We start from the raw sequence: 60948 nt of genomic DNA on the forward strand, positions 1-60948 counted from the left end.
TAATTTAGAAGTTTAACTAAAACCACAATTTTATTGTTTTAGTCCTTAACATGCGAGATGGTAATCACCAAGAAATGATTTCATTCTTAATTGTCTTCCCTGTATTTTTCCAAAAAATATTAATGTGACAGTGTGACGGGGTTGAAGACTAACACATTTGGCTAGTTAGTTAGCATCATGTATTCAGTTGTAGCCGATGCTGGATCATGTCGCAGGTATTGTAAACTTCCCCTCCTCCCTTGTTATAATGAAATTATGACCGCATGTATAGCGTCCATCTTTGCTTCAGAGAGCACTATCACCTCTGCTGTCTTCACTGATGCTAGCCAGGATAGTCTTCAGCTTTTTTTGAGCTGCAAATACATTCCAAGGGGGAAGGGGCGAATCTCCTCCCTCACCATTTGTTTCCCTACCCATGGGGATACAGACACACTTAAAAGCCACAATATACATAGAAAAGGACATTGGCTTTATTTATCCATAATCAAACTTCCCAAAATGTATATAATGTAATTCTGTGTTGCATGCATGTTCCTATGCTATATTAGCTTAGTTACAACTTTGTAGTTGCATAGTGGTGCCTTTAGTGCATGTACCCAGAATTATGAATTTATCCTTGCCTTAATGTTCTCCAACCCTGGCATGACTAGTATCGGTCTTCAGAAGAACCCAACAAAAGTTTCCAGCTCACTGCTAACAAACTCATCAATAATCACTGTTGTCTACATGCATCCGGACTCTTGTACATCAACAAAGCCAATGCAAGTAACCACTTTCTAACTATTTAGAAATGTAAGAATTGTTTTTTGTTTATTAAGGTGATTTTGAAGAATGACTTTGAAGAAATTCTTTCATTCTTAATTGTCTTCCCTGTATTTTTCCAAAAAATATTAACGTGACAGTGTGACGGGGTTGAAGACTAACACATTTGAAGGGATACATTGCCTTTAATTAGAATTTTTGGTTTTGTTTCTCTGTGATATTGTCCCCTTCTTTCCGGGTCAACATATCTGCATGGCCAACACTATCGTTCTGCAGCAAATGTGGGTGCAGTTTCTGATGTATGATGCCTGTTAAAGTTTAAGTGAACATCAAACATTCTATTTATAACAAAACTATGAGTTTTCATGATTTTGTTAAGTATATATTTACCTAAACCATGACCTTTTTTTTTTTTTTCATTAAAATTAATAAATGAAATAAATAACTCAACCATGTCACAAGTTTACAACCCAACAACGAGAAATACATATTGAAATACAAAATAAATATAGAAATACAAATAAATACATTATTGCCAAAAAAAATCACAGACACTATGCACATTTTGTTAATAATTTTCTGACTACAAACTCCGTGAAGTGCCTCTGGGACAAAACAAAATGCTTGGTTTAAGATAGATATAAGACATTATTTTATGCTAAAAATATTAATGCAATAATTATTTTTATTCATTATAATGGACATACCAAAGTATTGGGAAAAGCTTCTAACAATTCATTTTGGTAAAATATTTTATTCACAATAGAACATAGAGAACATAACAAATGTTCAAACAGATAGATTTTACACTTTTATCCACTAAATGAGCTCATTTCAAATTTGATGCCTGCTACAGGTCTCAAAAAAGTTGGTACAGGGGCAATAAACGGCTGAAAAAGCAAGACATTTTGAAAAGATTCAGCTGGGAGAACATCTAGAAACGAATTAAGTTAATTGGCATCAGGTCTGTAACATGATTAGCTATAAAAGGGATGTCTTAGAGAGGCAGAGTGTCTCAGAAGTAAAAATGGGCAGATACTCTTCAATCTATGAAAAGGTGCGTAAAAAGATTGTGGAATACTTTAAAAACAACATACCTCAATGTCATATTGCAAAGGCTTTGCAAATCTCATCATCTACAGTGCATAACATCATCAAAAGATTCAGAGAAACTGGAGAAATCTCTGTGTGTAAGGAATAAGGCTGAAGACCTTTGTTGGATGCCCGTGGTCTTCAGGCCCTCAGATGACACTGCATCGCTCATCGGCATGATTCTGTCATTGACATTACTAAATGGGCCCAGGAATACTTCCAGAAACCACTGTCGGTAAACACAAAAGAAGGTCAAAAGCATAACTGCATAACTGCATACGGTATGGGCAGCTTGCATGTTTTGGAAGCCACTATGAATGCTGAAAGGTATATAAAGGTTTTAGAGCAACATATGCTTCCCTCCAGACAATGTCTATTTCAGGGAAGGCCTTGTGTATTTCAGCAGGACAATGCAAAACCACATACTGCAGCTATTACAACAGCATGGCTTCGTAGTAGAAGAGTGCCTGCAGTACAGATCTTTCACCTATAGAGAACATTTGGCACATCATTAAACGAAAAATATGTCAAAGACGACCATGAACTCTTCAGCAGCTGGTAACCTATATCAGGCAAAAATGGGACCAAATTCCAACACCAAAACTCCAGAAACTCATAACCTCGATGCCCAGACGTCTTCAAACTGTTTTGTAAAGAAGAGGAGATGCTACACTATGGTAAACATGCTCTTGTCCCAACTATTTTGAGACCTGTAGCAGGCATCAAATTTGAAATGAGCTCATCTTGTGCATAAAACTGTAAAATTTCTCAGTTTAAACATTTATGTTATCTATGTTCTATTGTGAATTAAAATATTGGCTCATGTGATTTGAAATTCTTTTAGGTTTCATTTTATTCACATTTTTAAAAAAAACTCCCTACATTTCCGGAATTTGGGTTGTATTACAGAATCTTAGGGTTTAATAGGCATTTGGTCCGATTTCCTCCGATTGTCAGTCCTCCTTCGTGTGTCTTGTGTTTCCCACCCCTCTTGTGTCCTTATTTGGTCATGTTCCTGTCCTTCTTAAGTTTGATTTATGATTTCGTTCAGCTGTGTGTGTTAATTATCTTGTGTATTTAGTTCCTGCCTGTTTAGTTCCTTTTCGTCTGATCTACTCGCCGTGAGTCTGCTGGCTGCGAGTCTCTCAAGTCCACCGCCGTCCGCAGCTCTCTTAAGCCCGCCATCTGCGGGGATATCGACGCCGCCGTCTGCGTTTCCCTCAAGCCCGCCAGTCGTGGGGAAATCACCACTGCCGTCCGCGGCTCCAAAGTCAGCTCCAAAGTTCAGTCCACATATCACGGCCAGGAGTGTCGTGCCATGTCCCCTGAAGTCATGGGTTTTAGTTTTAGGTTGTGCCCACAGGAACAGTTTTGTAGTGGCCGGGCTGAGTGGACCGAGGCCAAGGCCACAAAGACCACCTACCATGGCCTCCAGAGATCCCAGATCTGCCATGGCGCCCCGTTACTGTCCGTTCTGCATAGCACCCACCCCCTCTCCCTGGTGGTACTGTTACAGCGCAGGATGTGCCTTCAGGGAGGGGGGAGTCATGTCAGTCCTCTGTCGTGTGTCTTGTGTTTCCTGCCCTCTTGTGTCCTTATTTGGTCATGTTCCTGTCCTTGTTAAGTTTGATTTATGATTTAAAGACTGTTTAAATCACAGATTATCATTCATGAGGAAATTATGTGAAAGCTAGGCTAAAGAGATCTTTAACCTAGATTTAAACAGAAAGTGTGTCTGACCAAATGTTTTCAGGAAGGCTATTCCAGAATTTAGTAGCTAAATGAAAAAAAAAAAAAAAACTCTACCTCCTTTAGCTGACTTCGATATCTTTGGTACCATCAAAAATCCAGAGTTTTGTGACCTTAAAGAACACAATGGATTATAACAGAAGAGCTGTTAAAGGGATCATATGATGTGATTTCATGTTTTCCTTTGTCTTTGGAGTGTTACAAGCTGTTTGTGAGATTTATAAGATATACTGTATAAGATCTATACACAGATATATAAGAGCTGTAAAGTTGCAAAGATTAAAGTCTCAAACCCAAAGAAATATTCTTTATAAAAGTTAAGACTCTGCCACGCCCTCCTAAAATGGCTCATTCAAACACGCCCCCACGTCTACGTCACGGTGTGGAAAGGTTCGCATAACATGGCCCAAACGTATACACAATGAAAGAAGGTGTAAATTGTATTCTCGCTGTAGTATTGTTGTTGCCGCCGCCATGCGGAGATGCTGTGTTTTGTTGTGAAAGTGAAAGTACTTTGTTTGACCTTCCAAATGAGTACACAACTAGAAATCAGTGGTTAAGTTATATTTACAACACTGTTCCAGAATAGTACAACGCAAATATTCGAGTGTGTGCAGAGCATTTTACGGAGGACTATTTCCTGAACCTGGGAGAGAGTAGCCTGCAATGTGAACACTATAAATGGCTGTGATGTGAACACTATAAAGTGGGGCAACGTCGCAAAGACAGTCTGGTGCTTCTGACTCACAGCCTGTAAGTACGTTTCGATATTTAAAGTGTTTGCTACTGACTTTTCAAACGAGAGTTTTGAGCAGTGTAGAGTAGTGCTTGTTTGGCGTTTCTACGATCACAAATGCAGACATGGTGTTATGTTTACGCGGCGCAAAGTGTAAAAATACCGTAGGAGTCATTATAATCAGTAATTATGTCCTCACTGAATGCAACAAATGCCTAGTTAATAGTGGGTTTTATTGTTTTAGTCTCGTCACGCACAGCATCACATACACAGCATCACAACATGGTAAGGGGCGTAATATTTCTGTCACATGCTTGGTGTTCGGCCAATCACAACGCACTGGATAGCTGGCCAATCAGAGCACACCTCGATTCACAGAACGATGAGCTTTGTAAAAATCGGTACATTTCAGAAAGGCGGAGCATAGAGGAGCAATAATAATGTACAGTATGTGGAAAATAATGTATTTTTGAACCTCGAACCATGTAAACATATTGCATTACACCAAATACACAATATAATGTTCTTTTTAGCAACATCATATGACTTAAACAAAGTAGCTAAACCCTTTGGGGCTTTATAGGCAAGTAAAATGATTTTAAAAAATTTTAGAGGAATGTAAAGTTAAAACCCAAGGACCAGATATGATGAAGAAAAATCAGGAGTCAGAGATTCAATGAATTGAAGAAAAAATGACTGAAGAAAATAGTTTACGATTTCATCAGCAGAAGTCAGCTTCAACACTCGTGAGGAGTTTGTAGGCCACTCTGCGTACACACTCAAAACACCAGCAATTATACTCTAACAGAGGTTACTAATTACGTCAATGCTAGGGTAAGATGGATTCTGATTGGCTGAAACAGATAAATTTAGAAAATCTCCACACATGGACATATAGTTTGAAGCATATCTCCAGTGATTATTTAGGTGACAAGCTATCAGAGGTCAGATGCAACAGGTCTCTCTGGAGGCACATATCTGCCACTGGACATCAGGGTGAGGCAAATGGTTACATAGACGAGAGACCCTAATGACCTCGGTGACATAAGTAGTTGTGACCTAGCCAGTCATAGGGACCCTGAGAGGAGTAAACAGAAACTCAGCTTTCTGTAAAGGATACTTCTACTAGTACATTGTAACTAATAACTTTATTTAATCAACTAACAACCTAGGAGGTTAAATACTGATTAATAACTCTATTAATAATTACTCAAGAAGGAAATAAATACATATTTTTATGAAGGCACCAATGGATCCAGGATTCCACTCCCGTTTTAGACCAATGTGGGGTCCCAATATGCCACGTCTGGTCTACTAAGTGAGGTCACTACGGAAGGCAGAGTGGTGACTAATGGTCCCCTGGCGGGTCACATTTGTCTCACATCATGTCATCATGGACATGCCAAAAACTAAAATTCCGGTCTCACGGCAGAGGCTCTCCCACCTTCCACTCACAGCAGGGCATCAATGTTATCCTTTGTTTGGCTTGCTGTCATGCTAAAAAAAAAAAAAAAAAAAAGATTATATATATATATATATATATATATATATACTGTATATATACTGTATATACAGGTGCTCGTCATATAATTAGAATATCACAAAAAGTTGATTTATTTCACTAATTCCATTCAAAAAGTGAAACTTGTATATTATATTCATTCATTACACACAGACTGATATATTTCAAATGTTTATTTCTTTTAATTTTGATGATTATAACTGACAACTAAGGAAAATCCCAAATTCAGTATCTCAGAAAATTTGAATATTGTGAAAAGGTTCAATATTGAAGACACCTGGTGCCACACTCTAATCAGCTAATTAACTCAAAACACCTGCAAAGGCCTTTAAATGGTCTCTCAGTTTAGTTCTGTAGGCTACACAATCATGGGGAAGACTGCTGTCTTGACAGTTGTCCAAAAGACGACCATTGACACGTTGCACAAGGAGGGCAAGACACAAAAGGTCATTGCAAAAAAGGCTGGCTGTTCACAGAGCTCTGTGTCCAAGCACATTAATAGAGAGGTGAAGGGAAGGAAAAGATGTGGTAGAAAAAAGTGTACAAGCAATAGGGATAACCGCACCCTGGAGAGGATTGTGAAACAAAACCCATTCAAAAATGTGGGGGAGATTCACAAATAGTGGACTGCAGCTGGAGTCAGTGCTTCAAGAACCACTACGCACAGACATATGCAAGACATGGGTTTCAGCTGTCGCATTCCTTGTGTCAAGCCACTCTTGAACAACAGACAGCGTCAGAAGCGTCTCGCCTGGGCTAAAGACAAAAAGGACTGGACTGCTGCTGAGTGGTCCAAAGTTATGTTCTCTGATGAAAGTAAATTTAGCATTTCCTTTGGAAATCAGGGTCCCAGAGTCTGGAGGAAGAGAGGAGAGGCACACAATCCACGTTGCTTGAGGTCCAGTGTAAAGTTTCCACAGTCAGTGATGGTTTAGGGTGCCATGTCATCTGCTGGTGTTGGTCCACTGTGTTTTATGAGGTCCAAGGTCAACGCAGCCGTATACCAGGAAGTTTTAGAGCACTTCATGCTTCCTGCTGCTGACCAACTTTATGGAGATGCAGATTTCATTTTCCAACAGGACTTGGCACCTGCACACAGTGCCAAAGCAACCAGTATATGGTTTAAGGACCATGGTATCCCTGTTCTTAATTGGCCAGCAAACTCGCCTGACCTTAACCCCATAGAAAATCTATGGGGTATTGTGAAGAGGAAGATGCAATATGCCAGACCCAACAATGCAGATGAGCTGAAGGCCACTATCAGAGCAACCTGGGCTCTCATAACACCTGAGCAGTGCCACAGACTGATCGACTCCATGCCACGCCGCATTGCTGCAGTAATTCAGGCAAAAGGAGCCCCAACTAAGTATTGAGTGCTGTACATGCTCATACTTTTCATGTTCATACTTTTCAGTTGGCCAAGATTTCTAAAAATCCTTTCTTTGTATTGGTCTTAAGTAATATTCTAATTTTCTGAGATACTGAATTTGGGATTTTCCTTAGTTGTCAGTTATAATCATCAAAATTAAAAGAAATAAACATTTGAAATTAATCAGTCTGTGTGTAATGAATGAATATAATATACAAGTTTCACTTTTTGAATGGAATTAGTGAAATAAATCAACTTTTTGATGATATTCTAATTACTGTATATGACCAGCACCTGTGTGTGCAGGCCCGTAGCCAGCTATGAGGTCACCGAGGTCCGAACCTCGGTAAATTTTTCATGTTCAAAAATAAAATTTGTTCTCTGAATGACCAATTTGCTATTAAACTCCTCATATGTCTGTATGTATAATTCAGTTTAGACAGTTTGCAAGAATGTTTAGCGTCCGTGGTATGAAAATGATCGCTGCGAGACGCTGGCGGAGTGAACGAGGCTTGAGAGAGTTGCGAGTGAGGACGCGAGCGCAGTCTCCGTGTTGCCAAATCCAGCTAATATGCACGTTTTTGACTTGTCTTTCCCACTTAATTTGACACTTTAGAAAGTTAATAATGTAGGACCTTGCGGTTTAGGGTCAGCGATATCTTTATCTTATCTTATTTGCAAAAGATTTGTAATATATTCAGTTTATTTTTATTTACTGATGGGCTTTTGCTCATCTTAATAGCAATATCTGGCAACACTGCATCGCCGTAATCACCAGTAATCAAAAAAGCCCATTTCTGACATTCGATAAGGGAAACGCAAAAAATAAAAAATAAAAAAATTCATATCTGTCAGAAACGTTATCAACGCTGTCAAAAACAGTAGCATTTAACACTAGTGCAGAGATCTTTAGAAAAAGTAGGTTACAGAATAAAATGAAATATGCAAACACTATGAAGAAGTATATGCCAAGTCATTCATAGTAGTTAAATTTTCACAAATCATGCTATAAACATTTATAAGAGCACTAGACAAAGTTATCAGCTACACCGCAATGGTTATAAATAAAAACTATAACAGTATTGTTGCATGTATAATAAACAACTGATAAAATTATCCACCCCATAACTATAGAAATGTATTAACAAATTTTGATGCAATAAATAGGGTATGATTTAAAAATTAAAATCCCTCCAAAACAGAGAAAACTTCTTTCTTTCACAAAAATTTCTGTCTATTTTAAAGTGTTAATAGTGTATAATGAGTTGTATATATAGGGGTTATTATAGCACAATTCTATAATAAGAGGTTATTATAGCATCCAATCTCCCCCCAACCATCCCCCCATCCGGACCTCACTAATTTTCAAAGCCTGGCTACGGCCATGTGTGTGTGTATATAAATAATTGGTATGGCAGCATTAGACTGAGGTCTAAAAGCAATGCGAAAGTGTTGTGTTACCCCCATCAATTTCATGGCCTGTTTCATGACTTCCCCTGTGAAGTGTGTACCCTGGTCTGAATCAATTTGCAAAGGCAGTCCCATCTAGGAAATACTTAATTCAGCAACGTTTTAGCTGTTGCATCTGCTGTGTAATTTCTCAGTGGAAAAGCCTCCATATATCTAGAAAATAAATCAACAATCATTAGAATGTACAAGAAACCCTCACTAGGTGGCAATTGGCCTATGAAATAAATTTGCAAATGTGTCCAGGGACCCTGGGGGCATGGGGAATTCCCAAAAGGAATCTTTGGCTTGTAAGGGGAGTTTACTTTGAGACACACCAAGCATCTAAAATTAGCGCAAGCATTTCTCATCCACCACGTTTTTAAATCACTGCAAGTAGCTTTTCAGGACCAAACAATGATACAAAGACAGTAATTCAGTGCAATCAGATGAGGGACACAAAACGATCATTAAATTTCCATAGTCCATCTGAATTATGTTGTGCCCTAATTTAGCCCATTGCTCAATCTCATCGGAATCAACAGAATACGGTTCAAAAATATCCCTCATTTGCACCTACTCCGGTGTAGAAAGAGACACTGCACTCATGTTTTTCAGTCTGTTTTGCAGCCTCCTGCCACAGCAGCGTCTGCAACCTAGTTTCTCTTTGCCTCCAGTGACTCTTCCTGTGAATGACCAGTGACCTTGACGACAGCTCCTGCTGTGGGTAGAGGACAGGCCTCAATGAGTTAAATGACCTGCTTTTAGTGAGAGATAGGAAGACCAGCAGTGGTCAGAAAGCCCCTGCATTTCCACACAGGTCCAAAATCATGCACAACTCCATAAGCATATCTGCTCACCCCTGTCAAACTGCAAAGCATGCATCAGAGTGACTAGTTCTGAAATTTGAGCCCCTCCACCTGAAAGATAACCACAGTTAACAGTGTCACCATGTTCATTCACAACAGCCCAGCCTGTAAGGCATTTACAATTTTCATTGAAGCTGGAAGAGTTAACAAACAGTTTCATGGCATTCGGCAGAGGTTCAGTATCAGTCTCAAATCAGCAGACACAGATGTTGCCCTGCCATGGAGGCAGGAATCGGAGTGGAGTTGTATCCCACTATACCGTAGGACATACTTCCAGGAACACGCTGGCCCAGGGCAGCGGAGTATGACTTGTCCCCCACCCAGGTTCACAGGTTTTCCTCCCTTCCGAGCTTCTGAGGGGCTCAGACAGTTCAGTATATTCAGACACATACTGGTGGCAGTAATTCAAAAGTCCCATTACCTGCATTAGACCAGTGATGTTGGGCTTAGGAAGCGCGACGATGGCCTTGATCCTTTCCAGGGTGATGCACTTGCCATGAACTCCTACGATCTTTCCCAGGTATGTAAGCTCCGGTCATGCTAGCTGAGCTTTCTGCAAATTGAGCTTGAAACCCCGATCACGAGAGCTTTCAAAACAGTCTGTTCAGTGGTCAAATGTCTATACAGTCTGTACACACTCAAAATACCAGCAATTATACTCTAACAGAGGTTACTAATTACATCAATGCATAGGTAAGATAGATTCTGATTGGCTGAAACATAGATAAACTTAGAAAACTTCCTCACATGGACATATAGTTCGAAGCATATGTCCAGTGACTTTTGAGGTGACAAGCCATCAGGGGTCAGACACAATAGGTCTCTCCCGAGATTTATATCTGCCATTGGATGTCAGGGGGATGGCAAATTAATGTTTCCTCCTTGGTGCCGTTTCCACATCCGCATCAGAACAAACAATTTGATTCTTGAACAAATCGCCCCTTTGAGCCATTTCTCAGGAAGTAATTGGTCAAGCCGGTTCACAAATCAAAATTTAGTTCTTGGTTGATGAAGCAAAATGCACATATAAACAGTAGCATGTTCGACTCAAAAAGAACGAATGATCTGTTTCAATCAACTGTCGAAATTTGTCGAGGATTATGGAGGACTCTGACGATGCTGACTATGTGTTATCACAGACTTGAACGAACCTGATTTTCAATGCAAGTTTCTTGAATAAGAAACAAAACATACCAGGAATATGCTTAAGAGTAGATTAATTAAATAGGCCTTCACTTTAATTAAAACAGAAAACCTGAAATTTACTATTTTTATGCATGCAGATTAAATTTGAAGTTGCTAAACTAAATCAATAATTTTACAAAACTGGTGTCTTTTATATACATTAGACATGAAGAACATATCCAAGTTTGTGAATCAGTGTCTGTAATGCACGCTGTAAGTGCAAAATGTTTAGGAAAATTATCCAATATGTAGTCTACTATTGTCGTATCTAACATGAAGGATCAGCAGATGAAACTGACAACATCATAAACTTAAATGAAAGACATTCATAGTAATTCCACTGTGTGAACCTATGAATAGTTTTTTTGTTGTTGTTGGTTTTTTTTTTTTTTTTTTTTTTTTTGAACCAGTTCATTGAACCAAACTTTTCAAAAGAACCGGTTTGCCAAAATGAGTCGGACTTTGTGTCACTATTCATCTGGCATGGAAAACGTATTTTTCTTAATTCTCAAAAAGGTATGGGAGAGAGGGTAGGGGAAAACTGTAACTAAGGCATTTCATCCTACCTAGGTTGGCCCTTGGTACAACAACTTACTGGAAGCAAGGCAGAAGAGATGGAAGGTTAGTAAAGAGGATAAGGCTACTCACATCCCCACTAAGCTTCTGGCCTCAAGAACTTGTCTTTGCTCAAAGTCTGGGCTGTGGGAGATCCAGCAATCTGTGTCTGCTCACCTCCCCTGCTGGGTTCTTGCTGAGGCCTCTTTGTTCTCTTTTTATGTGGTGGTTGTTGATTGTGCCTAACAGCCTGTACCTGAGAGGGAAAAAGGTGCACACATGTGTTGGAGGAGCTGTCCTTGGTCCCAGCCACCTGGCCAGGAATTTGCATTCATTGACTGGGAATAAAACCAGTACTTTCTCCTCAGCATGAAATTCTTGAATCTGTGCCCCTTTGTTGTATACCGTGCTGTTGTTGGGTCTGCTACATGTGTTTCCATACAACCAGCCAGATCCTTGCCATTTGGTCGTGCATCTGTTACATGCTTAATGATGGTGTGATGTCATGACGGCTGCAGTTCCCAACTTTTCTTGGTGAGGTCCAACATAAGAGTGTTGTACCAGTTCTCTTGCCACAGCTTTTGAGGTGGCTGATCGGAGTGGTGGCCTCCCAATAGGTGAGTGTGTGCTAGATACAAAACCTTAGAAGTACATGGCTTGGGGAGCAACATTTGTTTATAAATTACCCCCTCCACTGATCTACTCTATATAACAATTATTCTTTACCATGAAATTTGGATAACTCAGTCTACTCCATCTTGGCATTGGCCCTCAATAAACTGTACACTCTAGTGATGCAACAATACAGTTTGCCCATGGTTCAGTGCATACCTTGTGTTTTTATTTATTTATAAATTTTAATTTTAATTTTTTTATTTATTTTTAGTTTTTTTAGAGAAATTTGGATCAATTTATTGATTTGGCCATTCATATAGCCAATCTTGAGCATACCCATAGACCGCCCAGACCTTCACCAGCAGTGAATTCATCACCTGTGGAAGAACAAGAGCCCATGCAAATTGTACACACATCTAACCCCTGAGGAGCAAACTCGGAGAATCAGACACAGACTGTGTTTGTACTGTGGCCACACGTGACACTTTCTACCTGGTTTCATGGCATTTACGTACCTGGGTGCACTTTTTAGCGTGACACGAAATACGTACTAATAAGTACATATCACTGCAGTTTCCAAAATAAATGAACACTTTCACACAAATTTACAGAGTTGCGATTAATAATGCGTAATTTTCGCACAATTACTTATATGTGAATATCATGCTATGACTTCAAAACAATATTAATATGCTGGGAGATTTGAAAACTGATGCTTCTGAACGTTAGCATCGCACACATCCAGATTCATATCTATGGGTTTTCATAGTTGACAAGTTTGTTCGGTAGCTTACGGAGTATGGAGACGGACTTAGGATACGAGAAGCACCGGTTCGAATCCCGTGTAACTACGGTTTGACAAAGCAGTTAAAATCTGCATAAAAGGAAGTTCAAATGGTACTGTTGCATCAGCTAATACGTTTTTATATCAGTTTTGCATTTGTTAACACTATCGGGTAGGTTTAGGGCTGGATTTGGTGTAGGGCATATTTCCAACACGATAGAGCATTAACCTTTAGCGACAGTCCCCGGATATTTGAATTCTGAACCGCCGCAATACGTATCTGAAGCAACGTAATAAAAAAACAGCAATACGTACCAATACATAATTGATACGTATCTACATAATAAAAACGTGCCAGGGTTCACATATTGAACCTGTGTTTTAGCGCCACTCAGTGGACATTTCTATTTGAAACTGCGGCGAAACGTGCTGCAAGGTACGTAAAACGGTGTCGCACAAAAAGTGCGCAGATGTACGTATTTTTATGAGACCAGGTTGGACACTTTAGGGAAAATCGCCCCACTCGGCCACCCTAAGATGATCCATTGGCGGTAAGTATTTTGGCTTTTTTATTTTCCGAGTACACCTAGATTGTTAGTGCCAATAATTCTGATGTTTGCTACTACCAAATTTAATTCTGAGGCCCTGATAGACTCTGGTGCAGCAGGCAATTTTATTGATGTGAATTTCACTAAAGTACACAAGATTCCACTGATTCCTTGTACACCTCCCTTGACAGTGACAGCGCTAGATGGAGGGCCCCTGAGAAATGGACGTGTACAACACCTCACATTTTGAGAGAATTTCATGGTACTAATTAATATTTATGCAATAATTATGATCAAATTTTCCTATTGGAAATAATAATAAAAAAACTCTTAAAAAAATATTTTTTATTACTTTTCAATTATGGCAGTATTTCATGTTAAAATAGAGCCAATGCTTTTAAAATTCAATTTTTGAAGCCATCTGGTGGGAGTAAAATAAAAAAAATAAAAAACATTTGCAATTCCATGGTTTAACCAATAGATTCCTACATAGCTCTATATAAAAGCCTATAAATTCTCTAATTGTTTTTAGACGTATATACTTATTTTTATTAAGTTGTGGGTTTGGATATATATTTAGACATTTTCAAAGACAACTTTTTGTAAAGGTTTAGATTTTTATTTTATTTATTTATTTTTTAAAGTTGATTTAAAGCATCAGTTTTTGAATTGTTATTACTACAGTCAAACCTGAACACAGAGAAAGCATTTAATATGCACAAAATATTAAAATTCTATAAAAAGTAACAAAAATGAACAGGAATGTTTTTATCAGAGTTTAATCCTTCTGGGTTTGATCTGATTTCAACCTCTTATATCAGTTTTCTGAGTTGTTATAGCTATATGGTTATAACCATACCAATTTGAATGTGTATATTTGTGTATGTGTGTGTGTCTGTGTGTGTGTATGTGTCTGTGAGTGAGTGTGTGTATGTGTGAGTGGATGTCTGTTTTGACCTCTTGATGTTTCAGAGTGTAACCCCTTCCTTGCTGTCCACTTTTTTACTGCATTGTAGTTGAATTATTGCTTTTATTTTATATATTTGCTGTTACAGTCACACCAGTTCACAGGTGTGTGTGTGTATAACTGTGTGTGTACGCATGTGTGTGTAAGTGGATGTGCTGGTTTTGCACTCTTAATGTTTTAGAGTTTCAACCCGTCATTGCTGTGTACTTTTTTTCTGCATTGTGGCAGATTTGTAGATTGTACACACAAATTTGCTGAATTTTTGTCAGTTTCCCATTCATTTCCTATGGTCGGTCATTTTTGGCCGAAGAGCAAAAGTGTGACTATTTTTTTTACGACCACTTAGCGTGCTCGAATCAAGCCCTCAGTTTTTTTGTGTGTGTGTTCACATTCCAAATGCCATAAAAGTCACCAAGTTTCGTACCATTCTGATGAAGTTGTGATTTTTAAAAATTAAAAAGACCAAATTTTTCTTTGGTCACTTTTGAGGGACGGCTCCCCCTCACCAGCCGCTGTTCGCGGCCCACGCAAGCCCGCCGCTGTTCGTGGCCCGCCGCCATCCGCGGCTCCCTCTCACAAGCCGTCGTTTGCGGCTCACACAAGCCAGCCGCCGTCCGCGGCTCTCCCTAGCCTGCCGTCGGCGGGGAAATTCTGCTCTCCTGCGTCTCCGTTGGTCCCGTCCAGCACCGCGCTGTCAGAGCGCCCCCCAGTGCCTGCACCACGAAGGCGCTCCCAAGAGCCCGCGCTTCCAGAGCGCCCCCCAGTGCATGCGCCACGAAGGCGCACCCAAGAGTCCGCTCCCCCTGAACCCCAGCCCAAAACTACCTCTAATTTCCCCAGGAAAATTTTTGGGGGGGTAGTAGGGCTCCTGCCATAAACCAATGGAATTGGGGGTCCAGATTGCACTCTGGAGTACTTGCTTCTTTTCGCGTTGGTCTGAATGAAAATATAAATTCATTCCACTAGGTGCCACTTTTGGAGCGGTAAAAATAGCGGTTTCCCCGGTAACGCTGTACACAAGGCAGCACTGCACTCACAAAGGCTGCTTTATCAGGCATTACAGGCATGATGAAATCGGATCAATCGGACCAATCACCGCAGATTAGTGTAACACAAAGGAAAGGTTTGGAAAAATGAATCGTTGATCGAATCGTTTGTGAATCGTTGAGCAAGTAAGGAAAAATAAATGCATATTATAAGACAATGAAAGTGTTTTTTGACCGTACATGCATGTCAACCAGTTGTTGGGGACTCCCAAAAACAAAATATGAATCTTTCAGTACCCATAATAGGGGCATTTTAAGTTGGTCACTTTCATTTGAAATGACCCTTCATATGGCATCCATTTCCCATAGTGCCCTTCAAATTTGTAATTCACAATTTGAAAATACAAGAAGAAACAAACCTGCATGTGGATGCAGTGATGTCCAGTCTGCCTTCAACTGAGTGAAAATCAAACAACACAGTGCAGAAATGGGAGGATTTATGTGGCATGCAAAATAAACTAATGCCTATAAGAACCCATAAGAAAAGTGCAACTGTAATTGAATCTAAGCTTTTAAGACACAACTTTTGTCAAGGAACACAATGTTAATTAGAGGAAATGGTTTCTAATGACAGAGACCAAACCTCCTTTTGTCAGTGAGAGTGCAGTTATGATACTCAAGGGATGTTGAGGGAACACACTAATGGAGGTAATAGAGCCTCTCAGGAAGTCATAAAATCTTGAGTTAAATCCTTCAAAGTTTTAAAACAAATTACAACTGTTCACAATGATGCAATTCATTTAAAACCTGTGGATATGTTTTTTCTTCCCTTTTTGTATACAAATGACTGCAAACTGGCTTTAAATGTTAGCTGACATTCAACAAGTAGCCTACAGTTTTATGATTAGATAACATAACCATAACTATCTATGGAATCAGATTTGTGCCAATTAAAATTAATGTAATTTTTCAAGAAACTTATGAAAATATAAATTGAAACTGAATAAAATGTCTTTGAAACTAAAAAGAAAGAAAACATTACAGGGAAAATCTTTGACTTCATATTTAATATACTGCAGGTTTTGCAACTGTTTTCTCCTCTTTCATTCACTGATCTGTACTTACAAATGCTCTTCCAGAGTTTTCATTTAAGTTTCTGAAGTTTTCGTTTACGATTCTGAAGTTTTCGTTAGCCATTCTGGCACAAACTCTTGTGGGGGCGGGGCTAGCAGCGGTGTGTTCTCATTGGCTACTGAGTTTTTGATTGACAGCTTCATGACCTGGAAGTGAAGGCGTCAGTGTTGTTGCTTCAGTGTGGATGTGAGCGTCTGTTAGCGCTTCCTATTTCATTTTAATTATATAAAGTTTGGAGTTTTGTTTTTGAATTCAATCTGTTGCTACTACTCTGTCAACATAAGCTTTTAGGAGCACGAGAAATCAAACGCGAGAGAAAAAGAAGGTCATAGGTTTAATTACAGTGTATAATACTGGAACTATTGTATAATGTCCAATGTTCTCTTATGATATTTAAGTTGGCTTGAAAAAGATCTTACTGATCTACTATATAAACTTATTATTATTATTCTTCTGAGCCAAAATTTAAACTGTATCTCCTCCTAGAGCTTTCAAGCTAGAACCACCAAACTCACTCGGGTTGCTATATCTCTTCAGACTGATCCCATTGAAAAATCCCATAGACTTTCATTGACGGAATGTTCAAATGAGCCAAGACCTTGCAAGCTCCAACTGACAAACATTCAAATGTAAACACACTGAAGCCCTTTAGACTCAATCAAGCTTCCCTTCTATATACTATTTCTCAGCCTTTCAAACTCATATAAACTTCCAATCTATCTAATACTATTTCTAATCTGTCTAAATCATGCTAGCAACATGCTAATCATGCTTGAAACAATGCTAACATCATGCTAGTAACTTGCGAATCATGCTAACAACATGCTAGTAACTTGCTAATCATGCTTGAAACATGCTAACATCATGTTAGCAACTTGCTAATCATGCTATCAACATGCTAGTAACATGGTAAACATGCTAGAATCATGTTAGCAACTTGCTAATCATGCTAACAACATGTTAGTAACATGTTAATCATGCTAAGAACATGCTAGCATCATGCTAGAGACCTGCTGTAACTTTCTGATCATGCTAAGGACATTCTAGTAATATGCTAATCATGCTAGAATAATGTTAGTAACATGCTAATCATGTTAAAGACATGCTGGTAACTTGCTAATCATGCTAACAACAAGCTAGTAACAAGTTAGCAACGAGCCCGAGTACCATTGCAACCACCTAGCAAACCACCCCAAGTGCCATAGCAACCGCATAGCAACACCTTAGCAACAACCCAGGGTACCTTAGCAACCGCCTAGCAACACCTTAGCAACCACCCCGGGTACCCTAGAAACCACATAGCAACACCCTAGCAACCGCCTAGCAACACCCTAGAAACCACCCCAAGTACCTTAGCAACCGCATAGCAACGCCTTAACAACCACCCCAAGTGCCATAGCAACCGCATAGCAACACCCTAGCAACCACCCCGGGTACCTTAGCAACCACATAGCAACACCCTAGCAACCACCCCAAGTACCCTAGCAACCGCATAGCAACACCTTAGCAACAACCCAGGGTACCTTAGCAACCGCTTAGCAACACCCTAGAAACCACCCCGGTTACCCTAGCAACTGCCTAGCAACACCCTAGTAACCACCCCAAGTACCTTAGCAACCGCATAGCAACGCCTTAACAACCACCCCAAGTACCCTAGCAACCGCATAGCAACACCCTAGCAACTACCACAGGTACCCCAGCAATCTGTTCTTCTGATAGGCTGTATTGCCTTTAAAACATTCAAACTTTAAAACTATTTCACGTATTTCAAACTACTTCAAACTGAAAACCTTCAAACTTCAAGCTTTTAAAACTTTTACAAACTTTCTGGCTAGGCTTTTTCTAGCCAACTTAAAGTTTGTATCCAAACTTTACTATCTAATTGTTTATTGCTCTTGATTCTTTTGCATTGTAGGGTCTAATTAGGTTGAGCTGTTACATTTGAAACTAATACTATCCTGTGATATTCAGACGTCAAGAAAATCTCACTCCAACCAGGCGATCAAGCTTGTTTTATTACATATCCCACACAAAGAAAGTTCTTGCTGCCAATTGTTTTTATCATGCTGTTAATTTTGTTTAGTTATTTTATTTAGTTAACATCATCTAACATTTAAAATTGGAAATAAATTTTTAACAATCATCAACTCTTTCAAGTGTCACTTTTATAAACCAGTTGAATGAATGTGAATGTAAATGAAAATATGAATTAATTCAAATAAATGTAAATTCTTTATTGTCACTATAGCATATACACAAGTATCAAAGTGAAAGTCTTTGGTGCAATTATGTTGTGACAGGAAAGACCAGAATCCACAAAACACTAACTGCAAAGTATACATAATGCACAGTATTATTATTATAATTTACATTACTACACAAAATGCACAAGAACATAATATACAGAATATGTTTAAAATTCATTATATGTTTTAAACACTGCAATGATCCTTTCAACAGTTCCTGTTACAGTATAAGTTACAAAACAGGGAATGAGTATGGTATGTAATGGAGTGCAATATCAGTCTTTACAGGGATTTTTCATTCCAAAAAATGAAAATGCTCTCATTTACTCACCTTCATGCCATTCCAGATGTATATGACTTTCTTTCTTGACGCAAAGATTTTTAAGAAAATAATCCATCTCTGAGAATCCACATAACACAAGTGAATTGTAACCCATGCACATATGACAGTTGATCGGAAGTGATTGTTAATAGTCAAAAGTTTATATTATTAGTGTTTTTCTTATCCGTTGTTTCACTTCAAAAGATACTGATTTAACCATCTGACCTAACTAAGGTCAGATGGATTACTGTCACGGTCGCTGTGTGTGGTTTTAAAAGCATCTTTAGGACTCGCAGAGATGAAATATTTGCCTAAAAATCTAAATTTGTGTTTACCTGTCCAGTAGAAAGAAAGTACAGTAATATGCATTTGGGACAGCATGAGGGTGAGTAAAAGATGAGAGAATTTTTATTTTTGGGTGAACTATCCCCTTAACAATCATATGCTGTTGGTATGCCAATTCAAGATCAGCATAGACTAATAAGAATAAAGTGCAACCTCTTGTGTATTTGTGAACAGTGTTTGTTTTATCTAGAGCTCCAAAGAAATACAATTTTTTGCATAATATCAGGTGTCTGAAGATCAAGATCCCAGTCATTCAAAGGTGATGTGTCTGAACAAAATAAGATTCTTGTCTGATGAGGGCAATGGATCTCTGGTACTATCACTACATCCTCTGGGTCAGCATCAGAAGCTTATGGAAAAGTTGCTCCGCTCCCTGGAAATTGAGAAAGGATATATACAACAATACAAACTGCTTTGAACTCCCATGACACATTTCAAACTTAAAATATTTCAAACAAATAAATATATATTAGCATTAACTTTACCTAAATTCCTCAAAATTACGTACCATTAATCTTCTGTAATACCGTTGTGTAAGCATTAGATGGCTGTATAGGCCTATATAATCTTGACTGTGTAGCCTATACCCTAGTTGCTGGAAACTGTTTTCAGTCATTATTATTTGAATGTATTAGGTTTTGCATTTGGATATACATTTAGGCATTATTTTTTGTCAAAGTTTGTTTGTTTTGTCCCAATTTCAGTTGTTCCAATTTATAATTTACGAATATTCGGGATTCATATTTAAATAGCAATCTTTTTGTAGTTTAGTATTCAGACTCAAGACCATATTGTGATTTTATTAAGTGTAGAGCTGTACTTTTAATTAATCCATCCAAAATTTGCCAAGCTTTGTGACATCCCGCATTACACAGTAAATTCCATTTTGACTGGATTCCACCCTAAATTTAATTTGCAGATAATTCACAGACTCGAGTCCATATCGCAATTTGATTAAATGTACAGTTCTACTTTTAATTAATTATTAATCCATCATTTGAAACAGCATCAGAGCGGTGGTCTGATCTCTTTCTTTTCCATTCTCTGCTCTCTGACCTGTCAGAAGTTTTTCTTTTTCTTTTTAAACACTGTCTCGTCTCAATCTGACCACCTGAGCTTTGGTCAGAAGGTGCTCTGGATCTTTCAGTTCTGACGTCACTGTTGTCTTTGTGAGAAGGTTCAGGTTGTTCATTATCTCTGGATGTTTCTCCAAGCGATCCTGCAGAAGGGAAGCCTGACCTCAGAGAATCACATGAAAAACAGAATTAGACCAGTGGTCTGATCTCCTCCTTTTCCATTCTCTGCTCTCTGACCTGTCAGAAGTCTTTATTTTTCTATTAACGCCCTGTCGTATCTCAACCTGACAGTCTGAGAATTTGGTCAGCAGACGTTCTGGATCCTCCAGCTCTTGCCTTAATGAAGCGTTAGCGTTAGTTCTGGCAGGTCACGTGAGTCAAGCTTGCATCAGCTGATTCTCAGCTGATCATATCTACCTATAGGAATACAACACCTATCGCGGCATTCCTATATAAGCTCTATTCCGTATCAATCAGCAGCTTTTTTCGCTTGCTCAGGAGCAAATCAGACGGCGAATTCCATCTCTATGGGAAAGCTTTCAATCAGGAATTTTCAGGGGTTCGTTTCCCACGGAGTTCTCACCAGATTCAACAAGTTTGTGAACTTGAACGCGAATTCGCCGCGACTGATATAAGCTGATAGACTCGGAAGTGACCTGAGCAAGCACTGTTTCTCATAACGATATATCATTGACATAGACTCTTTGCCTGCAATGCCCGCAATTCATCGCTGAAATTGTGCTAATGTGACTGCATCAACAACACACTCACACGAGATCTGCTTTCCCCGCTGGAAGAAGCAACGATATCAAGGCGGGTTAAAGCATCCACGGTAAAACACCCCGGTCAAGCCAGCCGCAGTTCAGAAAAACACGGTCAAACCAGCCGCGATTGGAATTATGTGCGCGCGTGTATTACTATGATTACGGTAATTGCAGGACTAACACAGAGGGAACGCGTTTTCCATTCTAGACACCCAGAATTGAGATATATAATTGCATTTTTCGGGATTTTTTTGTTTGTTTTTTGTACATCTGCTTTAATATTCGTGTTTTTATTGGTCTGTTTGACGTTTCTGTTTTAAGCCTACTATATTCTTCTACCTTTCAAATCATTGCAGGATTCGTGGAAAAGGAGATATGGGACATTAATCGATTCGGAGGGGTATTAAGATCCCGTTTCTAATAAGTGGAAGATATGAACGGTCAGTTCTTATAGAGGACATCCCACACTATACGCACACCTGATATGAAACCATTTTACTGCAGCTTTTTCAAGATATGGTACATTATTACATTTTAGAGAGCTATAAAGACCCCATTTCTAATAAGTAGAAGAAATGATTGGTCAGTTCTTATATGGGACGTCCCATACTATATGCACACCTCATATGAAACCATTTTACTGCAGCTTTTTCAAGATATGGTACATTATTATATTTTAGAGAGCTATAAAGACCCCATTTCTAATAAGTAGAAGAAATGAATGGTCCATTCTTATAGGGGACGTCCCATACTATGTGCACACCTGATATGAAACCATTTTACTGCAGCGTTTTCAAGATATGGGACATTATTCAATTTAGAGGGGTATAAAGACCCCATTTCTAATAAGTAGAAGAAATGAATGGCCAGTTCTTATATGGGACGTCCCATACTATATGCACGCCTCACATGAAACCATTTTACTGCAACTTTTTCAAGATATGGGACATTATTACATTTTATAGGGCTATAAAGAACCCTTTTCTAATAAGTAGAAGAAATGAATGGTCCATTCTTATAGGGGACGTCCCACACTATATGCACACCTGATATGAAACCATCTTACTGCAGCATTTTCAAGATAAGGTACATTATTACATTTTAGAGAGCTATAAAGACCCCATTTCTAATAAGTAGAAGAAATGAATGGTCCATTCTTATAGGGGACGTCCCATACTATATGCACAACTGATATGAAACCATTTTACTGCAGCTTTTTCAAGATATGGGACAATATTCGATTTAGAGGGGTATACTTTTTACTGCAGCGTTTTACTGCAGAGTAATGTGCTGTTGTTTCATTTCAGAGTTCCGAAAACACCCCATTTCTAATAAGAGGAAATGGATGGTCAATTCGTATACGGGTCATCCCATATTTTATGCACACCTCATTTGAAAACAGCTTGCTGCAGAATTTTAGAGATATAATATTATTACATCACTAATCACATATGATCACTAATCAGCCAAAACCAACTGATCATGTTTTTTTCTGGCTTTTTTTTTTTTTTGTCATAATAAGAGTGTTTTGTAAACACAGATTTATAACAGCCAACAAAAAACTAATGTTATAAATTTAAGGGTCAAGAGCCCAACTAAAGCAAACACTGACCACAGTGATGGTGATGGTGACGTTTTGTGAAATGAAGCTAACATCTAAACCTCTTTTAATTCTCATTAAGCACTTGTTTCTGAGCAGTGTTAATCCCTGAAGGTCCTCCAAATAACATCGCCCAACCCTTTAAAGAACTCCACATCATGAGCATCTCGGGAAACATTGTGGGAACGTCATTGACGGGACGTCCTGAGAACTTTACCTTTCTAGCAGGGTAGATGTTGTTCATTCTAACAGTGCTTGTGAACTACTTTTTGTATTATTAATGTTCAGTATTCAAATCACATGTGAAAATTGACTTGGTGTAAATGTAGCAGTCAAGTTTTAATAAATATGTATATATATATATATATATATATATATATATATATATTTGTATTGCATTCATTTTAACTAGTTAAGAATAGCATATCTATGACACAAATCATGTGATTTATGACACATTAGTGTGTTAAATTTTAACACACTGCCTGTGTTAAGAAAAATAACACACTGGTTGTGTTAAAATTTAATTAACACAAAATGTGTTGTCCTTACCTAAACACACAGGTGTGTTAAGTTTCAACACAGGTTGTGTTGTTTTTAACACATCCCTTTTTTAACACACTAATGTGTCATAAATAACACAATTTGTGTCATAGATGTGCTATTCTTAAAGGTGCACTACTTAAATATTTGAAGAATATCAACTTGTGTTAAGAAGAATAACACACTGGTTGAGTTAAAATTAACACACAATGTGTTGTCCTTAACTTGACACACAGGTGTGTTCAAATATAACAGGTTGTATTGTTTTTAACACATCTGTTTTGTGTAATCACAGTAGAAAAGCAGTTGATTCTTATAAGTAATTTCCCATATTCTATACATACAGGTGCTGGTCATATAATTAGAATATCATCAAAAAGTTGATTTATTTCACTAATTCCATTCAAAAAGTGAAACTTTTATATTATATTCATTCATTACACACAGACTGATATATTTCAAATGTTTATTTCTTTTAATTTTGATGATTAGAGCTTACAGCTCATGAAAGTCAAAAATCAGTATCTCAAAATATTAGAATATTTTAATTTGAGTTTGAATAAATGACCATACCTACAGTATAAATTCTGGGTATCTCTTGTTCTTTGAAACCACAATAAGGGGGAAGACTGCTGACTTGGCAATGATCCAGAAGACGAACATTGACACCCTCCACAAAGAGGGTAAGTCACAGAAGGTCATTACTGAAAGGTGTGGCTGTTTACAGAGTGCTGTATCAAAGCATATTAAATGCAAAGTTGACTGGAAGGAAGAATTTGGGTAGGAAAAGGTGCACAAGCAACAGGGATGACTGCAAGCTTGAGAATACAGTCAAGCAAAGCCGATTCAAACACTTGTGAGAGCTTCACAAGGAGAGAACTGAAGCTGGAGTCAGTGCATCAAGAGTCACCACGCTCAGACGTCTTCAGGAAAAGGGCTACCAAGCCACTTCTGAACCAGAGACAACGTCAGAAGCATCTTACCTGGGCTGTGGAGAAAAAGAACTGGACTGTTGCTCAGTGGTCCAAAGTCCTCTTTTCAGATGAAAGTAAATTTTACATTTCATTTGGAAATCAAGGTCCCAGAGTCTGGAGGAAGAGTGGAGAGGCACAGAATCCATGTTGCTTGAAGTCCAGTGTGAAGTTTCCACAGTCAGTGATGATTTGGGCTGCCATGTCATCTGCTGGTGTTGGTCCACTGTGTTTTCTGATGTCCACAGTCAACGCAGCCATCTACCAGGAAATTTTAGAGCACTTCATGCTTCCTTCTGTTGACAAGCTTTATGGAGATGCTGATTTCATTTTCCAGCAGGACTTGGCACCTGCTCACACTGCCAAAGGTACCAAAAGCTGGTTCAATGACCATAGTGTTACTGTGCTTGATTGGCCAGCAAACTCGCCTGACCTGAACCCCATAGAGAATCTATGGGGTATTGTCAAGAGGAAGATGAGAGACACCAGACCCAACAATGCAGATGAGCTGAAGGCCACTATCAGAGCAACCTGGGCTCTCATAACACCTGAGCAGTGCCACAGACTGATCAACTCCATGCCACGCCGCATTGCTGCAGTAATTCAGGCAAAAGGAGCCCCAACTAAGTATTGAGTGCTGTACATGCTCATACTTTTCATTTTCATACTTTTCAGTTGGCCAAGATTTCTAAAAATCCTTTCTTTGTATTGGTCTTAAGTAATATTCTAATATTTTGAGATACTGATTTTTGACTTTCATGAGCTGTAAGCTCTAATCATCAAAATGAAAAGAAATAAACATTTGAAATATATCAGTCTGTGTGTAATGAATAAATATAATATACAAGTTTCACCTTTTGAATGGAATTAGTGAAATAAATCAACTTTTTGATGATATTCTAATTATATGACCAGCACCTGTACATCAGAGGAAAACATTTTACTGTATCATTTTTAAAGAGCATGCTTTTTTTTCAATTATAGAATTATAAAACTGTACATTTATGCTTTCTAATAAGTAAAAAAAAAAAAAAAAAATCAACAACCAATTCTTATAAGGGACCTTCCATAATATCTGCACCCTTTATGGGACATTATTTTATGGGACAAACATTTTACTGTAGCAATTTGGAGTTCAAAGTCAAAGAAATGTTTTTTTTCCAGTATTGAAAACTAGAAATATTATTTCAAATAAGTAGAAAAAGGCTAATTCTTCCAAAGTGCCTCCTACTATTTCAGCACACCTAATGAGAAGTACTGTGGCAGTTTGAAGTTGCATACATTCAAATACATTCATTTCTCCAATTTTGAAGCTTATAGACACATCAATTTAAATATGTAGATAAAAATAATGACCTTTGCATGCAAGGCACCTCCTACTCTATCAGCACAGCTAAAATGAAGTCACACACTGTCAGAACTGTCACACTATACACACTGTCGGAACACCTAATATGGAGTCTTTGCTCTGTAGCAGTTTGGAGCATGGATGGATCATAGAGTATGCCCAGTCTTGCTTCTGGAGATCTCACTAAAAGTTCAGCTCTAAACCTAATCGAATTATGAGTCAGGAACATTAGATAGTTACAGGCAGGTTTGTTGGAGCAGGACTGACACTGAACTCTGCAGGAAGGTATCTACTGAAACAGGATTGGGTACCCCTCATGTATTATGTGCCTTTTAAAAAATAGACAGTGGTTCTACTTATTTGTTTAAATAGCAATTTGTTGTATTTGTTGTATTCAGATGCATGCTATGTCCAGTACACATAGCCTTCTAAATCGAATGATGTGCCATATCTCGAAAACGTTGCAGTAAAATGGTTTCATATGAGGCATGCATATAGTATGGGATGACCCGTATAAGAACTGACCATTAATTTCTTCTACTTATTAGAAATGGGGTGTTTATAGCCCTCTAAAGTGTATTAATGTCCCATATCTCAAAAATGGTGCAGTAAAATGGTTTCATATGAGGCGTGCATTTAAAGTGTGTTCTGTTTAAGGACTGACCATTCATTTAATCTACTTATTAAAAATTAGGTCTTCATATCCCTCTAAAGAGTAATAATGTCCCATTTCTTGAAAACGCTGCAGTAAAATGGTTTCTTATGAGGTGTGCATTTAGTATGGGATGTCTTCTATAAGAACTGACCATTAATTTCTTCTACTTATTAGAAATGGGGTCTTTATACCCCTCTAAATCGAATAATGTCCCATATCTTGAAAACTCTGCAGTAAAATGGTTTCATATGAGGCATGCATATAGTATGGAACGCCCCATATAAGAACTGACCATTAATTTTGTGTACTTATTAGAAATGGGGTCTTTATGCCTCTAAATTGAATAATGTCCCATATCTTGAAAACGCTGCAGTAAAATGGTTTCATATCAGGTGTGCATATAGTATGGGATGTCCCCTATAAGAATGGACTATTCAGTTCTTCTACTTATTAGAACTGGGGTCTTTAAAGCCCTCTAAAATGCAATAGTTTCATATCAGGTGTGCATATAGTGTGGGATGTCCCCTATAAGAACTGACCGTTCATTTCTTCTACTTATTAGAAACGGGGTCTTAATACCCCCCTAATTCGAATAATGTCCCATATATCAAAAACGCTGCAGTAAAATGGTTTCATATCAGGTGTGCATATAGTGTGGGATGTCCCCTATAAGAACTGACCATTCATTTCTTCTGCTTATTAGAAACGGGGTCTTAATACCCCTCCAAATCGATTAATGTCCCATATCTCCTTTTCTACGAATCTTGCAATGATTTGAAAGGTAGAAGAATATAGTAGGCTTAAAACAGAAACGCCAAACAGACCAATAAAAACACGAATATGAAAGCAGATGTACAAAAAAACAAAAAAATCCCCAAAAAGTCATTATATATCTCAATTCTGGGTGTCTAGAATGAAAAGCGCTCTGAAAGCAGTTCCTTCTGTGTTAGTCCTGCAATTACCGTAATCATAGTAATACGCGCGCATATAATTCCAATCGCGGCTGGCTTGACCGTGTTTTTCTGAACTGCGGCTGGCTTGACCGCGGTGTAAAACCTGAACATTTAACCCTTTATTCATCTCTGAATGTCTTCACGAAGCTAAGCTAAGTTCTTATTTCGTTCTCATTGCCTTATGCTATGTTGGCAATTATGCTATCGTCAAATAATGCTTGTTAAGGCAGTTGTTCAGTAACATATTTGTTTGCTAGGCATGCTGTTGCTTTAGGCTCATTGGTTGTATTTTGTCACGCTGGTAACATTTACCCAGTAAACCTACCACAGCGAGGCTTGTTTTTAATGTTGTTTAAGGCTGTCTGATATGAAACAGGTTTGCTGCTTAAGACTCATCTAGTATTGGGAATTCTGTTTCATTAAACTATCCTATTTTTATTTCTATTTGATATGCTGTTGCTTTAATCAGTGTACCTGTAACGTGCTTGATACTTAACGGGCAGTATGTAGATTTTGCTACCAAAGGTTATTAATGCTAACGATTATCTGGATAAGGGCTACATGCTGTTGCCTAAACGTCGGGTATTGACCATATGCTGTACTGCATTAAAGGGGCATGCTGCTCTACTCAGCTGCTGATTAAAGAAGAGCACCCCTTCGCTGCTTCTCTTCTTCTTAAAGGGCATGCTGTTAGAAGTCTACGCTATTTCAGAAGGTCTTTGCTTTAAAGCTGTTAGGGTATTGGGATTTTGCTTGCTTTTAGGGCTTATCTAGTGCTCAGTATCATGTTTGCTGCTAGACCTGCTTGTTTCTTTAAGCTATTGGTTGTACTGCAAGTACTGGTACTTGGTAAATTTGCAACAGCAAGAAGCTAATATTTAACCTGTTGTTTAGGCCATCTGATTGTTCTCGAAATATGCGTTCTGCTTATGGCTCATCTAGTTATTGGGACTGCTATTTCCTTAAGTTCTCTGACTACTGTAACATGCTGTGATTAAGCAAGCAACATGCAAAGCTATCGAGTGCATTGGTAAGGATTTCTGTCTTCACTCACGTGGGTTGTCAAATTGAAGAAACGTAACATAACGAGCACAATGTCAATGGGAGATGACAACCTGTAAACTGATGAGTTGATTTGAGTTATTATATGTTGTTTCTATAGAGTTTTTAAATGGATGCTGAAGCTTTTAGGCCAGGTAGAATATGCGATCTCTCTGAACCGTTCATTGCTTGCTTCTATGGCTGCAGTATGTGTGTTTGCTGCAAATTAGGCTCGTTAAGCCCTAATTTGTCAGGACTTGTCTTTCTGATATTCCTTGCTGAATCAGACTTAAATGCACTTAAATATCATTAAGTACATTAATGATATCTGCTTTGTTCTGTTCTGTTTACCCTAGGGGGGTTATTATTGTTGCTCTCCCTGCTCATTCATGACAGGGCATGAATGGATGCCCATGGATGGGCAGGGAGTTTTTGCACAGAACAGAACCATACCGCCAAACCAAAACTTTATGCTAAGTATCTATCATTTGACGATAGTGGTCCTGACAGAACTACTGTTGACCAGATTTGAAGGTCCAGGCTGTTCATCATCTGTGCTGGATTCACTCACAGATGTCTCAGGTGGGGTATTAATATACGCTGGATACAATCCAACTTGCACACTCTCACCTGATGCATCTAATCTGATGGAACAGTAATCTGCATGCCAGTCCATCATGGAGAACAATCGATTGTAGCGAGTCAGTGGCTCCTGAGAAATATATGCGAGAGCACTTCGAACCAAGTTTAAAACAAGTCGTGCGTCTTCAGCATTGTAGCGACTTGTTATGCATATTGGCAGAGGATTTATCCTCCGCTCATCCTCGACTCTAATTGTTGTGTTAATCACATATTGTGGCCGAAGTTCCACCAAAAGTATCTCATCCATATCATTGAACTGATTGCCACCTGCAGGGACTTCATCATCAGAAAGGTCACCTTCGGCCATTTCAACTATATATTAATGTACTGAACTACAAACAGCTATTTTATCAGTTACTGCTATTATGATTATTTGATTGCTTCTAATGTCCTCATTTGTAAGTCGCTTTGGATAAAAGTGTCTGCTAAATGACTAAATGTAAATTATGAGCCTCTGAGGTGCCCCTCCTTTAGCTTCTGCTTTGAATCCTGGCTGTGATGTCATCAGTGCTCATTTGCATAATACCCATTTGAAAAACAACAGCTGTGAATGTTCTAAGATACATTAATGGGCTCTATGCACAAACGCTGCTTATGTGTTTCCGGTGGAATCTCAGCCAGTGACTTTACCTCCGCATAGCGCTATAAGGAAGTGTACTAGCGGCAGAACTCTTTCTTGATGTATTGTAAACAACAAATAATTAGTATTTTCTTAAGTATTGTTATAAACATAAAATATAACATCTCACTTGTTATTGCTTCCTGAAATTTTAAATATTAACAGCCCAAGACAGTAGTTTCCCCAAATATTGTTGTGTCCCATAATGCTATGGAGCTAATTACTCACCTTATTCCAGAATATCCGTTTCAGCACAATGCCCTTAATACAAGCAAAGGATTGAAGCCTAAACACTAGAGACATACTTTTTTATTCCATTTATATATATATATATATAATCTCTGTGTGTATGTGTTACGATGTAAGGAGGTCATATTCAGAAACCACTGAAACCGAAACTAAATCACGTTGAAACAGGAAGTGAAGTAAACAGAAGAGAATGACAAAATACAGGTGCTGGTCATATAATTAGAATATCATCAAAACGTTGATTTATTTCACTAATTCCATTCAAAAAGTGAAACTTGTATATTATGTTCATTCATTACACACAGACTGATATATTTCAAATGTTTATTTCTTTTAATTTTGATGATTAGAGCTTACAGCTCATGAAAGTCAAAAATCAGTATCTCAGAATATTAGAATATTTACATTTGAGTTTCAATAAATTACCATCCCTACAGTATAAATTCTGGGTATCTCTTGTTCTTTGAAACCATAATAATGGAGAAGACTGCTGACTTGACAATGGTCCAGAAGACGAACATTGATGCCCTCCACAAAGAGGGTAAGTCACAGAGGGTCATTACTGAAAGGTGTGGCTGTTTACAGAGTGCTGTGTCAAAGCATATTAAATGCAAAGTTGACTGGAAGGAATAATTTGGGTAGGAAAAGGTGCACAAGCAACAGGGATGACTGCAAGCTTGAGAATACAGTCAAGCAAAGCTGATTCAAACACTTGTGAGAGCTTCACAAGGAGAGAACTGAAGCTGGAGTCAGTGCATCAAGAGTCACCACGCTCAGACGTCTTCAGGAAAAGGGCTACCAAGTCACTTCTGAAGCAGAGACAACGTCAGAAGCTTCTTACCTGGGCTGTGGAGAAAAAGAACTGGACTGTTGCTCAGTGGTCCAAAGTCCTCTTTTCAGATGAAAGTAAATTTTGCATTTCATTTGGAAATCAAGGTCCCAGAGTCTGGAGGAAGAGTGGAGAGGCACAGAATCCATGTTGCTTGAAGTCCAGTGTGAAGTTTCCACAGTCAGTGATGATTTGGGCTGCCATGTCATCTGCTGGTGTTGGTCCACTGTGTTTTCTGATGTCCACAGTAAACACAGCCATCTACCAGGAAATTTTAGAGCACTTCATGCTTCCTTCTGCTGACAAGCTTTATGGAGATGCTGATTTCATTTTCCAGCAGGACTTGGCACCTGCACACAGTGCCAAAGCAACCAGTATCTGGTTTAAGGACAATGGTATCCCTGTTCTTAATTGGCAAGCAAACTCGCCTGACCTTAACCCCATAGAAAATCTATGGGGTATTGTGAAGAGGAAGATGCGATATGCCAGACCCAACAATGTAGAAGAGCTGAAGGCCACTATCAGAGCAACCTGGGCTCTCATAACACCTGAGCAGTGCCACAGACTGATCACCTTCATGCCACGCCGCATTGCTGCAGTAATTCAGGCAAAAGGAGCCCCAACTAAGTATTGAGTGCTGTACATGCTCATACTTTTCATCTTCATACTTTTTAGTTGGCCAAGATTTCTAAAAATCCTTTCTTTGTATTGGTCTTAAGTAATATTCTAATTTTCTGAGATACTGAATTTGGGATTTTCCTTAGTTGTCAGTTATAATCATCAAAATTAAAAGAAATAAACATTTGAAATATATCAGTCTGTGTGTAATGAATGAATATAATATACAAGTTTCACTTTTTAAATGGAATTAGTGAAATAAATCAACTTTTTGATGATATTCTAATTATATGACCAGCACCTGTAATGGTCCACATAACACAACATAAACCTGACAATAAGATCATTAGTATTGTTAGCCTATATATATATATATATATATATATATATATATATATACAGGGTTTAAAATGGCACATAGACTCCAGGGCTCGACATTAACGCTTCATTAACGCCAGACAAGTAACATGATTAAAACATCACTAACCAAAAATAATTATGTAATCACCAAAACGCAAGTATTATTCTGATTTTATTACATTTAGAGTAAGTGGCGAATAGTGGATATAGCTGTATATAATGCTATTGACAGTATAAGGTTGCGCTCGAGGAGAAATCAAAACGCGCAACACTAAGAAACTCAGTATACTGAGGTAAAAATTCAAAATGGAAAGTTTTTATATTTAAAATACAGTTAGTTAGGCAACATCACTCAACGTTTTCACAATTACGACTGTTTAATAGTTCTATAAACAGTTCAATGAGAAAATACAATAATATTAGGTCACTTACATTTTACCACAGCGCATCTCAAAGCAACCATCCGATTCATTGCTGAATGATTCAGTGTTTTGAACGAATCGGTTGAGTCAAAGTTTAATTAGCTCATGCATAAACATCTGATGAATCTGCCGTTTGAACGAATCGTTTGAATGAACGACTCAATGACTCACTCATTAAACTCTCACTACTGGCACCTACTGGCATTTTAATTTAGTTGAAAAGTATAATTTTCACCATCATTTCTTGTTTGTATATAACATTTTTGTTTTTAAAGAATCTCATAGTTTAATGTAGTTGTATTTTTCAGTGTAAATAATTTAATTTGACAACGTATAGATAATAACAATCACATTATTATAATTGAATTCATAGATTAAATGTAAGAATTTGAAATTAAAGTTAATGAGATTAATGAGAAAATGCCCTCTATAAAAGGTAAAAATAAAAATAAAAATTGCCCTTATAGAAAAGCTTATAGAAAACCGATGAGAATATTGCATTAGAATAAATCATATTTGCAAAAAAACAAAACACACATAATACATATTTCCATTGTCCTCATTTGTAAGTCACTTTGGATAAAAGTGTCTGCTAAATTGTTAAAGTACTAAATGTGTATGTGTGTATATATATATTTGCTCGATGCCCCCCATTCCTCTGCGGTTATGCTCCTCAATAGCGCGCTATTGCGGTTATCGCGACAGCCCATATTGAATTATTGTCCAGCCCAACGCTCATCAAATTATTGGTATTTGCTCCATTTTTAATGCCCAAAAAAGGCATGTCTTAAAGCAGGCGGTAATTTGCGCTGCTCTTGGTAGACTGTATGGAAGTTTTTGTAAATTGCACTGGTCATTATGGAAATCTGGCTGCGTCTGTTCTTTAATGTGTGCATTGTCAGTAAATCACACGCAGAATTTTCCCTCCCATCAGTGCTTTTATGGAATGCTAATTTGGCCTGTTTAGTAAATCTGGCCAGAGGGCTCTTGAGTGATACCCCAGTAATTACTGAAATTGACAGATGTTTTCTTTTCTTTTTTCTTTTTAGTTACTCTGCATTCTTCCTTGATGTGTGGTTGATGGTCTTTGGTCTTGAGAGAGTCTCAGGACAGAAAATGTGTTCTCTAATAAATGTTGTATTAGCTTGTGTTAGGCTGTGACTCATTTGCAATGAATGTGTTTTTGATTTCCTCCGAAAAATAAATTAATGCTTTTTACCTTGAGTGGTAGATGGGTGTTCTTCCCAAGTTTCCAGCTGGTGGTATGCAAGATAGTGATGGGAAGTTCGGATCTTTTTACTGACTCGGACCTTTGAGTCTCGTTCAGCAAAATGAACGAATCTTTTTTCGAGTCATTTCGATCATTTTAGCAAAATATTATTAAGATGTTACGTGCTACTTCCCTAACACATCTACTACTTATGCAAACGTTGATCACACTACAAACAATACAAAACTAATGCTATAAGAAACAGAAAAGATTAATTCATTGTTTACCTGGGTCTTCTATTATTAGCTCACCTTATCTGACAAGTCTTCGGGTTTGAGTCGTTCGTTCATCACGTGACAGCCTCATAGCTAAACCTATGCAGTCAGAGCCGGAAAGAGAATTGATTAGTTCATCTCGAGTCTTTCGTTCTTTTGTCACGTGAAGTGACAGCATTGGACAGATAAATTAGTTAATTTACAAGCTTCCTTACAAACGGGTGCATAGTTGTTATTATTATTATTATTATTATTATTTACTCTTACAGTTACGTGATGCGTTTCTGGTCTCAAATTGTAGCTTTTTAATTACAGTTTATAAATGTGAATTTCTGTCATGATTCTTTTCCATAACACTGAATGTGGTAACAAAGGTAATAAACTAAAGAGTTGGTTATTATTATTATTATGATTAAGTATTTTCCCCTCAGACTGAATAGGTTTAGCTTATGGGGCTGTCACGTGATGAACGAACGACTCAAATCCGAAGATTCGAAACAGGTGAACTAATTCAGTGCAGAACCTATAGGATGTTGCGCATGCGCGACTGAACGAATCACTCTCAGAGATGACTCGTTCTTCCCGAGTCACATTAAAGATTCGTTCAAAAAGAACGAATCGTTCAAGAACGACCCATCACTAATGCAATAAAGAAGCTCTCTCTTAAATGAGCTTAATTGACATTACAATAGGTACTCATTCTACTGATGCAACTGAATTGTGCTCTCTTGCTTTGTATTTTAGCTAAGCTTTACATTCTTGCTTTAAATAAACACATTTTCTATAGTAACCCTAGATGAAATGCTACAGTATTTACCAAAAGTGAGACATTACGTGATGTTCTTTCTTGCTTGGCACTTGAAGGTCTCAGCACAGAAAATGCATTATCTGATGGATTGTACAAAAAATGCTGAATTACCTAGTCACGGTTCGATACGATTTCGGTACAACAGTAAAAAAAAAAAAGAAATCTACTATGCTCAGTTTCTTTTCATTTATTTTGAACAGACAGTTGTGCAAATTACAATTTTTTACATGTTATATAAAATCTGTTTTGTTTTCATTGTGAGTGTACACAAATAAAAGCAGACCTTTATACAGTGATCATTGAGACAAGTGTTTAAAGTTGATTCTGCTGGTATACGGAAACAATTGAAGTGATCGCGCCGGAGCGCGCGCACACACACACACAAACAAACAAAAAAACGCACATCAATTCCAGCATTGCTAGCATTCCATTGTTAACAGAATTGTTTATCCAATGGTTTATTTTCTTAATTATTTAAAAAAAAAAAAAAAGTGTAGGCCTATTTTTTTGTTGTGAATCTCCCAGTTGAGGTACAGGATGTGAAAATTTCAGATAAATGTTCACGTTATATATTTTGGTTGCATTTGTGAGTTTAAATAGTATTTAAATAGGTATATAATATCATAATATCGAAATATCGATCGATATACTCCTGTATCGAATTGAATCATAATTGTATCGTAGAATTTTGAGGTACATTTACATTTACATTTAGTCATTTTGCAGACGCTTTTATCCAAAGCGACTTACAATTGGGGAATACATAAAGCGATTCATCTTGAAGAGGCAATCCGACAAACGAAGTGCTTGTAACTCCAAGTCTCAGGCATTGTTTAAATAAGTACAAGCTAGCAAGGGAAGGAATAAATAAGGAGAAAGAGTTTTTTTTTTTTTATAAGGTGAAGTCAAGTAGTGTCGAAAGAGATGAGTTTTCAGCTGTTGCTTGAAGATTGACAGGGATCCAGCACTCCGAATATGGGTGGGAAGATCATTCCACCAGCCAGGAATGGTGAACGAGAATGTTCTGGAGAGTGATTTTGAGCCTCTTTGTGATGGTACCATGAGGTGTCGCTCACTAGCAGATCTCAGACTTCTGGAGGGGATGTAGATTCTTAATAGTGAGTGCATGTAGGCGGGTGCTGAGCCTGTGGTTGTTCTATAAGCAAGCATCAGTGTCTTGAACTTGATGCGAGCTGCGATTGGTAGTCAATGCAATGATATAAAGAGAGGTGTGACATGGGCTCTTTTGGGTTCCTTGAAGACCAGTCGTGCCGCCGCATTCTGAATCATTTGTAGAGGTTTGACTGTGTTTGATGGAAGTCCAGCCAGAAGAGCATTGCAGTAGTCCAGCCTAGAAATGACAAGGGCCTGGACAAGAAGTTGTGCAACATGCTCCGTCAGAAAGGGCCTGATCTTTCTGATGTTGTGTTGTGTGCAAGATCGAGCAGTCTTTGCAATGTGGTCTTTGAAGGTTAGCTGGTCATCAAAGATTACACCAAGATTTCTGACTGAAGTTGATGGGGTAATTGTTGATGAACCTAACTGGATCGTGATGTCATGCTGTAGAGTTGGCAGGAAAAGACAAGAAGCTCAGTCTTCGCCAGGTTGAGCTGAAGGTGATGTTCTTTCATCCAAGCCGAGATGTCCGTGATGAGAGGGTGGAGAGGAGTATCTGATGATTGACAGTGTCAAACGCGGCAGATGGATCCAGCAGAATGAGGACTGATGATTTGGAATGGGCTTTTGCAATTCGCAGGGCTTCAGTGACCGAAAGAAGCACAGTCTCAGTTGAATGGCCCCTCCTGAAACCTGACTGTTTAGCGTCCAGTTTGTTGTTCTGTGAAAGAAACAATGAGACCTGGTTGAAGACAACACGTTCAAGTGTTTTCGCTATGAATGGAAGGAGAGAGACAGGTCTATAGTTTTCTATAAGAGAAGTGTTTAATGTAGGTTTTTTGAGCAGTGGGGTTACCCGAGCCTGCTTGAACGCAGTGGGGAAGATGCCTGTGAGGAGGGATGTGTTGATGATGTGTGTGAGTGCCGGTAAGAGCGTGGGAGAGATTGCTTGCAGAAGGTGCGAGGGGATTGGGTCAAGAGGACATGTTGTAGGATGGTTGGAGAGGAGAAGTTTGGATACTTCAGCCTCCGTCAGGGGATTAATTGGTATCGGCCAGTGTGGTCCAACCTAGCTATCGGTATCGGCAAAATCCACTATCAGTCGACCTCTAGTAACAGCCCAAATGTCTTATAATAACTGACTGATTAAATTGAACTCTTATTAAAACATTTAACAAGTTTAAGTTTGAAAATGATGATAATTCATATATATATAAAAAAAAAAAAAAAAAAAGTAAATATTAGCATTTTGTTTTTAAGTTTACTATAAAATAATTGTATTTGTATTTAATACTCTTTTTTAATTTAAAATATAGTAGTATTATTAGGGGTGTAAATTGGATGGTTTGTCACAATACGATATAGATTCTCAGACCCAGCGATACAATATTTGCTGATACCTCAATCAAGGATACAATTTTATCTCTGATAGTATCGATCTTGGAAGTGAAGTAGTTCATAAAGTCATTACTGCTATGCTCTTGGGAAATGCCAACACCTGTTGATGCTTTATTTTTCGTTAATTTAGTCACTGTATTGAATAAATACAGAGGGTTATGTTTGTTTTCTTCTAGAAGAGACGAAAAGTAATCAGATCTAGCAGTTTTTAATGCTTTTCTGTAGGATAGGGTACTTTCCCGCCAAGCTAAACGAAATACCTCTAATTTAGTTTTCCTCCAGCTGCGCTCCATTTTCCGGGCTGCTCTCTTTAGGGCGCGAGTGTGCTCATTATACCACGGTGTTGGACTCTTATCCTTAATCTTCCTTAAGCGTAAAGGAGCAACCGCATCTAAAGTGCTAGAAAAGAGAGAGTCCATAGTTCCTGTTACATCATCAAGTTGTTCTGAGCTATTGGATATGCTGAGGAACTGAGATAAGTCAGGAAGATTATTTATAAAGCAGTCTTTTGTGGTAGAGGTAATGGTTCTACCATTTTGTAACAAGGAGTTGGCTTTACAGCTTTAGCTATATGGAATATACAGGAGACTAGATAATGATCTGAGATATCATTGCTCTGCTGCAAAATTTCAATGCCACTGACATCAATTCCATGTGACAGTATTAAATCTAGAGTATGATTTCGACAATGAGTAGGTCCTGACACATGTTGTTTAACACCAATAGAGTTTAGAATGTCTATAAATGCTGATCCCAATTAATCTTTTTCATTATCAACATGGATATTAAAATCATCAACGATTAGGACTTTATCTGCAGTCAGCACTAACTCCGATAGAAGATCAGAAACTTCTTTAATAAAGTCTGGTGCCCTGGTGGCCTGTATACAGTAGCCAGTACAAACATCACAGAGGATTTATCATTAATACTTGTTTCTGTGGATAACGTTATATGAAGCACCATTACTTTGAACGAATTATACTTGAAACCCGACCTCTGAGAGATACTGAAAATATTGCTATAAATTGTAGCAACACCTCCCCCTTTACCTTTTGGACGCGGTTCATGTTTGTGACAGTAATCTTGGGGTGTAGACTCGTTTAAAGTAATGTAATCATCTGGTTTTAGCCAGGTTTCTGTCAGACAAAGCACATCTAGTTTATGGTCAGTGAACATATCATTTACAAAAAGTGCTTTTGAAGAAAGGGATCTAATATTCAATAAGCCAAGCTTTATCATGTGTTTATCTGTATTATATCAGTTTTTTATTTGTTGACCATCAATTAAATTGTTACTATTACTTTGGTTTGGATGTTTTCTGTATTTTCTAGTTCGGGGAACAGACACAGTCTCTATAGTGTGATATCTAGGTGAAAGAGTCTCTATGTGGTGAGAATTAACTGACTTCTGTGACGTGAGGCGGCTAGCAGACGGTAGGTTTAGCCAGTCTGTCTGCTTCCTGACCTGGGCCCCAGTTAGTTAAGTACGAACTCTAAGACTATGTGCCATATTTCTAGAGAGAAGAGCGGCACCACCCCAGGAGGGATGAACATCATCTCTTTTCAACAGGTCAGGTCTGCCCCAAAAATTCTTCCAATTGTCTATAAAGCCTATGTTATTTTCATAGCAAACTATGAAAGTTATTTCAGTTTGCTAATGTTAAACGAAGAAGCTTTAAAATTTAAAAATGTAGCTAACTAGTAGCTAATAGTGAATGTTGAAATGAACACACTCTAACAAGGAACGATAATTCGACAGTTTTCATTAATGCTACTAATGGACTCATTGACTTAAGTTATTGTCACCATTTAATTTCAACAGTCATGCTTAAAGATGGTCATCTTTAAATATCTACACAAGGCCATAGCATTAAAATTACATACATATGGATATTGTATGTGTACTCACACACTTTATTTGCTTGTATTTTTTAACACTTGATAATTATCTAATCACAAAACAAAAAAAAAAAAGTTAGTCACACACTGTGATTACATTACAGAAGCGCAGCGCTGCGTCTAGGAGAACTCAGAGGTATCACACACACACCAGACGCTTTGCGTTCAAATCAAGTGGCGGTCTAAAACAATTTATTTAATCCCCAAACGGACATAAGTTTGCTTCAAGAATGAACAATTGTGGCATTAATGAAAAAAACAGAGCAAGTGGAAAGAGAGAGCGCGATCTAATACAGCTCTCTTTGAAGCATACAGACTTTATTAGAGCCACAGAAAGACAAATATTTTGCTGAAAAATGTACAATACATAATTTATAGCCTAGGGTGAAGTCATTATGTACATTCACAACGATTTGGGACAAATATAATGTAATTTAATAGAAAACTATGTGAATGGCGCTCTGTTCCGCGGCAGGATTTTCTGTAGGCTGTATTTAAATGCGAGTTTCCCACTCTGTGCAGCTTGCAGTGTCACATGTCAAAATAAACAACACATGCTGTCAGTGATTTCCGCCTCTAGAGGCCGCTCTCGTACTATATAATGCCAGCGGACCCTTCTCAGCCACTCCAGCAATGGTTGCAAACCGGAAAACTATCGGCATGGATTTTTGCCGATAACCGGTGCCGATTAATCGGTCGACCTCTAGCTGTTACCAAACAAATTAAATCAATATCAACAAAATTCATCTTTGCAATGCAGAGGAAACACAGAAGCTACATCTGAAGGGGAATAGATATATTTACCCACTGTTTAAAGCAGCTCTGAAGGACATGGAATGCTTTAACCTGCAGTTACAAATGAATAAATAATGTTTTGATGCATAAAACATTGAATACTGATATTTGAAATTATGTTAAAAAATACTGTAAATGTGAAATTAAAACCACCAGTAGGTGGCATCAAGTCTCTGTTAATAAGTCATTGCGACTGAACAGAGTCATTTAAATGGATGATTCATTCAAGAACGAACGTCTCAGGTTACATATGTAACCATGTTTCCCTGAGTAGGGAACGAGACACAGCGTCCTCTAGGGGTCGCTATGGGGAACACCGTCAGCGTGACCCGTGTCTGAAGCATATATACAAAAACACCACATGTTGGCTGGCGACAGCCTATGACGTCACTACCGGCACGACCACAGTATAAAACCCAGCCACACAATAGCAATAGCTTAAGCTTTGTGCTTTTAATATAAAACAAAGTCTCAGCTTTCAAAATCAGTTTTATAACGAAACACAAATTATGTGTCTTACAATAAATGTGATTTTCAAGATCTTTAATGTGGCGTGACAGATCGCTGTATTTATGTGAATAAATTCATTAAATTATTGTGAAAATTCCACCACCTGCTCCGCAAAAACGTCCCAAACTTTCATTCCTCACATGTAGCCTGTTTAATTAAACAGCAATAAAACGTTCTAAAGGTTGAAGTGGACTCAAATTTGTTAACATACGTTATATTGTTGTCTTTTCTGCTGTAAACGTTAAGTGACTATTCACAAACTGTTTTATTCATGGTATACTGTAAATGAGGACATAATATTTAATGTCTTCCATTCATTATTTGTAGCGTGCCAGCCAACCAGTAATCACAACAATTTTGTGCTTTGTTGCATTTACACACAGCTCAGCTTTCAAATTCTGCCGGTTTTATAACGAAATACAAATTATAAATGTGTTTTTGCTCTTTATTTCAAGTTTATAGCAAGATATAAATTGAAGGAACATCATAAGGCATAAAAAAAAAAGTTTAGCCTAATTTATAATGAAAATGTCTCGTCGTTCGTTATTGTAATCGTAAAGATGATTGACTCGCATGCCGCTTAACAAACAAATTATTGCAATATAGCCTACATATTGTTTGTATTTCGCTATAAAACTGACAGATTTTGAAAACTGAAATTTGGAATATCTCCCGGTGCTCCCAATCCGGGCTATCTGCATGAGCAAAAGGCTAGAATAGCCTATCTCAAAATATTATAACTATATAATCTTTATTCTCAAAACATTTCGACTTTATTCTCGTAGTGTTTCGACTTTATTCTCGTAACATTTCGACTTTATTCTCGTAGTTTCGACTTTATTCTCGAAATATTACGACTTTGTTCTCGTAGTTTCGACTTTATTCTCGTAACATTTCGACTTTGTTCTCCTAGTTTCGACATTATTCTCGAAATATTACGACTTTAATCTCGTAATCTTAGATTTTTTTTTTTTTTAACGAGGCACTAAAACGCCGTGGTGGATTAGAGTTTACAGCTCATGAAAGTCAAAAATCCAGTATCTCAAAATATTAGAATATTTCCTAAGATCAATCAAAAAAAGAAAAGTTCAAGTTCTTTAAAGTACGTTCATTTATGCACTCAATACTTGGTCAGGGATCCTTTAGCACAAATTCTAGCATCAGTGAGGTGTGGCATGAAAGCGACTGTTTCTCATCTTTCTCTTGAAAATATCCCATAGATATCATGTGGGGTTCAGGTCAGGCATGTTGGCTGGCCAATCAAGCACAGTAATATCATGGTCAGCAAACCACTTGGAAGTGGTTTTGGCACTGTGGGCAGGTGCTAAAGTCCTGCAGGAACTCAGCATCTCCATAAAGCTTGTCAGCAGATGAAAGCATAAAGTGCTCCAAAATCTCCTGGTAGACGGCTGCATTGACTTTGGTCTTGATGAAACACAATAGACCAACACCAGCAGACATCATGTCACCCAAATCATCTCTGACTTCAGAAACTTCACACTGGACTTCAAGCAGCTTGGATTGTGCCTCTCCAGTCTTCCTCCAGACTCCAGGCCTTGATTTCCAAATGAAATGGAATATTTACTTTTATCTGAAAAGAGGACTTTGGACCACTGAGCAACAGTCCAGATATTTTTCTCTTTAGCCCAGGTAAGATGCTTCTGACGTTGTTTCTGGTTCAGAAGTGGCTTGGTAGCCCTTTTCCTGAAGACATCTGAGCGTGGTGACTCTTAATGCACTGACTCCAGCTTCAGTCCACCCCTTGTGAAGCTCTCCCAAGTGTTTGAATCAGCTTACTTAACAGTATTCTCAAGCTTGCGGTCATCCCTGTTGCTTGTGCACCTTTTCCTACCCAATTTCTTCCTTCCAGTCAACTTTGCATTTAATATGCTTTGATACAGCACTCTGTGAACAGCCACTCCTTTCAGTATTGACCTTCTGTGACACCCTCCATCATTCTGTGGAGGGTGTCAATGACTGTTTTCTGGACCATTGCAAAGTCAGCAGTCTCCCCCATTATTGTGGTTTCAAAGAACAAGAGATACCGACATTTATACTGAAGGGATGGTAATTTAATGAAACTCAAATGTAAATATTCTAATATTTTGAGATACTGGATTTTTGACTTTCATGAGCTGTAAGCTCTAATCATCAAAATTAAAACAAAAAAACTTTTGAAATGTTTTACTTTACTTCAATCAACTAAAAACCAAGTCAAAAATCTTGGGGTGTTTCTGGAGACAGACCTTAGTTTAAGTAGTCATGTCAAAGCAGTAACTAAATCAGCATACTATCATCTCAAAAACATTGCAAGAATTAGATGTTTTGTTTCCAGTCAAGACTTGGAGAGACTGGTTCATGCCTTTATCACCAGCAGGGTGGATTATTGTAATGGTCTCCTCACCGGCCTTTCAAAGAAGACCATTAGACTGCTGCAGCTCATCCAGAACGCTGCTGCCAGGATTCTGACTAGAACCAGAAAATTTGAGCATATTACACCAGTCCTCAGGTCCTTACACTGGCTTCCAGTTACATTTAGGATTGATTTTAAAGTACTTTTACTCATTTATAAGTCTCTAAATGGCCTAGGACCTAAATACATTGGAGATATGCTCACTGAATATAAACCTAACAGACCACTCAGATCATTAGGATCGAGTCAGTTAGAAATACCAAGGGTTCACACAAAACAAGGGGAGTCTGCTTTTAGCTATTATGCCGCCCGCAGTTGGAACCAGCTTCCAGAAGATATCAGATGTGCTAAAACATTAGCCACTTTTAAATCCAGACTCAAAACTCATCTGTTTAGCTGTGCATTTGTTGAATGAGCACTGTGCTGCGTCCGAACTGATTGCACTATGTATAATCACTTTCTATTCTTAAATGTTTTACATTCTTTTAAGATCAATTTTTAAATCACTTTGTTTTTATTGTTGATTTTTATTATTTTTAATTTCTTATTATTTTTAATGACTATTTCACTTCCTTTTATGTAAAGCACTTTTAATTACCATTGTGTATGAAATGTGCTATATAAATAAACTTGCCTTGCCTTGCCTTGCCTTACTTGTAATGAATCTAGAATATATGAAAGTTTCACTGTTTCACATAGAATGAACTTTTTCACGATATTCCAATTTTTTGAGATGCACCTGTACATGCATGCAGTGTTGGGTTTAACGTGTTACAAGTAACATGATTACATTTTAATTTACAAAAAAAAAAAAAATATATATATATATATATATATATATATATGTATATATATATATTATATATGATACTTTGTCAAATAAGTTACGCCAGTTACTTTTTCACATTTATTGACTGACAGATCGCATTTTGAGAAAAATCGGATGTGCAAAGTACAAACATGCACACAATTATAATGATTCTGATTGTTTGAATGGATTGAGTGTCATGCTGAATTCTAATGTCTGTCTGTTCTACAAAAGCAGTAAATAGACTTCATTTTATCAGCCCTTACGAACAAGTACAGTAAACAGTCGGGTTTAGGTCCAGATTGTAAGAACGTTTTAGGTTAACCTTAAAGGGGGAAAAATTACTCAACCTCGAGTCATTCCATTCATTTTAATTTATAATTTAATGTATTTGTTATATTAGTGTTTTATTCATTATTTGAAGTTTTTCATTCATATGATTTATTCATTTGCTATAACTGTAATGTATAGTTTAATGCATTTATTGTTTCTCGGTCTGTTTTTATAATACATATTTGTTAGTTTATTATAACTTAAATTTATAGTATAATTCATTTAATATATTTCTGTTGTGTGTGTATACAGTGGGGCAAAAAAGTATTTAGTCAGCCACCAATTGTGCAAGTTCTCCCACTTAAAAAGATGAGAGAGGCCTGTAATTTTCATCATAGGTATACCTCAACTATGAGAGACAAAACAAGAAAAAAAAAATCCAGAAAATCACATTGTAGGATTTTTAAAGAATTTATTTGCAAATTATGGTGGAAAATAAGTATTTGGTCAATAACATAATTTCATCTCAATACTTTGTTATATACCCTTTGTTGGCAATGACAGAGGTCAAACGTTTTCTGTAAGTCTTCACAAGGTTTTCACACACTGTTGCTGGTATTGTGGCCCATTCCTCCATGCAGATCTCCTCTAAAGCAGTAATGTTTTGGGGCTGTCGCTGGGCAACACGGACTCCAAAGATTTTCGATGGGGTTGAGATCTGGAGACTGGCTAGGCCACTCCAGGACCTTGAAATGCTTCTTACAAAGCCACTCCTTCGTTGCCCGGGCGGTGTGTTTGGGATCATTGTCATGCTGAAAGACCCAGCCACGTTTCATCTTCAATGCCCTTGTTGATGGAAGGAGGTTTTCACTCAAAATCTCACGATACATGGCCCCATTCATTCTTTCATTTACACGGATCAGTCGTCCTGGTCCCTTTGCAGAAAAACAGCCCCAAAGCATGATGTTTCCACCCCCATGCTTCACAGTAGGTATGGTGTTCTTTGGATGCAACTCAGCATTCTTTCTCCTCCAAACACGACAAGTTGAGTTTTTACCAAAAAGTTCTATTTTGGTTTCATCTGACCATATGATCATCCAAATGCTCTCTAGCAAACTGCAGACGGGCCGGACATGTACTGGCTTAAGCAGGATTTGAGTCCCTGGCGGCGCAGTGTGTTACTGATGGTAGCCTTTGTTACATTGGTCCCAGCTCTCTGCAGGTCATTCACTAGGTCCCCCGTGTGGTTCTGGTATTTTTGCTCACAGTTCTTGTGATCATTTTGACCCCACGGGGTGAGATCTTGCGTGGAGCCCCAGATCGAGGGAGATTATCAGTGGTCTTGTATGTCTTCCATTTTCTAATAATTGCTCCCACAGTTGATTTCTTCACACCAAGCTGCTTACCTATTGCAGATTCAGTCTTCCCAGCCTGGTGCAGGTCTACAATTTTGTTTCTGGTGTCCTTTGACAGCTCTTTGGTCTTGGCCATGGTGGAGTTTGGAGTTGGACTGTTTGAGGTTGTGGACAGGTGTCTTTTATACTGATAACGAGTTCAAACAGATGCCATTAATACAGGTAACGAGTGGAGGACAGAGGAGCCTCTTAAAGAAGAAGTTACAGGTCTGTGAGAGCCAGAAATCTTGCTTGTTTGTAGGTGACCAAATACTTATTTTACCGAGGAATTTACCAATTAATTCTTTAAAAATCCTACAATGTGATTTTCTGGATTTTTTTTTTCTCATTTTGTCTCTCATAGTTGAGGTATACCTATGATGAAAATTACAGGCCTCTCATCTTTTTAATTGGGAGAACTTGCACAATTGGTGGCTGACTAAATTTTTTGCCCCACTGTATATATTATACTATTTGTTATTTAAGAATGTATTTATTCATGTTTTCATTGCAACACTAGTGTGTGAATCACATTGTCTTTTAGTTGATGACCCCTGTCTAGTAAACAGGCGTCAGGATCATGGACGCCCAAGTCTTGATGCACACGTGGAGTGAAGGCAAGCCTGGTTTTAATGTTGGTGGTTTTAATGTTGTGGTTTATCAGTGGCTCTGACCTGGCTTAGAGGAAGATAGGAACCATATCTTTGTGGCAGTTTTTCTGGTGATTAAGGGAAAATAGAAGACTTGTTATTTTCCCTGGTTCAATATGCTGCTCTTGAAAGAAAACAGCTGTGCCTGGAAAAGATGTTCTATATCACCTCTACATAAAAGATGCAATCTTGTTTACGTGAAACAAATCTGAACTGAGCAATGACAGCAACTCCGGGATGAATTTAAAATGGAAAATCCAGGATCATGTCAAATTATTAATAGTAAAATCCAGGTAACTGAGTAACCCACAAGAAGAATGGGAAACAATTTTCTGCATAACAATGCGGACTTTTTTCATGGACGTGGAAAGCACTTGGTCCTAAACATTACTGGAACCGATAGCCTTGTGGGTAGTGTGTTGATACACATTGTGATAGTGGTTTTGGCAACCCAAGTTCAAGACCAACAATGGTTCCTGATTGTCCACTCTACTATACTAATAAAAATGCAAAATTAGGAACATATTGTTACTGCACATTATTATTTAGCAACATTACCAGTGTTTCCAAGTCTGCTGTTTTCACACGTAATTGGGCTACTTTTATACTGTTGTCATAGGTTGTTTTTTTAGTCCGTGGGTTGAAACAAACCACTGACTGGGCTAGTTTTGATTAGGAACTGAGCTGTTTTGTTACACAGACCTGGCAACCCTGAACAATACGCAAGAAACTTTGGGAGGGTTTCAAGAAAATCCTCTGCTCTACAATGAAATATACTGCTGTATCTTTAATGTTGTGGGCCTATTTTTTTTTGCCAGAGGTCCTGGACATCTTGTTCATATATGACATCATGGTTTCTATATAATATAAATATCAAAAGATAAAAAAAACCTGACTGGACAGACTTTTTTTTTTTTGCTCCAAAAATCAGCATGATTACAATTGTGTCCATCAAGATAATCTTCACAAAATAATGTAACTTTGACGAATTTTGAAGCCTAAATAAAAGAGCCAGAACTGAAAAGCTAAACTTAGGCTATAAACGAACTACAGCACCACGGTCGCTCGCCTTCAGCGTCACCACCACCGCGCTCTCGAGAACTGTTTCAAACTTATTTTTAACATGTTCAGAATTTTAATCCACACTACATGAACTGTTTCATATAAACTGGAATAAATACAAAACTAGAGCCAAACTAAAACTGAAATGAGACATTAGTAATAAATAGTATAGTGAATAAATGAAGTAATTTATTCACTATACTATTTAAAGCACGTATTTCTGTACATTTCGAAATAAGGTGCATTTAAAAGTGAATAAATGCTTGATTAATATGAATATTTTAATTAAAAACGTATCCCCGCGTATTTAATCTTTTAAAAAACAGCAGAGTGAGCGAGTTTTTGGATATGGTAAGATTAAACTTATTTTAGTGAACAACGTACCACATTTCAGCTATCATTTTGTTAGGGTGGGTACACAAAATGTTATTTTATCCTTGCTTCTAGGAAATCCTCAATCTATATGCTTTCTAACAGCTTCATGTTGCCTTAAACATTTAATTTTAACGTGGCTTTAAGCACTATGCATCATTAAAGTTTCACTTTAACCACGTAAAGCCGGTAAATGTGGTGTTTACATGTAATAATCGTAATATGAGTTTACCTTACAGTACGAACCCAGAGTCTGTATCAGTAGGAAAGCGATAAACTCGAGCATCTTCCATCCAAAGACTTGTTGCATTAGGGGCAAATCAAAAAAAAACATTGTCGAACAAAAATATAAAAAGCGGGAAACTATTCATTGGTTATTCTAAAAATAATTGTATTACAAATTATACTGCAACTGGAAAATACTAAATTGATAAACTGTTCGGCGTGATGACGTTGAATGTCTTCGACAGCGCCTGTAGTCCCATTTAGCAACTTGTTAGCAACCGTCTTTTTTAAGAAACATAACAGTTTTTAAAAAATCACGATAACTGGTGTGTTTTATGTCGTAGACTAAAACGTGAAAGTATCTTGAGCTTGTGTGAACTACGGACCTTATTTAAGGGATTTTACCAAAAGACGTTCTTCGTCTTCAGTGACTGTTTTGTTTGAAGCGTGTATTCTACAGGTAAGAAGCGATTTTCTACTATGGCAAGCACTAGCAAGGCGTTTAAGAGATGTGTGCATCGGTGTCGTCGTTATTTGACACCTGATGACACACACAATCTTTGCGTCTTTTGTTTGGGCGAGGAGCACGCACGCAATGTGCTCGAGGGGGCAATCTGCGTGCACTGTGAGCTTTTTTCTATGAGAAAGCTCCGCTCTCGTCTGTCTCTCTTTTCGAGGAAGGAGGGACAGCCGTCTGCTTCCCGCGGCTCAAGACCCACTGCTGCTGAGGCACGGAGGAGAATGAGCTCGTGGGGCTCGCAGGCGGAGCTGGCTCATGAGTTAGAGAGGGGGCTTTCCCTATATATAGCCCAAAAGTTTTGTGGCCGCTTCTCTGGAGGGCTTACCAGTTTTTTAGGCCAGTGGTCGCTCTCCAGAGTTCTGTTATTCAGCCCTATGCTCTCCTTGTTGGTCGAGCTGGCGTTGCTCCCCTCACTATTGAGGGTCACTTATGAGCATGCTGCTCCCATCTGAGCGTCTGAGATTCCTCTCATGCTGAGAGTTGAGTTCTCCGCTATCCAGAGCTATGTTGTTGGTCGAGCTAGCATCGCTCCCCTCACCATTGAGGGTCACTTATGAGCATGCAGCTCCCTTCTGAGCGTCTGAGTTCCCTCTCATGCTGAGAGTTGGGTTCTCCGCTCCCTCAGAGCCATGTGACCCTATGCTCTCCTTGTTGGTCGAGCTGGTGTTGCTCCCCTCACCATGAGGGTCACCTATTGGCATGCCGCTCCCTTCTGAGTGTCTGAGTTCCCTCTCGTTCTGAGAGTTGGGTTCTCCGCTCTCCAGAGCTATGTTTGTTGGTCGAGCTAGTATTGCTCCCCTCACCATTGAGGGTCACCTATGAGCATGCCGCTCCCTTCTGAGTGTCTGAGTTCCCTCTCATTCTGAGAGCTGAGCTCTCCGCTTCCCAGAGTTCTGTGAGTCAGTGGTTGATCTAGCATTGCTCCCCTCACCATAGAGGGTCACCTATGAGCATGCTGCTCCCTTCCGAGCATCTGAGTTCCCTCTCATACTGAGAGTTGGTTTCTCCGCTCTCCGGAGTTCTGTCATTCAGCCCTATGCTCTTCTTGTTGGTCGAGCTGGCGTTGCTCCCCTCACTATTGAGGGTCACCTATGAGCATGCTGCTCCCATCTGAGCATCTGAGATTCCTCTCATGCTGAGAGTTGGGTTCTCCGCTCTTCAGAACGGTGTGTCAAATCCATGTTATGGTAAGTGTGTACGCTAGTCTCTGTGCACTTTCTGAAAGCCACGTTGTGGTAAGATCGCACACCAAGTGTTTTGCGATCTTTCTAATATCCTGTATGGTATGGGTTACGCGCTGCGGCTTCGTGCCCTTTCTTTGAGTCGGTCAGGTCCCGGTTTTCACCTTGGGCCCCACTCTACCTATGTATGCCCAGTGATACTGACTTGAACAGGGTGTTGCTACGAAGGATCTGTTGAGGCAATTCCTTCAGTGAACTCATGCAGAGCAAGCAGTAGCCGCTGGGTGACAGGCCAAGACCTAGTTACTATCCTAGGCGCTTGGTCGTATCCCCTTAAAGGAATCTCTGCTTCTGATTCCAAGGTATGTATGATTCTGGAGTATGCAGCTCAGGTTTTTGGCCGAAGGGGATAATGTCACTGACAGCCGTCGAACCGTCCCAGAGGCAACTCCCTTAGCTGGGTAGAGTTGGTACTTAGTGCCCGCCTTTTTGTGCTTGGCTTGCACTCCCCTCAGCATGGTGGCGTTGGTATTCCGTTCCCCATAGCGACCCCTAGAGGACGCAGTTCGAACTGAACCGAGTCATTTAAATGGTTGATTCATTCAAGAACGAACGTCTCAGGTCACATATGTAACCATGTTTCCCTGAGTAGGGAACGATAGGGATGGCTGACGCGAAACTGATGTTTCGACACGGTGTCGAGATCCCAAAGCGCAGATGTTTCGAAACACTGCTCCGAAGCGTGATTCGAAACACTCATGTCACGTGACTAAGGCGATTCGAAACAACCATGTCACGTGACTAAGGCGATCGAAGCATCAGGGCGTGTCACAAGTGTTTCGAGACTTGGCATACCTGCCGAATCTGCGTTTGATTGACAGGGTCGGTAACAAATCACACAATCGCACATCTGTCTCAACCTAACTCCCACAAAGTAGAAAAGTGGAGTTAATGCATATTCACTTCTTGGGTTTTTGTGAGAGGATTTTTTCAAAGGCTGGAGAAATTATATGTAAAAAAAGAAGTAGGCTAAGTCCATCAACAGCAGAACAATTAATATTTTTAAATAAAAATCTTTATATGTAAAAAAAAAAGTGGCTTGATGTACTTTATTGTATATTTTTCATTACCAAAATAACACTTACTTATTCACAAAGAGTTCATTCAGACGTCAGACTGATGTTTCAACACATTACAAGAACAGAACAATAAAAACACATTTTAATTGTTTTTTATAATTTTGTCAAAATGACTGCGTCACCCAGGATTCGAACCCAAGGTGACAGCATTCCAGTCGAACACACTAACCACTCCCCCAAATCAATTGGTGAATCAACTAACACAACATACGTTATAAATCGTCAATTCGCTTAACTGTTTCTTTGTCGACGCTGTTTCAGAGCAATACTTGAAAATGACCACTAGGTGTCACCGTAGAGACGGGTGTCGAAATGTTTCGAAGCTTCGACACATTTGCTTCGACTGCTTCAGTGTTTCACGAAGCCTCGCTCTGCCCACCACTAGGGAACGAGACACTGCGTCCTCTAGGCTCGGTGCCATGCTTCGGACGCAAGCTTCAGACGAAGAAGTGAATGACGTATTTTTGTATAGTTTTACTTTACATGTAATGAATCTAGAATACATGAAAGTTTCACTGTTTGAAATAAGTTACAAAAAATAATGAACTTTTTCACGATATTCAAATTTTTTGAGATGCACCTGTATATTGTTCTCATCTATGAATTTGTGTACAAATATCCATATTTAAAACTTTATAAACCATAATCACTGTTGTACACACGTTTACGAGAGAGTGGAGCTCCAGCGGAGGACGTAGGCATAAGCTCTGGTGAGAAGTGACGAGCACTGAAGCACAGAGGAGAGAGCAAAACAAAACACCAGTCATGAATTAGAAGTACAAAACGAGGATTTGTAAAGAAAAATGTCAGAGGATTTCAACATTAGCCAAAAGGAGACTGGTTTTCCTTTGCTGTAAACAAAGCTTGGTTCTCATAAAACTAGCAAAAGCACTAATTTTCATTGACTTCAAAAGGCCTTCATTAACCCCCACGTGAAGCCATGTGAAGCACTTTTTATAATGGATGGATGCGCTTTATTGGAGCTCAAAATCTCAACACCCATTCACTGCCATTATAAAGCATGGAAGAGCTGGGACATTTCTTAATATTATTCTGACTGTATTCATCTGAAAGAAGAAAGTCCTATACACCTATGACGGCTTGAGGGTGAGGAAATCATAGGGTCATTTTCATTTTTGGGTGAACTATATCTTTAATGCCAGACATGAGATAAAGGAAGAATACACATTTACAAAACACGAGATAAAAGTCTAACATGAATAATTAGGAATGTACATTGGAAATTCAAAATTAACTTTACACTTCTTTAATTTTTTCTAAAGTAAAAATGTACAGGTTTAGGTTTTTTCCTTTGATAACAGTGACATATCTCCTTCATGATGCTTAATTATATGTGACCTCGCCTGATTCCACTGAACAAATGTCTTTCCACATTTATTGCATCCAAATGGTTTTTCACCAGTGTGAATTCTTAAATGTTCTGCGAGATGCCAGCTCTTAAGGAACCTTCTGCCACAGAATATACACGGGTAGTTTCGATCACCTTGGTGCGAAAGCATGTGGTTTTTCATGCTCTTTTGACGTCTAAATGGCCTGTCACATATCTTGCAATGAAAAGGAAATTTTCCAGGGCCTTGAGCAGAGAGACTTAATCTAGTAGATTGCCGTGAGTTTGCATTCACATTTACACTGTCCGGCTGCAGAGTTATTTCCACATGGGAGAGCCGTGAGTTCACTGGATCTTCGGTCTGATTCTTTGCTCGTATTTCTGTAGGGATGGAAATGTGCACAAATGTGACCCTGAACCACAAAACCAGTCATAAAGGTCTTCTTTTTTTTTTAAATTGAGATTTATACATCATCATGAATAAGCTTTCCATTGATGTATGGTTTGTTGGGATGGACAATATTTGGCTGAGAAACAACTATTGAGGGTGCAAAAAAAAATCGAAATATTGAGAAAATCACCTTTAAAGTTGTCCAAATGAAGTTCTTAGCAATGCATATTACTAATTAAAAATTAAGTTTTGATATATTTAAGGTAGGAAATTTACAAAATATCTTCATGGAACATGATCTTTACTTAATATCCTAATGATTTTTAGCATAAAAGAAAAATCTATAATGTTGACCTGTACGATGTATTGTTGGCTATTGCTACAAATATACCCGTGCTACTTATGACTGGTTTTGTGGTCCAGGGTCATCACAAATGTGATTACCGATTAAAAACACAATGTTGATATGGGTTACTATATAAGGCAATATAACTGCATTCTCGGGACTAAAGCCCCAAAATATAATTTGTTTCACTTTATAAATATCTCAGTGACTCAAATATTGAGTTTATTTTTCTTTTACACCCAAAGCAATCACATTGTGACTGGGGTGTATTCCAGAAAGCAGGTTATGTGACATACCCGGGTATGTTTGAGAATAAGTGAGCGGATAACCTCAGCTTTCGGTTCCAAAATCGGCGGTTACTTTCAGGGTATGTAAGTAACCATAGCAACTTGCTCTCTGAAGATAACCTGCTCTGGAGCAGGTTATGTTCCAGGGTTAGTTCACTTCAGCGCTATCAGAGCATGACAGATAGCACACAATATTATATATTATTACAATACAGTTATGTATATAGCCTACTATATATATATATGCTATTTTAATGATAAAGCGCTAATATAAGTAATAAATAAGGTTTGCCTATATATTGCTCTAATATGGTTATTATATTTTATTGGCATATATAACAGTTATCTGTATAAATTATAAAATACTATTATGGCAAGGTAATGCTTAATTTATTATATTAGCCTATATATATATATATATATATATATATATATATTACATTTTATATTATCATCTCATACATGGATCGGCATTTTCTATAATGTATTTCTATAATAAAAATACATATCTGATATGACTTAATATATAATTAGCATCAAACAATATAATTCTTATTCTCAAGGATTAAAGATTAAACGGGAAAAAATTAAAATGATTGCAAAACCATCAATTAGGTGGCGATATGAACTAAGCATAAGGCCAACATGACCTTTGAACAGAAGAAGAAGAAAGAAGCAGTATGGCGCGCTTATTCTTAGCCTCCGTTTCCATAGTGACTCGTCGATTCGTTGCTCTGTTGAGAATGTCTCGAGTCTTAACCAGGAACATACTCTGAGTTGAATGAACTTACTCCCGGACGCGTTTTTGGAACCACATACCTCGAGTAAGCAATGTTTGGGGTTAATCAACCGAAAGTCCAGGGTTTATCTGACGGTAAGTTAACCATGCTTTCTGGAATACACCCCTGGAGTCACAGGGATTACTTACTTTTTGGAGCATGAAAGTTTCAAATGGGTGGATAAATACCAGGTTAGGTTTTATGGATAAATAAAGAAATAGTGTGGTAATCACCTGTATGGAGTCTCTCATGTTCTTTCAAGTAGAATTTCGATTGAAAACAACTCCCACATGAATCACAGCAGAATGGCGTCATGTTCTGGTGCACCAGCATGTGTCTCTGCAAACTTCCTTCGGTGCAGAAAGACTTGCTACAAATTTTGCATATTGATGTGTTCTCGTGATTTTTAATTTCCTTTTGTACCTCCTCATCAGAAGTTTCAATGTAAAGTTGAGGAGAAGGAGGGTCTTGTTCAGGAACTGGAATTTCATCATCACAATCACTGCCAGACTGCACTGCAGATGAGTTTGATTCACCGGTCTGATCATCACACCGCTCTGACTTAACCGTGATGGATGACTGAAGATCTGCATTCTTCAACATCACATTTGGCAGAAGTGAGAGGGACTGATCAGGTTCCTGCCATTTAAAATCTTCAGAAAGGGGCGAAGTACTAGTAGAAGCTTCATGAGTCAAAGGCTCATTGGGCATCACAGTGGCAACCTCCACCTTTACTTGTATTTCTGAGAGCTCTGAACCCACTGGACCTTGCAGAACTCCATCTGGCTGAGTATCTGTTTGACATGAAGCACAAAATTAGTCACCCACACAATTCACAATCCATTTTACTTTGGTAAAGGCTGGAATACATTACGCAACTTTTTCAGACATATTTTTCCCCCGATTTGCAATCTGGGGCAGATCTGCAGAAAACTGTAAAGAGTATAATGGGAAAAGACTTGGGTATTGTAGCTTCATAGCAATGCAATGAATAGTTGATATAAAAATAATAAAAAAAAAAACGGTTGACTAGTAATTTCCAACTGCTGAATTCTGAAAAAAAAAAAAAAAGTATTTATTGGACCAAAAACTTGTAGCCTAATAGCTGGCTTGATGTCTGCTCTGTCAATTCTTCGTCATCAGTTAGGAACCTAGATGTGCTATTTGATGAAGCCATGTTTCTAGCCACGTATGGCGCTAGAGATGGGCTAAGAGGGCTGAAGCCCCAAATGTTTTTATAACTAAAATAGCTTTGTATGCATCATCACTAAGCTGTCATACACATATTTATATATATAGTGTATAGAAGCCTTCATGTTTAATTAGGCTATACATGGCTTAAAAAAAAAAAAAAAAACAATATAATTGAAGCCACTTAGCCAATGTAAATAATAAAAATATATATATATATATATACACACACACACACACACACACACACATACTGTATATATATATATATATATATATATATATATATATATATATTTATTTATTTTTATTACTGTGTCCCATGTTTTCTGACAGATAAATGGATGTCTCTGGGCTAAGCCCAGGATATCTACTCACCCTAGAGCCACCCTCTTTCTAGCATTTGTAAAACCATTCATGACCTCAAGGTTATTATTGTAATGTTTTATTGCGTGGTTGCTCTGCACGTTTATTAAACAAACTCCAGCTGATGTGTTCAAAACAACTCGTAGTGTGTGATCCTCGGTCATTTTGAGTGTAAATCTGAATTAACAAAATCAAAACATTTCTGAAAAACCTGTTGTATACAATCTTCTACAAGCCCACTGTCACCTGAATGATAGTTAATACTTTTTTAGCAGGTAAAAGGCCTTTTAATATGATTCAAAAAATGTCCAACTTCAGGTACACGTCTAATATATATATATATAAGTAAGCATTAAGAATAACTTTTATATTGTTACTAATATTTCAAGGTGAATATTTACTAGACTGCAGCAAGTTAGGTTTACCTGATGAACCCATGTTAAAATATATAGTATTTGATCCAACAGGTGAGAAATGTGTATCATTGTTCCATTGCATTACATTCTGGCCCACAAAATTAAATATACTATATTTATTTATTTTAAACTAAATCTACTTTTTATTTTGGTCATAAAACTAACCATTTAAATAATTTAGGCTACTAAGAGATATTAAGAGATATAAAGTAATGAACTGATTTTTTTTTTTTTTTTTTTTCCAAGTAGTCTATTAAACTGTTAAAATTTAAAATATCATTGATCAGAACTTTATTTTTCTGGCCATATAAAAAACAACATCTGCAACAAAATGCATTTTTCTTGTTGTTGTTGTTTTCTCAGTTTGCGGCGCTGAATAAAACTGAGATGAGCTCCATATTTTGTTTCAGTTATTATTTCTTCACATGTCAGGGGGTTCAATCATAAAATAAAAAAATATATAAATATAAAAGTAATAATTATCATTTAAATACAATTTATATAATTACTGGCAGTCATTATAATAATAACAACTACGTGAAAGCAACACACTTAGGTTTAGGGTTCATAAATATACAGCTTATCCTCACAGACCGATTACCATGCATATAACATGGTTATGTGTAAAGTATTTCAAATAATTCCATATTACTACCACTGTTCATGTCTAAAAAACAGCGCGTTATTTACACGGACCATGAAAATGAGAAGAGTTTATAGTGAATGTTTGACTGACCGTGGTGTGTTTCAGTCAGTGCGCTCCTCAGACAACAGTTCTCCTGCCTCAGGCGCTCGAGCTCCTGCTCATATTCAGTGATATTGTCTTTGAGAGCGTTAAATATTTCTTCAGCCACTGCTGTCATGCGCTTTATTAAAAACGAATGAATAGACACAAGTCCCATCTTGATCTTTCTTTTTCTTTTTCTTGTTCTTTTTTTTTTTTTTTTTTTTTTTGTTGTTACAAACTCCTTCCTCCGTCTATTTTCTGCTTCTGCTTCTTCTTTTGATGTTTTACTGTGGCTGGCAAACCAGCTAAAACGCTGCATTACCGCCGCCAACTGGACAGGAGTGTGAAGCGTTGACAGAGAGGAGAAGAAAAGCACTTGCCGGATTTGAAAATTCATAAATCCTTCCAGTTAAACCGCTTGTTTTAAGATGAATATGTATATTTTTGTTTGTCCCAGGGAACAAATGAGAGAGCCTATTGTAATATAAGGATAATATCCCATTTATGTAAACTTTTCTCTTTCTTCTTCATGCCTTGCGATGCTCAACTCTTCTTGACCAGAAATGCTGTTTCATGTTTCTGTGTTCCCTTTGTGTTTAAACTGATTTAAACTTGAGGAAATGGGTGATTATGGTAGCCTATAATAGATATGCTATAAATTTGTCTCATCCTAGTTTCCTATAGGCCTGCTAGGCTATATGTTGCCTTCTTTTCTGTTCTTATTATTCTGTTTTTATTTTTCTGTACTTTCTCATCATTACTTGAACATCTACATCCGAGTGATCAGCTGCTTGTTTTGCCAATCTGTCAACCATTTCCTTGCCATTCCAGATAGGCCTACACCTGAAAAAAAAAAAAATTACTTTGTTTATTTATTTATTTTTTTGTTGTTGCAAGTTTAAAAGGATCTCATATATTAAATATTTACTTGATTTAGACTGTCCACTTAAATTGCTTGATAAAACTGAAAATGAATCCTAGCGCAGGACACCATTGATAGGTTTTCTATCCTCGGTCAAAGGAAGGGCTAATATAGCCCTTAATATACTTAATAAACATGTTTGACCTGAAGAACATCCTTAGTTTCATGTGCAGTTCTAACACATATCATTGTTACATAAATTACTGAATAAACTCTTTTGGGACAGATATATTGTGTTTCATTCATTCATTTGTTCATTTATTAAGTCTGAGATGATAAACTCTAGAAATATTTACTAAGGGCGCACACTTGGCAACGCAACAGTCAATCAATATTTCTGTAATGCTCACTATTTGAGCATTTTTATTTGCTGTCCATCCAAAATTAGTTTAAGTAACTTACCTTAGAGTAACTGTCATGTTACTCCAAGGTTTCCACATAATTATCATGTTATATGTATAATTTCGGGTAGTATATGCTGTATTAACAACAGGCTGGAAATATGTTTTTTTGCCTCTCATAACTTGACATTATAATAGACATGATTACTAATTAGTGCTGCTGTCAAACGATTAATCGCATCCAAAATAAAAGTTTTTGTTTACATAATAGCCTATATATGTGTGTACTGTGTATATTTATTATGTATATATAAATACACACACATAAAGTATAAATTTATATTCATATAATTTATATTATATATAAATATATTCAATCTATAAACATAACATATTTTTTCTTAAATATATACATGCATGTGTGTGTGTATTTATACAGTATATACAGAATACATATACACAGTACACACACATATGTTATGTAAACAAAAACTTTTATTTTGCATGTGATTAATCTAGATTAATCGTTTGACAGCACTACTAATTATCATATAATGATTTTATTTAAGTGGAATTTCTGTTGTTTGTTTTTTGAATTTCTGTTTAAAGGCTTAGCTGCAAAATCTTTACTAGCACCTCCCTGTTTTTGCAGTAGAAAACTAATCTAATGCCTCTTGTCACCCAGATACTCAGAGAGATCTGCAAGGTCCGATGGGTTCAGAGCTCTCAGAAATACGAGTGAAGTTGGAGTTTGCCACTGTGATGCCCCATGAGCCTTTGAGTCAGGCCTCTTTCAATACTTTGCCCCTTTCTGAAGGGGTCTCAGGGCAGGAATCCCCTCTGTCCCTCTCACTTCTGCCAGAGAATGAAGATAGTGGTGGCATAGATCCGCAGTCATCCATCACGGTTAAATCAGAGCGGTGTGATGAACTTCTAGTAACTGATCAAGAGCCGTCATCTGTTCAGCGTGACCTTGAATCCTTTCAAGGGGTCTTACGAAGGCAAAGGAGAAAACGCCAGGATGCATTATGCAAGATTTGGGGCAAGCCTTTCAGGAACACAGGAAGTTTGCAGAATCACATGTTAGTACACCAGAATGAGAGACCTTTCTGCTGTGGATTGTGTGGGAGTCATTTTAAATCCAAATACACCTTGAAAGAACACGGGAGAATCCATAAAGGTGATTATCGCTACAGCTGCCCGAAGTGTGGAAGGGGTTTTTCTCGATCAAATCATGTCAGAGATCACCTTAAGGCAGCTCGCTGTTATCACTCTTCATCCTCCAGAAAATAAATACTACATGAATACAATATTAGATACTCTAATGTGCAAATTAATATATTAAAGCAAACAACAGAGAACTCTGCTTTTCATCCAAAGGATCTGATTTAAAATATTAAAGAATATCTATCCGTTCAAATTCTGGTTCAGAACAAACAGTCTGGCTACCTGCGTGAATAGAATTTAACATGTTTTTAAAGATTGAAATGCAAATATCGGTTGCATGCATGATGTTAGTTTGTCTTATCCATTAAAACAAAAGTCAGCTGTGCCTTGGTTTTATTATACTTAATTATAAGCAATGCAAATAAGTGCCTCATCAGTTTGATGTCTGTATTGAGTTGTTGGATTTCAGAAATGGCTGTATGTGAAGCTCTAGTTCTGTGATTTCTTGGTCAAATTGTTAAATAAAAAATAATAATCCACATGTTTTCCAATGCTATGCAGCTGTACATGGAAAAAAACATTCATTATTACAGTTTCAAGTGATGACAACAGTGATTCTGTTATGTATTCTGTTATATCTTCTGTTGTACCTCATGGCAATTCATATATGATCCACTATAGCATACTGTGTTAACGAGAAAAAGTTGATATCTAAAATTAACATAAAGGATATTGTGGTTGTTTCAGTTTTGGCATAACAAACACAACGACATTGTATTAAAATGTAATAAATCTGTTCTTAACTTTGTCATATGTGTTTGTTAAACTAATGATTTAATGCTCAAATGGAGTCTGTTGTGCTGCTGAGAGGTTTGTGTTTGTAGCTCAGTGTACCTTCGCTTTTTATTGAATCTCTACCTTACTTTCAATCCCTTTTGTCTAAAGTGATAATATATAACTTAATTCCCACCATATTTCTGGTGTTATCTTTCAAACTAATTTAACTAATTTGATCGTTCGCCTTTAAAAACCGCGAGTGCAGCTTGTTAGCCGTTAGCTTGTCACTCGCGGTTCCATTTGCATTTCTATTCGCGCCTATTATTATTTTATTTTTTCCTCGCTCCGTTTTTCACGAGCTCATCAAACAACAGTGGTAAGTGGTAAGTTAAGTTGGTATCATTCATCAATCACGGTGAGTAATGGCTTCTTCTCCTGCTATTGTTGTTTGCACTGTTTGCCACATGTATAGTTTATCTGTCTCTGTCAGCAGCGAGGGATTCACATGTGATAAATGCAGGGAAATAGTTAGGCTGACAGAGAAGGTTTTAGAACTAGAGACACGCATCCAAACTTTAGTTGAGGACAGTAAGAATGTGAGGGCTGTAGATACTGCTTTGGATGCGACTAGCTCAGGGAGTCCTGTACATTGTTCGGTTTCGGTTGAGCCCCTGCAGCAGGGCAACTGGGTGACAGTGAGGCGGCATAGTCGCGGGTCAAAACACCACTCTTCCGTTCCGATCAGAACATCAAACAGGTTCTCCCCACTCGGTGATGCACCCACTGAGAAACCTGACGAAAGTGCTCTAGTTATTGGCGATTCTATTGTACGGAACGTGAAAATAGAGACACCAGCCACCATAGTCCATTGTTTACCCGGAGCCAGAGCGCCTGACATCTTGGCAAATTTAAAAGTGCTGACTAATGCTAAACGTAAATTCAGTAAGATTGTTATCCACGTCGGCGCTAATGATGTTCGACTTCGCCAGTCAGAGATCACCAAAAATAATGTTAAAGAGGTGTGTGAACTTGCAAGTACGATGTCAGACACTGTAATATGCTCTGGTCCGCTCCCTGCTTACCGTGGTGATGAGATTCATAGCAGACTGTCATCACTCAATGGCTGGATGTCTAAGTGGTGACCGCAAAATAACATAGGCTTTATAGACAATTGGAAGAATTTTTGGGGCAGACCTGACCTGTTGAAAAGAGATGGTGTTCATCCCTCCTGGGGTGGTGCCGCTCTTCTCTCTAGAAATATGGCACATAGTCTTAGAGTTTGTACTTGACTAACTGGAGCCCAGGTCAGGAAGCAGACAGACTGGCTAAACCGATCGTCTGCTAGCCACCTCACGTCACCAAAGTCAGTTAACTCTCAGCACATAGAAACTTTTTCACCTAGATATCACTCTATAGAGACTGTGTCTGTTCCCGAACTAGAAAATACAGAAAACATCCAAACCAAAGTAATAGTAACAATTTAATTGATGTTCAACAAATAAAAAACGATATAATACAGATAAACACATGATAAAGCTTGGCTTATTAAATATTAGATCCCTTTCTTCAAAAGCACTTTTGTAAATGATATGTTCACTGACCATAAACTAGATGTGCTTTGTCTGACAGAAACCTGGCTAAAACAAGATGATTACATTACTTTAAACGAGTCTACACCCCAAGATTACTGTTACAAACATGAACCGCGTCCAAAAGGTAAAGGGGGAGGTGTTGCTACAATTTATAGAAATATTTTCAGTATCTCTCAGAGGTTGGGTTTCAAGTATAATTCGTTCAAGTAATGGTGCTTCATATAACGTTATCCAAAGAAACAAGTGTTAATGATAAATCCCTGTGATGTTTGTACTGGCTACTGTATACAGGCCACCAGGGCACCATACAGACTTTATTAAAGAATTTT

General features: G+C 38.0%; 2 protein-coding genes across 6 annotated transcripts; one reads left to right on the forward strand and one right to left on the reverse strand.

Moving 5' to 3' along the window:
• Positions 1-18710: 18710 nt before the first annotated feature.
• On the reverse strand, positions 18711-56100 carry LOC131549717 (zinc finger protein 888-like). Of its 5 annotated transcripts, none has more exons than XM_058792115.1 (4): positions 55830-56098; positions 53354-53914; positions 50632-50696; positions 18711-19605 (listed from the first exon to the last, which is right to left on the reverse strand). In XM_058792115.1, the coding sequence occupies exons 1-4, from the start codon at positions 55993-55995 to the stop codon at positions 19555-19557; spliced, it is 843 nt and encodes a 280-aa protein (XP_058648098.1). In that variant the 5' UTR covers positions 55996-56098; the 3' UTR covers positions 18711-19554. The 5 variants fall into 5 exon arrangements, with proteins under 5 accessions (XP_058648098.1, XP_058648099.1, XP_058648097.1 ...); XM_058792116.1 differs by lacking the exon at positions 18711-19605 and adding an exon at positions 33486-33506; XM_058792114.1 differs by lacking the exon at positions 18711-19605 and adding an exon at positions 34415-36052 and having other exon boundaries at positions 55830-56100.
• A 340-nt stretch (positions 56101-56440) lies between these two features.
• On the forward strand, positions 56441-58376 carry LOC131549891 (zinc finger and BTB domain-containing protein 7B-like). The gene is made up of 2 exons (XM_058792455.1): positions 56441-56444; positions 57769-58376. The coding sequence occupies exons 1-2, from the start codon at positions 56441-56443 to the stop codon at positions 58374-58376; spliced, it is 612 nt and encodes a 203-aa protein (XP_058648438.1).
• The last annotated feature ends 2572 nt before the right edge of the window (positions 58377-60948 follow it).

The sequence above is a fragment of the Onychostoma macrolepis genome, chromosome 11 (assembly GCF_012432095.1).
Source record: "Onychostoma macrolepis isolate SWU-2019 chromosome 11, ASM1243209v1, whole genome shotgun sequence".
NCBI lineage: Eukaryota > Metazoa > Chordata > Actinopteri > Cypriniformes > Cyprinidae > Onychostoma > Onychostoma macrolepis.

Coding starts and splice junctions, on each gene's coding strand:
- LOC131549717 (XM_058792112.1), bottom strand. CDS start 55,995: ATGGGACTTGTGTCTATTCATTCGTTTTTAATAAAGCGCATGACAGCA. Junction 53,915..55,829: donor ACTGACTGAAACACACCACG/GTCAGTCAAACA, acceptor CATGTCAAACAG/ATACTCAGCCAGATGGAGTT. Junction 51,699..53,353: donor ACATGAGAGACTCCATACAG/GTGATTACCACA, acceptor CCATCCCTACAG/AAATACGAGCAAAGAATCAG.